Here is a 72,089-nt window from a genome sequence, read left to right on the forward strand (position 1 = left end):
CCCTGCAACCAAAAACAGAACAAAACTAATTAAAAAAGCCACCAAACAAACTATATTCTCTAATATCCTTTGCAGACAGGAGTAGCTGGTCAGTGAAAGCCACTGGGCCTCTAGTTCTTAGTTTTGTTTGTTTTTTTTTTCTTTCTCCCCTTCCCCTGTTAGCTGTCTTGAGAAGACAAAATAGGAATGCAAAATAGGGAGGGTCTGGGGCCTGTTGGCATGCTTGGATAACCATAGAAGCCCAGACTACTTGGTTCAGAGCTTTTTTTTTTTTCAAGTGAAAGGAAGAAATTTCAGTATTTGGCAGGGTTTTGTTTTGTTTGTTTGTTTCTAGTAGAGAGAAAAGAGATGCATTGGATTTCCTTATTGTTGACTCTCTTATTCAGAGTCCTTAGGTTCAGGAACAATCTAGGCCAAGAGAACCAGAAAACTGTGTCACCAGTTCCTTTCTCAGGTCTCTTGGGAAGGTAGACTGTACAGGAAACTTGTACAGTCCCTAATCTGATCCCTTGGGCAGCCTGGGCCCTGACTCTTATCCAGAATACTTCACCCTTCCCAGAAGGTTCACAGAGGAGAATTCTCTTTACTCTTGATGTCAACACTCAAGTCCCAAATCTCAAGAATCCATCTGGTCCTGGTCTTTTATTCTTGGTAGGCTTTTGGTGGTGTATTGTATTACATTGCTTGAGTTTGATCTCTTTTAATTTTCTGTGTCCTCCTGATTCTATTTGGGTAGGTCATGTGTCTCTAGAAATTTGTTGATGTTGTCAAGATTTTATGTTTTATTAGAGTGTGAATTTTCAAAATAGTATAATATATAATCTTTATTTCATAGTGTTCATTGTGATCTTTCCATTTTCATCACTGATACAAAACATATAACAAAAATGGAAACATATACTGTGTAATTTCTAAGCAGAGATAAAAATTAAGAAGGAGAACCCACCAGTTCTCTCCATGTTCCCCTTGAAGAAAATTGGAATGTTTAAACATCTATGTTTATTGCATGTAGAAATTTTAAAATGAGAAGAAAATAATGTCCAATACTATAGGTCTCAAGAATCAAATTTTTGCCAAAGGAGGCCAAATCTTACATTGGCATTTTTTACCTATACTAAGAATTCTTTAACATATTGCATTTACTCCCCCACACCAAGATTACAGACAAATATCAAAACAATAATGAATGATTTTATTGTGCTTTATATATGCCAAGCACATATTTAATTACTCACTCCAACAATGCCAGAAGGAAAGTACTAACATGACCCACATTAACGGATGACATACACTGAGGCATAAATCATTAGGTATGATGACAGTATTCTGACAGTAAATTGTGGGTCCTGAAATAAATGAAGGCCAAGTCCAAGGAGAAAAAAAAATAACTAAACTACAATTCTACACTTGTATAAAGAAACATGGGAATGGGCATATTGATATTATTTCCCTGAATATATATATATATATATATATATATATATATATATATATATATACTTTTATTTATTTGTTTTTGTTTGGGGGCCAAGAACTGACTCCAGTACCCTACACATGTTAGGCAATAGCTCTACTACAGAGCTAAACCACCCCAGGCCAAGACTTCTATTTCTGCTTATCTTAACTTTACATCAACAGGTTGTGGTAAATATTTTCTATATAAGCAGAATTATTTTAGATACTTCAGATCAAAGCCAAATACAACAGCATCTTCATCTTTAAGAAATATACAGAGAAGATAGGAAGGCTGACCATTTTAATCACATAATTTATGCTATTAAGAAAAATCTGAGGTATACAGGTTCAATGACAAGAGTAAGATCTGAGCACTTCCATGAAATAAGAGGGATTGTACAAAATCATTCCCCAGAAGAATTACAGATGCTTGAGATAAAATTTATTTTTAATTTATATATTTTATTTACTTTTTTCCTATTCTAGTGTTTGGGATAAAGCCAGGTCTCCATTCATGGTAGGCCAGTGCTCTACCTTGGAACCACAAACCAGCCCTTAACTTGAAATTAAGGTGAAGAATAAGACCCTGTCCTCTTTACAAAGATATTTGTTGCTAATCATGATTCTAGACATTGTAAAGGTGGTGGTTGGACTAGAAGCATGTCAATGAAAAGCTGTTTCTATCAAATGCTCCTGTTTTTCTTTCCAGTATCCTGATGAAGATGGACCAATGATTCAGTTATGTTGCCATAAGAAATGCCTTCTATCCCCAGGCTGGCATTGGGATCTCAGCAAACACCTTTCTGCTTTGCCTCCTCACTGCTGCTGTCCTTGTGGGCAAAAAGCCCAGGCTCACTGACCTTCGCGTCACCCACTTGGCTCTAACACATCCTCATGCTCCTCACATGGGCCTTTTGGTGTCCATAAACATTTGGGAAACACAGGACATTCCAGGTGACTTCAAATGCAAAGTGCTTGCCTTCCTAAACAGGGTCATGAGGGGACTCTCCATCTGCACCACCCTTGTCCTGAGTGTGCCTCAGGCCATCACCATCAGCCCCAGTGGCTCCTGGTTGGCCCACTCTAAACTGAAATCCACAAATCCCATTGTGGGGCTATTTGTCTTCTTATGGGCCCTCACCATGTCCCTCTCCTGCAACCTGTTCCTCTGCACTGTGGCCACTCCTAATAAGACCCAACCTGGGCTTCTGTTTCTCACTGAGTGCTGTTCCTTTCTGCTCATAAGTTACAGGAGCAGGACCTTCTTTCTTGCTTTCATGGCATTCAGAGATCTCCTAATTCTGGGTCTTATGGTTCTTTTCAGTGCATACATGATAATTCTCTTGCACAGACATAAAAAAAAAAATGATCCAAGTCTTTCCAATGCCCCCATTTTTCTCCAAGAAGTTCCACAGAACAAAGGGCCACTCACAGCATCCTGTTGCTCATCAGCCGCTTTAGGATCCTGTACTGTGTGGACTGCATCATCTCCCTTTTCACAGGCACAGTGTGTACCAGTGACCCCATCCTGCTTGGTCTCCAAATGCTCATAGCCAATGGCTATTGCACAATCAATCCTTTGGTGCTAATCAGTGGTGGCACTCAAATAATTAAAAGTCTAAAAACTAAGTGGAGAAACAAAGATCAGTTTTTGCCTAAATTAATCTAAAGCAACATTGACACACTCCTTAATTTTTTTTTCTCTAATTCATAACATTTCTCCTCTGACTAAAAAAAAAAATCATTAAGATAGGATTAAAATAGTATCTTAAAACAAATTAAATAGTTATAAATACTTTGTGGAAAAATAAATAAATAAATAAATACTTTGTGGATTTTTTTTCTGTATAGGCATCCGGGTTTGGTTCAATAGTTTTAGTAATTTTCACTACATCTGGCTTCATTTGTATACTATAAAGTATTAGTTGACATTGCATCTCAGATCTTAATACTGGGTCAGTTTTCTTTCTTCCAGCTTTACAGTTCTTAAAATTTCTTTCAGTGAAATTCTATTAGAGGCACAATGATGTCTTTCTCTCTCTGTTTTTTTCTGTCTAAAAATAGATACATGCCTATATTCAAGTGACTCAGGAGACTAAGGCAAAAGGATTGCAAGTTTGAGGGCACCCTGGGAAATTTAGTGAGACTCTGGCCCTATATAAAAAAATGGCAGAAGATCAGTGGTGAACCACCTTGGAGTTTGTTTCCCTGTACCAAAACCATTACAATAATAACAACAACAAAACCTACCAAAATACCATGTAATAGCACTTCATCACCAATAAAATGGCTTCATTTAAAAAAGGGGGGATAATAACAGTTGGTAATTATGTGAGGAAATTAGAACCTCCACAGAGTTATGGTAACAATATAAAATGATATAGACAGTATAGAAAATAATTTGATGTTTGCTAATTATTAAACATAGAATTACCCTTTAATCTACTAATTCCATTCCTAGTTATAGTGCCCCAAGAATTGAAAACAGATACTTAAACAATTTTACATGAATGTTAATGGCATCACTATTCACACAAGGACAGAGATGAAAACCCAAATGTCCATTAAGAGAAGAATGGATAAACAAATGTGTATGTATTTGTATGTTTACTTGCCTGAGCAAGCACAGGTACATATAGATATATTCATGTAAGCAAATATACAACTATATATAGCATCCAGATGTATGTTTGAATATTACTCTGCCATAAAATATGAAGTATTGACACAGGCTGCAACATGAATGAACCTCAAAAATGAGAAGTGAAGTAAATAAAATCAAACATGAAAATTCTCATGTGCTGTAACTACATTCATATGCTATGTCCAACAATTGGAAATCTTATCATAAGGAAGGAGAAAGGTGATTGCCAGGACCTTGGAGGGCATCGGAGTCAGTATCTGCTCATCAGATACTTGGTTTTCTTCCAGGCAGGGATTAAATGTTTGAAAAAATGAGAATGGGGTAATTATACTGCAACATTGTAAATGTAACTACATCACACATTATATACTGGGCTCTCTTGTGAGAATTCAACCTTAATAAATAAAAATGAAAAATAATCCTTAAAATACTAAAGTCTGTTCAAATATATCTTAAGGTGACAGAAAGGAACCAATGAAATCAGACATGACTTTCCTAAACCTGTATTTGAATATATGACCAGGGTAATTTCACATCATGTGCAACCACAAGAATAAGATTCTCATTAGAATAAATTTTACTCCAAGCATGCACAATTTGCCAAAATATATTCTACTGTCATGTATATCTAAAAAGAACAATAAAATAAAAAAGAAAGGAACTATGTAGTTACAGACTCTCAAATGTACTTTGCATCACAAAACAATACATAGATTGTAGCACTGAATTCAAGAAATTGAGAGCCTCCACTGTGTCAGGCACCATTCTTGGTTCAGTATTTACTTTGTTCTTACCTTTACAGGATTTTGAGTCCTGGTTGGAACAATTCTGATCTTAAAGATACATAAACAAAGCCTGAAAGACAACTAATTATTCCAAGATCACCTTCCATGCAGTCTAAGGCTCTGGTGATTGCATTGTGTGAATTCCAGTTTACTATGTAAATGTCACAAAAATAAAGTCAGTTGTTGGGGGCTGCCATGAGCATGAGCTACGCACCCCCCTCAGCCTTTGGTAATGGGGTACTGGACTGGCATAGAATGCCACACACTGTGGCAAGGAAGTGCCTCAGGTCTGGGCTTGAGCATTAACCAATGGGATTGAGCAATGCCTCTTTTGAAACACTATCCTCTGCCTTATTTGGGTGCCTAACAAATAGAGGGGTGCACCCTCTCTCTAGCTCTCTTGCCTTCTGGCATGGAGGAGGACTCCTGAGGTTGTAGATTTGTCCGCAATCCCCACCTTGTGAAAATAGTACATGTGTGTTTCTGTGGTCTTTTCATTGCCAGCCTAAGCCACACAGAATGAATTGATTCCATTGTCCCCAGGGGATGTGGGCAATAGGTAGTACATGGAACAGGGACCACTGGCCTACTGGACTCAAGGTACCTAATGGGTGTGGCTTTCTCTCCAATACAAAAAGAGTGCTTATATATTCAGAGTATTGTGGATTGGTTCTTGAAAGTACCAGGAGAGAGGAAAGTGAGTCAGATGTTAAAAAAATAAAATAAAATAAAATATGTAGAATTCTTTGTCTTCAGAGAGAGCAATCTATTTCATGATTCTGAAGATAATAATTAGGCAAAAAGAAAAGGAGATGCAAAGAGTTCAGTTCATTCAGTTTCTAGAAATAATTAGGGACACTTGTCCATGGTTCTGTGAGGAGGAATCAGCTGATTTGCATAGTTGGGAGAGTCTCAGTAGGAGACTATTTGAAGATTGCATTTCAGATACTAGCCTAGAAGTATGATTGAGAACATAAAAAAGTTGTGGACAGCAACAGAAATGTGTTTAAATTCGGACCAAGATTTTGCCCAGGGGTCATCAGAAGACTTACACATTGGACTTAGAGATGCAGCCAGAAGCACAGGACCTGGCAAGCAGCCTTGCCCAGCTCAAAGAAAGGTTTCTCTATCTGTAGTTAATGTGGTGTGCCAAAGGCAGGAAGAAAGACTAAGGGCAGAAAAAAGTCATGCCCAATTTGTAACTGGTAAACCTCAGAGAGAAAGCCTCAGGGCAAAATCTAAGCCTGTCCCATTGTTAGCAGACCAGAGTCAATGAAGAGAGTTAAAAATGCACAAGGAAAATTCATTGATAGGGATGCCTGCTATGCAGGGAAATAGCCCAGATCAAATTTCAATGAGATGAAGGGGAAAGTCTGTACCAGGAGATTCAGAGGAGGAGGCTAAGTCAGAGGAGGAGTCTGGGTTGAAAGTGAACCTCAGCAATTTACATTTAAATAGTCCTTCCCCAGCTATTAGGGGTTCCCGCTCTCCCTTAAGGGAGACTGAGGCTTGATTTCTCTGGATTGACAATTGCAAACCTTTGTCCACTCCAAGGTAGTCTCAGGACTGCCTTATAGGAAGGAGAAGCTATTGCAGGATTTAAACTCTTTCCCATTTTTTTTTAACATTTTTTAAGTTGTTGATAGACCTTCATTTTATTTATTTATATGCCGTGCTGAGAATTGAACTCAGGGCCTCACACATGCCAGGCAAGTGGATAGAAATGAGTCCCAGCCCGTGCCCAAACTCTTTCCAATTTTTGAACAGATAAATGATCAAAGCCAATTTGTGTTAATTAATGCTGCTGTTCCTTTTAATACGTTTAAGGAATTAAAATTTGCCAGTTCCACATAGGGCCCCAATTTGCCTTTTGTTCAAATTCTTATTGAATTGATCTGTAGTGAGGCTCTGCCTCCCCCTGACTGGGTCACACTAGCTAAAGGATGTCTTTCTAGAGATGATTACTTGCTGTGGAGATCTAATTGGATGGATCTCTGCACTGAGCAGGCAGAAAGTAACTGGAGACATGGGACTGATATTATGGCAGAGATATTAACAGGGTCAGGACAATTTACTGATTTGGAACAGCAGTCAATAATGAGAACAGATCCCTCCACATTCAAACAGGACTCGAGTAACAGGTGGTGGAGAACAGTGACATGGGGACTCCTGGAGTAACAAGACTGATTGACAGAAGTAATAAACACTACCATGAAGAAATAAAGGGCACACTCAGGAAGGAGGCCCTTTATCTCTCTTCCAGCCCACTGGTAGAAGTTCCATTTGTCTTAGAATTTCTTGTTCCTTTTTCATTTTATTTTCTCCATCTTTCTTTTTTTAATTAATTATATTTTTAGTTGTAGTTGGAGACAAATACATTTTGTTTTATTTATTTTATTTTTATGCAGTGCTGGGGATTGAACCCAGCACCTCACATGTGCTAGGTGAGCACTCTACTGCTGAGCCACAACCCCAGCCACTCCTCCATTTTTCTTATCTCCCAATGTCACCCCCTTTCTTTCCAGTACAGGAGGTCCTGGTTCACTTTTCTGTATTTTCCTTTTCACCACCAAGAAAGTTAGATATCAAATAAATACTCAAATATTTATTTATCAACTCTCCTGATCAATTCAAACATAAATAATTCTAATGCCTTTACCGGGTGTGCAGCATAAGGATCTTCTACTCTCATGGGGTAAATGACAAATGGTTTTATTCTCCTTGGAAACCAACAGTCCCTATGGTGTGGAGACTATGGAAATCTACTCACTTCATCAAGCAGAGAACATGGTGATCCATCCCCATATGAGCAGAAGACACGTAGTTCTAATTCATATGTGTGTGCTTCCATACACATATACATACTCATCTGTATATTCATATGCACATCCATGTACACCTTCACTTATATATTCACATACATATTTCTACACATATCACAAACACATTCATATTCATGCATATATTTGCACATATTTATATTAATGCTCAATATACATTTTTTCTACATATTCATATTTCTGTAAATATATGTATATATTTGTATAGCTGTACATGTTCATGAACATGTGCATATATTCATAAACAGTGGTATTTATATTGATGTAAACATACAAGTGCCCATATTCATAGTCATATTTATGTATGTCCATATTCTTACTTACACATACATTTATATGTATAATAAGGTAGGTATACATATTCATTCATATTCATTCTCATGTATCCTCATAGTTATATTCATGTACATGTTCCTATTGAACTCCATGTACATGTAAAATACAACTTCGTATTTATACACATATTGTACATGTCCATATTATATTCACATTAATACACATTTGTGTCTTATTTATACTCACATTAATACATATTTGTATCTTCTTTATATTCACATTAATACATATTTGTATCTTATCACATATTTATATATACATATGCTCATATTTATATACATCTTTATTATATTTATGTAAATATTCATATTCATGTTAATGTATGTATTAATATGTATTCATATCCATTTTCATGTATATCATGTGCATATGCAAAATCATATTTATGTGAATGACCATATTTTATATATGCATATACATATTTATGACTTCTCCAGTTCATATGTTGAGGTTACAGCTGGAATGATCTGGCTTGAAAAACCATAAAAAGGACTTTACAGAGATTGACTCCCCTAATCCAGTGGGTTATACATGTTTCTACACACCTCCCCCAGTGGAAGCCATGGGAAACTAAGCCCCTCAAGGTGTGAAAAATCCAGGTCCTAGTCCCCCTAAAAAGAAATATTATCTTGAGGAAGGGCAGGAGATGTACTCCCTTGTCTAGAGGAGAAATAGGTGTTCCATTCCCCATATTGAGTGGGTGGCATTGGGGTGTATTTCACCTATCATCTATAGACTCATTTATATAGATTTATCTACCTAGATACAACCATCAAAAAAGATTCACCAGTAGCATATGGCCCAGTTTCATACTTTTAGGGTTTGACTAGAATATTGCTGAGTGGGATCTCATCAGATGGAGTATTTATTGATCAACTCCCCTGATCAGATCAAAGATAAATGACTCAAAAGCACTCATCAGGTGTAGGGCATAGGATATTCTCCTTTCACCAGGTAAAGAACACTGGGACCCATTCTTTCTGGGGACCAAGAGCCTGCATGGTGTGCAGGGTGTGGAGAGAGCATGGTGATCCATTCCCCATAGGAGCAAAATAAAATAGGTTCTAATTCATATACATATGCTTCCATATATATGTGCATGCTCATTTGTATATTTATATGCACATTTGTATACCATTTCACATACATATTCATATGTATATTCATATACTTCATATACATAAAAAATCATATTCATATTAATGCAAATATTCATGTATTCATATATATTCATGTTAATACACATACAACAATTTTTTGTATATACAAATTTATGTACATATTTCTGAAAATATGAATATTCAGGTACATGGTCATGTTCATATTTGTGTGCTTATGTATATATTTATATTTCTCTACTTTTCATGCACATGTACATACCCATATTTATACACACTGATATCCACATTTCTACACATGTACACATGTATATTCATATTCAAATACATGTACATATTTATATAGATTTATATTCATAAACACGTACATGTATATATGCAAACTCATAAACATCCTCATATTTATGTTTGTGTACATGTAAACATTCAACTTTATGTACATATACACACTGATATTTAAGCACACATTGATATCCATTTTCACATACATGTACATATTCATATTAATTTAGTGATCCTAACCAACATGACCTACTCCTCTCAAGGGGCAATGACCTAAAGATCTCCTCTTCTCATCTAGCACAGGGCACAGTGATCCATTCTTCATACTGAGAAGATGGCATATACTCTGTATATGAGTATATGCATACATATATGACTTCTTCAGTTTTGTACATCATAATTGAAGTGGAATATTCTAGAAAGAGAACTCATCAGAAAGAGACTACAGGAATAAACTTTCTGTTCAGGTCAAGGATGCATAATTTTAATTCACACATCATGTGGAGGGCATTGGAATCTACTCTCTTTGCAAGGCAAATAGAAGGACACAGGGTACCTACTATTTCCATGAGGATCAACACCCTTCATGGTCTGGAGGGTGTGAAGATCAACTCAAATCATCTGGAGGAAATGGTGATTCATTCTGCACACTATGCAGAGGTACTGGGATCTAATCACATATATCTCATATACATTATATATATTTACATAGATATTCATATGTTCATTCATATATTCCTATTGTGCACATGTTTATATATGTATGTATTTTCATGTTTTTTATTAATATTCATATACATAGTCATATTCATATAATATACATTTTATGTAGATGTTCATATTATATTCATAGAAACACATTCGTATACATACTTATGTACATATTAATAATATCTTGTTCATATGCATATATACATTCATGTACATGTTCACATACATATTAACTTTCATATTTATATCAGCACACATATTCATGTTTATACTCATATAAATATTAGTCTTCACAGTTATATTCATCTACATATTTTTATGTATGTATACAAATATTTATATTCATACACATGCTCATATTCATATTCATCCAAATGTTTATATTCATATGCATAGACTTATTCATACATATATTCATATTAATCTAAACATTTATATTTATATACATACTCATATATGCATATTCATATTTACATTTATTTACATACTATATTTATAGACATATATATGATCATATACATATTAACATACATACTAATGGGAGTAGATCTGGAATTTTCTGGAATTGGAAATCATCAGATGGCAGAAACAGATTAACTCCTCTGACCAGGTGGAGGATGCATGGTTCTCCACAGCTTACCAGGGAGAAGGTCTGTGGATCTGGGCCCTCAGATATGATGAGTAGTAGCACCTAATCCCCACATGGAGAACTCCTCCCCTCACTTGCTGGAGGATGTGAAGATCTACTTCCAGCACTTAGGAGAGGGCACGGTGATCCGTTACCCAGGTTGAGCAGAAGGCACTGGGGTCCATTTCATCATCTCTAGATACATCTGTAGATTTATTTGTTCATTCTTCTAGAGATAATTTGGAGTTTATATACTGTATCTGGTGAGTGGAGATTCTCTCTATTTCATAATCATCATATTAGTCACTCCTCTCTGCCATGATCTTCCTCATCTTGAACTACAAGGAATGGAGCCAGCTCTCTATGGATTGAGACCTCTAAAACTGTGAGGACCCAAATAAACCTTTCATCTCCTAAAATTGTTCCTGTTAGGTCTTTTAGTCATAGCAGTGAAACCACTGAGTAAAAGAAATATGTATATGAATATACACAAGAATATATATAATCATGCCATAAATATGTATGTAAATATGAATATATCAATATGAGTATGTATATGGATATAAACATAAAGATAAACATGAATAGGTATAAATAGCAATGTGACTTTTTATGTAACCTGAAAACTCATGTGAATATGAGTATGTATATATCAGAATGCATATGTACATGAATATTTAAATGAATATATATGTATATGTATATCCATATAAATATGGATATATATGTATATATATGGATTACATTTTACATATGAATATATGTGAATATATGTTTAAGTATATATGAGCATATATAAATACATGAATGTATATATGAATACATATATGAACATATATTTATAAAATTAGATTCTCATGCCTTCTGGTCAGTATGGGAAATGGATCACCACACCCTTTGCTAGATGAGGTGAGTAGAACCCAATACCCTTTGCACCATGATGTGAGAAGGTCACAGTTGGGGAGTAGATCTCCCTATGCTCTCCCCACAGTGGGAGGACTAGAACCATGTCTGTAATATCTGTACCTGCATCTAATTAGCTGTCATTACAGAACTTTCCAGTTTAACCCCAAAGTACAAAACTCAAGAAGACCTTTTTTTTAATATTTATTTTTTAGTTGTATACAATACCTTTATTGCATTTATTTATTTTCATGTGGTGCTGAGGATCAAACGCAGGGCCTGGAATGTGCTAGGCGAGTGCCCTACTGCTGAGCCACTATTCCATCTCTCAAGAAGACTTTTTTATTTGGATATATCTGTGACTACAAGCCTGAATACATGTGTGAATATATATGCAACTATCATTCTCCATGCCTTCCACTCCTTATGTGGAATGGATCACCATGCCACTGCTACATGAGAGGAGATCTTCACACCCTCTGGCTAGTGATGAGTATAGATCTCCTTTGGGGGTGTAAGTCACTGTGTTCTTCACCCTTTGAAGAAAGTAGATCTTAATCCCATCTACCTGATGAGGGGATTAGAATAACATATTATCCACATGATCAGGGGAATTAATCCCTTTGCCCTCCATCTGATGGGTTCCCATTCCAGAAAAATTCTGTTCAATTCTCAAAGTACAAAACTAGAGAAGACATACAGATATGAGAATATGTACATGGATATATATTAAATATATATAACTATATAAAAATATATGTGAATATGAACATGGTAAAAATGTGAATGTGAATATGTACATTAACATGTAAATATGAATATATGTATATATGCATATATATGTATATGTATGTATGAATATATAAACATGTGTATGCATATGTATGAATATGCACATGAACTTCCATTCGAGAACATTACCTCCTTTCCTATCTCTCTTTCCTTTCCTCTAATTTATGAAACTCCCTTCAATTTTCAACAGATGCTGTTCCCACTCTTCTTTTCCTTTTTTCAATATTTTAAAGTTATTGATGGAACTTTATTTTTATTTATTTGTATGTGGTGCCAAGAATTGAACCCAGTGCCTCATGCATGCCAGGAAAGCGTGCTACCCCATCCCCTTTATTTTCCTTTTTTATGTCTAATTTACACATATGGAACAAGAATATTCAATTATCAGACTTTTAAGGTAATGGACCCCAATTAAAGCCTTGGTTATCTGTAAAGACTCCACCATCATACTAACCTGTGGAAACATTAATGGGCCTTATCATGTCCTTTCTCAAATGTGAAGACCAAGAGACTCACCTGTGAGAACATTCAGTCAATTCATTTGGCCCAGAGTGATGGGAAAATAGATGGTAGGAGTGACCCAGAATAGGGGTTATAGGAACAATTAGAACTCAAAGGCTAAAGAAACAGCCAACAGTCTTTACACTTTTTAAATACTTGGTTAACACATTTTGGTCAATGCTCATACCCCCAAACTCTATAATCCTGTAGGATAGCACACCAAAACAGGTTTTCCTACTCTCATGTCCCCTCCTGAACCCTGGGAGCACTATCTCTTCTCACTTTAATAAATCTACTACTTTTTTCTTCTCTTCTGTTACTGTCTGTGAATTATATTCTTTAAATTTGCAAGACAAGAACCCAAAAGAAAATTGGCAACACCCTCACCATGTGAAAACCCCATCTGCTAAGAGAATCAGGATATCTAGGTTCATTTCAAAACTCCTGTTTCAACATAAGAGACAACATTTGAACATTGATCATCTGATTTTGGCTTATTTTGCTTGACGTGATGTTTTCAAATTCCATCCATTTTAGCCTGCAAATGACATAACTGCATTTTCTTTATGCCTGACTATAACTCCATTTTGTACATATACCATATTTTCTTTATCCTTTCATTCACTGATGGACACCTAGGCTGGTTTCATGGATTCGCAAATGTGAATTGTGCTGCTGTAAACATGGGTAATTCATATAGTACTACATTTTGATTACTTTATTTCTTTAGGATAAATACCAAGGGGTGGTATAGCTGGGTCACATTGCAATTCAAATTCCTAGTATTTTGGAGAATCTCCATATTAATTTCCAGAGTGGCTGCACTCATTTACAATACCTCTAATTATGTAAAAGTAATCCTTTTTTATCCACATCCACTCCAGCAAAGGAGAAACAAAAGCTAAATGAGAAATACAAGACATGATCAGACCCTTCACAAAGAAGACATAGGAAAATATGCTTAACATCACATTTTATTAGAAAAAGATAGCAGCACCCTTCATTAAAATGGAATTAACCCCCACAAATCCAACACTAATGCTGGTGGGTACACACAGCACAGAGATTTTTACTGATTCTCAGTGAGATGCCACATGATACTAATTTTGGGGAATGAAACACTGCAATTGTGATCCTTAACATAGAATTATGATATGTCCAACAGTCACACCTTTAAGATTACCCTAGCTCTGAAAATTTATGCTCCATCTGTGCATATAATGTTAATAGAAGGTCTACCCATGATGGTGACAAATTGGAAAGAAAGTGGAATGCTATCCAATTTGTCAATCTCTGATTGTTCATGGTAGTCTTTCACATCTCTTATAATATCAGTTGTAATTATTATTTTTTTATTATTGTGTCATTCTTCGTCATTCTACCTAAGGGTTTGTCAAAATTGTTTACCTTTCTAAAACATGAACTCTGAATTTGGTTGGTTTTTTACTGGTGTTTTGTGGTTTCCTTTTTATTCATTTCCTCTCTGGTCCTTGTTTTATATATATATATATATATATATATATATATATATATATATATATTTGTTGCAGGTGGACACTATACCTGTATTTTATTATTATGTGGTGCTGAGCATCCAATCCAGTGACTCATACATACCAGGCAAGTGCTCTATCACTGAACCACAAACCCAGACTGATTTGTTTTTTTTAAATACCATTTTATTGCTCTGAACTTCTGTTACTACTCTTACTACATCCCACAAAGTTTGATATACATCACCCATCTCATTTTTTTTCTCAGAAAATTCTCTGAGTCTAGTGATAATTTTGTCCCTGTTTTGGGATTGTACTCAATGCCACCTATCTATTTTCCTAATATAATTTATTATTAGTCTCACTCTTTTGTGACACTTGACATGACTGCAATATCCTCAAGTTTGTCAAAGTTTGTTTCATGTTGTAACATGTGCTCTTTCCTGAGCTCTATTCTGTGTGCACTCTGTGGTTGTTAATATCTCCTATGGGTTAGGGTGTTCTTTATTTTTCTGCCAGGTACACTTGGTTGTTATTTTGGTCTTTGGTTTCTTTGTGGTCACTAATTACATATATAAAAACATACAAGTTGATAAATCTCTACCTATGTAACATTGAAAATATAATAACAACAACTCCCCAAATATTCTTGCTATACCTTCATTTTATGACTTTTTTCCACTTTTCTCTTGATCTCTTTATTCCCATGTTGGATCTACCTCCCATTTTTTTCAAGGGCAGTAGGACCAACTTGTCAAAAGACTAAAAATATTGCCCAAGATGGCATTGCAAGACATACCGTGCATTAAAACTTGCTTACAAGAGAGGGTCATCATTATACAAAATACATGTTTGAAGATGTGAATTTGGCATCAACATACCTTATGTACAAACAGAGATGTGATAAATAGTGGTATAAAGGTATATTAAGAATTGAAAGCAAAAAAATTAAGAGAGCTCATATATAATGGCATAATTTGGTGTGAACCTACTTTATATACAAAGTTACAAAAAATTGTGCTGTGGATGGATAATTATGAATGCAATGCACTCCACTGTTGTCATGGATGTAAGAAATAAATTTAAAAAGAAAAAAAAGAAAGTTGCAGTGGCAAAGGCAGGACCAGGAACACCTTTGTCTTTTATAGTATTTTGACAGATAATCTAGAGGTGGCCACCTGGACATGTGGCATTGAACTTCTTGACAGTTTTTACACAATTTATGTAAATGACATGTCATTGGATAATTAAGCACTTACTGAGCTTGCCCCACAAGGATCTCGAGAACTTTCTCATTTGTTTTTCAGTACCAATGAGGACCAAAGAACTCAACGTGGCATAGCCATTGCCCACCAGCATCTGAACACAGTGATGAATATTGTCACTGTTCCACAACATCCCAGAAGAGGAAGAAATGGCAAAGTCCAAAACGTACATGACCACAAAAATCCCCATGAGCAGCAGAATGGTCCTGGTGGCCCTGTGTTCTGGGGATGCTTTTGGAGAGAGGCTGGTGCTATGAAGGTGCTGGCACTGCCTCTTATGCCTGCACAAGAGTGTCACCATGTACCCACTGGAGAGGCCATGAGCCCTATAAAAGATACATCCCGAAAGGTGACCAGTGAGAAAAATATGTACCTGAACAAGTAACCAATGGACTGAAGAGAGCAGGATTTAGTGACAAACATGAGATTGAGTGTGGTGACGTTGGGGGTGGCAATGATGGCAATCAAGAAGCGACCACTGATGAGCATATTAAAGACCCAGAAGAAGAGAAAGCAGCACATGCTCTGAGGTGAGGAGTTTCCTTTGAACTTGGCCAAGCAGGAGTTTCTGGGGCTGAGGGTGACGGCCTGGAGGACACTCAGCAGGCAGGTGGTACAGATGGAGAGGCCCCTCATCAATCTGTGCAAGGAAATAACTGATTTACATGAGAAGTCATTGCCCAAATCCTGGTACCCAAAAATGTCTGCAGCTATGAAGCCCACAGTCAGCAGCATCACCAGATGAACAAGGGCCAAATGGCTGATGGTCAGGTCGATGGGCTTGAGCCTTTGCTTGAGAAGGAACATGAGGATGTGGAAGAGAAGCAGAGCAGTATTGGCTCCAATCCCAATGCTGACTTCAGAGAAAAGCATGTTTCTAATGTGAGTGAAGTTGGAAGCTTGGCTGTTCTTATTTATCCTCATGGGGGAAGAAGCAGATAGGAATAATCTGAGAGAAAAGGAAGAAAAATCTTTACCATGAATATTATCATCATCATCAATTTCTCCAAATATGGTCATCAGAAAAATGTGTGGGTTTGTCCTGAGGCATTCTTTCCTCCTGCAGAACCCATGTCCACTGGACACCCTCCTGGATGCATGACAACTTTCCCTGCCCCACCAGGACCCAATCATGTCTGGAGGGCATATTTACTTCCCTCCAGTGACCATGCACCATATCTGCAGGCACATTTCCTTGTTAGATGAGAGGTATTCATTGATTCTTGCTTCCTTTTAATTTTTTATTTATCTATTACTTATTTATTTTTATGAATACAGTTTATTTATTTATTTATTTATTTATTTATTGTATGTGGTGCCAACGTTTGAACCCAGTGCCTCATGCATTCGAGACAAGTGCTCAACCACTGAGCCCCAGCCCCAGCCCCTCCTTTTCTATTTTTTTCTAACTTAAGAAGAATGCAACTTTCTCTGTATGAACCTGACAAACTTCTCAGTACAAAATCACAGTTGTAAATACAGAGTGGAATCTGCATGCCAAGACTGCATAAATGTGGAAATAATATTCTCTCTGGAAATGATAGTCATGCAAACAGGGCTGTCTTTATTCTTATAGGTGGCCAGAATATGGTATATTTTTTTTCTTTTAAAAAATATTTATTTTTTTTATTTGTAGTTGGACACAATACCTTTGCTTTATTTGTTAATTTTTATGTGGTGTTGAGAACCAAACCCATGGCCTCTTACATGCTAGGTGTGCACTCTACTGCTGAGCCACAACCCCAGCCCAGAATATGGTATATTCATAGAGAACAAATGTTGCTGAGGTATCTCTGAACTCACAAAGTGTGAACTTACATAAATAAGCTGATGCTATTAAATTCAGAACTTGAGAGGTTAATTAACACATATGAACCAGTAATCTGTAAAGTATGGGTAATCACAATACTTTCTTCCTGTAGATATTGTGTGTGTAAAGGTATAAAATGTCAAAAATGCCCAGGATAGTAATGCCACCTATCACTGTTATTATTGAATTGACTTTCATACATCTGACTTGAGAGAGCAAATACTGTTTTAAAAATTTTCCATCTCTGACATCACTTCCTAAATCAAGGAAAATGAATACCAAGGTAGCAGATTCCATGATTTCTAAAAGTAAGGACACATTCAATTTAAAGTTCTTAATTGAATCATCAGAGATAACTGTAAGTCTTACATATTTTAGAAACTCAAGACAGAAAAACTTAGACTTATTAGAATGCAGTTTTCAATTATTATCAGAACAATATGATAGGTTTCTTTCCACTACATCAGAGGTGTGTGCAATTAGAGTGCTAAAATCAGCCACATTTAAATGGGCTGGGATGATTATTTCCTAAGAATTTAGTTAGTGGTTCCACAAGGCAGTCAAACCTTTCAAGTATTCCTCAAGCAAGAAAAGATATTTCTGCATATTTATGGGAATCTAGCATGAATTTTACACTAGTGTGTTAGTGAGCTTTTTTTCTGCTGTGACCAAAAGATACGTCAAGAACAATTTTAGAGAGGAAAAGTTTATTTTTGTGATCGTGGTTTTAGAGGTCTCTGTCCACAGATGGGCAACCCCATTCCTTAAAGCCTGAGATGAGGCAGGAAATTATGGTGGAAGACTGTGGCAGAGAGAAGTAGTTCACATGATGCTTGGGAAGCAAAGGGAGATTCCATTTGCCAGATACAAAATATACACCCCCAATCATGACCCACTTTCTCCAGCCACAACTTACACTCAGTTTACACTCAACTAATCTCATAAAGGCATTCATTCACTGGTTGGTTTTAGGCTCTCATAACCCAATTATTTCTCCTCTAAACCTTTCTTGCATTGTGTCATACATGAGCTTTTGAAGGACACCTCACACTCAAACCATAACACTACAGAACTTGGGGGTACCCACCATGTGGAATGCTTTCCTGCACCACAAAGCTGTTTGCTGTAACTCAAGCCTCAATCACCCATAAGATGAAGGATTGAATATGGGAAATGGGTTCCTGTCAAGTATTCTACTAGATTTATCATCTGAAAATCAAAGCATGAGTCAACACTGTTTTTATAGCCACAGATAGAAGCAGTTCTTCTACTTACTAAAGGAAAGCTTCATTGTTTTAGTTCCATAGATATGGCTGCAAGTAAGACTTCAGGACTCAGGGGACACTAAGTCCCAACAATTTGGAAACTTTGATCTTTAAAATAGATATTATATAATAAGAATTAGAAAAAATGTTTATTTTCTAACATACTAATTAGGTAAATTTATCTACTTACACATTGAATAAATTAAGCTTTATACCTCTGATGTGCCCAGGAGAAAAAAAAAAAAAAACAATAGTCATGCCATCATCCAGGTGTCTCTGAGTTCTCACTGGCTCTCTTTAAGCACACAACCCTAATGGTTTTCTTGACCTTTCTTTTATGTATAAAAATACACCCATTTCCTATCTATCTAGTCCATGTAAGTTACAAAATGTACCCTAATAATGTTTCAAAGGAATAACATCAATAAATAAGAAAAACATTTCACATCATATTCTAAAAGAATGATATAAGATAAAACCTGCTGCCAACTTGAATTCTTAAGTTATTCCTGTGAAATTCAAGCTTAACCTGAAAGCTCTTTTGAAAACTTGAGTCTTAACAATACATAACCTTATAAGACAGGTGAGGTAGTCTGTTTGCAATATCTGTAATCTGAGAATATAGGACTACATCATATTCAGATTTACTGAGGGACTGGAGTCCTACAATCATAAATGGATGAGCAGAGACAGCAAATTTTCTTGAGGCAGAAAAGCTGATCACCTTTCATCATACCATGAATCCAGGAAATTGACCCCATCAGGTGCACCCATGAGCAACCCCTGATGTTAGCTTGTATGGAGCCTCCAAAGAGATCATGCAAACTATCAGCAAGCATCAGTTCTCTCCAAATTTTATACACCACACCCATGTTAGTGAATCCCACGCTCCAGATACCATTGTTATATATGTACATAATCATTATAAAGAAAGGTACATAGATATTCTGAACATTGTACTAGACAATGTTTTTTTATTTTGTAGAATATCAATATGTCATGACAACAGCTAAAAGAAATCTGCCGTGTCTTTTTTTTATCCATGCCTCAACCCACTCACACTGGGGGAGACAGCACAGTTCAGAGGATCAGGGGACAGGGCAGATGCTCTCCACACAGAGTAGGATAATATGGGAACTTCCATAAAAGACAATGCTGAGCTGGAGCTGACTCACCCAACATTCCAAGCACAAGACTTGTAATCTTGCACATGAAGAAATCCAGTTGCCCTCAGATTGACTGGAGGTCGATCAATAAGGGGATAAATCACAGAGAAACTAACATGGAGAAAAGCTCTAAAACACTTCACATTTGTAAGTCTACAATGGAAAAGAAAAAGGAAAGTCCATATGGGCATTGAGGGGGGAAAAAACAGTAAATAGAATAACAAAATTTAGAGTGAACTCGGCACATGAACTCCCTGTAGTCAAGCTTGAGGGAACTTGTAGTTCATGGGCACCCCTCAGGAGAGAGAGAACTCAGTTCAGATTCTCACTAAAACATGGATCCTGGAAGCATTCACTTCAGACTTTGTTTTATTTTGCAATTACTAAGATCCCCATTTCCAATACTGAGATAAATGCTATCACCAAATGGACCAGAAATAAGTGACCAGAAATAAATGCTTGGTTTCTTGTACCCAAGAAAAGCACTCAGGATAGAAATTGAGAGTATAATTGAAGGCAGAAAGTCCTCAAAAAACCCCTTGAAAGTGTGGGTATGTATTGTAATGTGAGTGGACTGATACAGGATAAGGAAGAAAGGATGTGATTCTTTTTTTTTAATGTCCACAGAGTGAGCATTATCTACATAATTCTCAAAATTAGGGTGATGCATGATTATTTATGTCTAAACTTAGGCAGGTGCCTTATATACATGGGAGAGCCTACCTTGGCTTGTTACCACTATACCATGCTGGTTGACTTCACTGTGATTGCCATTAATATTTTTCTTATCTATAAAGAAATCTAAAAGGGGCAGAAGGCCAGAATGTGAGAATGACCAGGCACACTGGAGTGGGTTATGTCTGAAGGTACACTGGTCAATACACTCCAACTCTGGGCAGAAATTGAGCTGGAAAATAACAAAGATAATATGGGAGAAGGAAAAAATCATCACCAACTCGAAAGTCAGTTCTAAGGATGATGCAGTCACCAGGAACCCCAACCAAAGTAACCTTTACTATAATTAAGATTTCCAGAGACCCTATCATAGTTAATACATGTAAATTTCTCTCCTAGCCAACAAGATCTTTACAAAGAATGCCAGCAGGATTTCTGCAGAGAGATTACTGTGGGTCAAACAAAGCTTCTTCTTTGTTGTTAAGGCCGAGATTCTCTTTCTTGTAAAAACCTAGGTTTGTTAATTGAGATTGTTGCTGTACAAAAGATGCTATTTTTGTTTTCTTTGACAAAAACTCATGAAACCTCTGATGACTTAAAATATTAAACAGAGAGTTGTTTTTTTTTATAAAAATTGCAATTTAACTTTTATTTTAATCAATCAATCAATCAATCAACCAATTAATTAATATGGTTCTGAGGATAAAATATAGTGAGTTATTTGTGTTAGGCAAGTGCTCTAACACTGAGCTATGACCCAAGCTTATGAAAATAACTGTCATGCACCCATCCATCCACTGGCATGTTTCACTCCACTGAGGATAATTCAGTAAAACAATAATTTCCAAACCCCAGGTCCAGAGATGTTTTAGCCTTATCTCCTCAGTACCACTGTAGCTTAAATAAACCTGCATACTGAAAATGACTCTGATTTCCAGCCTCATTTTCCTACAGAAAGGACACAGCAATTGAGAAATGCATGAAGTCAGGGAGAATGAACTAGAAAAATCTGACTATGTGAACGTAAGAAAGGCATTAATTTGCTCCCCGATTCACCACCCCAAACACAAGTGAGGATTATATATATATTTTCTTGAAAATTAAAATATTTTTAAAGTATAATTCAAAGTGCTTGCTTATATGTGGGTATTTACAATATTAATATTTTTACACCTGTTTAAAGAAAAATATCAAGAACAGGCAATTACTATTCCAATTTAAACAAACAGGAAAGACCTAGAGGTGCTTTCTTACTAATATAAAGCTGTCACCTCTCAGAAACACAAAGTATCCTAAGTGAGAAGGTCTCTCTGTTCAACCCAACAGTTTAACAAAGACAGTCTTATGTTCTCACTAAGTGAATTCCACTTTCCTTTCCCATCAGATACTCTGTATTTTATTACTAAAAAATAGATTAATTCACATATATTTTTGGATCATAAGTACCTATCAGAAGTTGGGAAGCAACAAAAATCTAACACAAAAACACAGAGACCAGGAAGATGAAAATATTTTGTTCAACTTGGGTGTGATGGTGCACACCTGTAATTCCAGTGACTCTGGAGGCTGAAGCAAGAGGATTGCAAATTTGAGGCCAGCCTGGGAAACTTATAGAAACCCTGCCTGGAAAAATAAAAAAGACATGAGGATGGAAAACAGGTGAAGCAAGCCTTGGTACAATTCCCAGTACCACAGATCCATAAATAATAAATTAATTAAATAAATAAATTTTTGTTTTAAAATTGTACCTTCATGAAATGAGTCTGACATGTTCACTATTAATGAAAGTAGAAGAGGTATTTTTCAAATGCTACATGGTCAGAAAATAAATGGATATCAGTCTTCGTCTACTCTAAATTCTGCTAAATTACTTCTGAGCCCTTTTCTACTAAGGAGATAAAATTTATACCCTGTTTTTTTTTTTTTAATTGATGTACCTTCAGTCCAACTTCCATTGTCCTCTGATGAGACATTTCCTAGTGGTTACAGATCATGTTCAAGTGCTGACTCCATGTATGTAATATTTGTTAAACTAATAGGAGGGCAAGAAATGTCTTTGTGAGAAAATGCTAGTATGCATTTTTCTATGAATGATCATATTCAAAATTTCTTTCCAGGGTGATACTTTGAATAAAGAACCTGTCTTCAAAGTAAAGTTTTATAAAAAATAGTTTTATTACATTTATTTATTTTTATGTGATGCTAAGGGTCAAACCCAGTGCCTTAGATATGCTAAGCAAGTGCTCTACCACTGAGATATAACCCCAACCCTATGAGTTATTTTTAATAATTCAAATTACAGGTCACTTTTTCAAGAGTATTAATTGATTGCAAAGGTGCTAAGACAAAAACTAAGTGTATTTAGTGAAAACCCACAGCAAAAGTCTGTAAATGTTAAGAGAATAATATCTTCCTTGAGAACTGATATGTTAAGTGAATGAAAGTCATTATATTCCAAAAAAGGAATGCATGACTGAAATCTACTAATAGCATTTCATATAAAATTATTAGAAACATTTAATGCTAAAAACGCTAGCTTTATAATACACTAAATTAAAACATTAATTATACAAGTAAGAAAACTTCCCACTGCATGGAAAAAAATTAAAAATTTCATGAGCTGTGGATGATGGTTGGCACTGCCTGGCTGAACTGAATTTATAGAAATCTGACCCAGAGTTCCAGCTGGCCTCCTCCATAATCTTTCCAGGCCCTGCCTGCCCTCTGATTCTGCCTGCTTCTGTGGAACAGAGAGGTACTTACCCAGATGGACTTTCAGGAGGTGTGATGACTTGAGAAAAACCATTATAACTCATCTCTATGCAGGTCTGCAATTTTGTGCCTCCATAAGTGTTTTAGGATTTCCCCTGGGGAGGAGAGAACCATGGTGTCCCAAGTGGAATATTTCATTTGCTTATTAATTTTTTAATTCTTTCCTGGATGATAGTACTCAGGGGAGAGCTGTACTCAAAAAATTTTCCCTGACATGAGTTCTATTGACACAGAGGGGTGAAGGAGCTGAAGGGTCAGATCATGTAGTTAATATAAATTTTAGGCCCTTGATCCCAACTTTAAATTAGTGTGAACTTATTTCATACTTTTTAATTCTTGGACTCTGAGGTGAGAGATTCCTGGGCACCTTCTGAGTCCTCCCAGTGGCTCTGAGGGCCCTCTTCCTGCAATTTTTGACAGAAACCTCCTTCCCTTAGCACTGTCACATAGATCACTTGTTTTCTAGGTACTACAGGGTCCTGTATTCCATAATTTCCAAGTCCTCAACTTTAGGATTCAAGCTGCCAGTCAAAGAAGAGCCAGACATGGTGAAACATGCATGTAATACCAGTGGCTTAGGAGGCTGAGGCAGGATTGCAAGTTCAAGGCCAACTTGAGCAACTTGGTGAAGCTGTAAGCAACTTAGTGAGACCCTGTCTCAGAGTAGAAAGGGAAAAAAGGGCTGTGAATGTGGCTCAGTGATTAAGTGTCCCTGGGTTCAATCACTGGTACAAAAAAAAAAAGACAAATAAAATTTAAAAGAGGATGTAAAAAGAAATGAAACAGCATGTATGTATTTGTCAGAATGAACTCAACTGTTATGTACAGCAATTAAACCTTAATTTAAAAGTTTGTAAAGTCTCCATAATAAAAAAGAACAAATGAAGCAAAATATGGAAAAGTCAAGGCAGAGCTGGTGGATGTGGTTGAGTTGATCAGAGGCCCACTGACCATAATTAAGGCTGAGGCAGAGCCCAAGCAGGACTATGTTCTAAGAAAAACTGAAAGGACATCCCTGTTCCCAAATATATATATATATATAATTATAATTCAGTTTTCAATGTAGCCTATACAAATTTATATGAAGAATTATCAGATATGTGATCCAAAGGACCCTATGGTATATAGTCATAGGCAATAGCTGAACATATCCTTTACATTTGTTGTGACAAAACTGTAAGCATTTTTGTAAAAACTATTTGGTTTGAGGATGTATATTGCTTGCTTTGGTTGATTATTTGTCTTCCCCTGTAGGGACACAATATGTTTATAGGATAGAAACCCTATTGCCTCAGATCCATGCTGATAAATGGGTAGAAACAAAAAAGAACCTGAAAAAAAGAAAACATCACCCCCCAAAATTCAAGATCCTCCAATAACAGAATTTATTGATACCACAGTGGAAAAAATGAAAGAGAAGGAGATTAGAATGAACATATTAAACTGATCTAAAGATAATGGATAATTTAAGTATTGAAATTAGAGATAAAATTCAGGAAGTGAAGAATCATGACAGTAAAGAGAGAGATTCTGAAAGACATCAAGCAGAAATCTTCCAAATGAAGAAATCAATAATCCAAATTAAAGATTCAAAGAAAATCATCATCAACAGACTAGACCACTTGGAAGATAGTATCATGCAATGAAAAAAAATATACATATAACCTTGAAAATAGAGTTTATGGAGAATAATTTTAAGAGACTGTGAACAGAACTTCCAAGAAATAGGGGGTAACCTGAAAAGACCAAAAGAAAGATTGGGATATTTAAAGGAGCAGAGATAAAAACCAAAGGAATGTACTATCTCTTCAGTAAAATAATATCAGAAAATTTACCAAACCTAAAAGATAAAATGGAAAATCAAATGCTAAAGACTTACAGAACCCTGAATGTATGAAATTATAACAGATCCACACCAAGCCATATGATTATAAAAATTTCTAACATACAAAATTAGGGTAGAGTTTTAAATACTGCCAGAGAAAAATGGCATGTAACATTAGAGGAAAACCAATTCAGACCTCAGCTGGTTGCTCAACACAGACCCTCAAAGCTAGAAGGTCTTCATATAATATTTACCAAGCTCTGAAATAAAATGGGTGCCAACAAAAAATACCTTACACAGCAAAATTAAGCTTCAGATTAGAGGATTATAAGAAGCTTTCCATAAAAAAAATTAAAAATTCACAACTAGAAAGCCTGCACTACACAATATTTTCAGCAAAATATTTCATAAAGATAAAATTTTGGAAAAGTAAAAGCCAACAAAAAGATTAATTACACTAAATAAATAATCAAAGGAGAAATTAATTCATAATAAAGACTAGAAATAAATAAAAAATGAATGGGAATGAGATCATTTCTCAATGATAGCCTTAAACATAAATAGTATAAATTCATCCATCAAAAGACATAGACTGGGAGATTGGAGTAAAATATAAGATTCAAAAATATGTTCTCTCTGAGAGACTCACTTCATAAGCAATGACATCCACAGACTGAGGGTGAAAATTGAAAAGAAAAATAACCATATCACACATGTCATTGAATGAATAGTTTCCTCCTCATATCAGACAAAGTGGATTTTAAGCCAAAGTTCATCAGAAAAGACCAAAAATGACATTCTATATTGTTTAAAGGAATCATACATCAATAAAAGATAACAATAATGAATATTTAAGCCCCAAACAATGGAACATCTATATACACAAACTAACTCTTCTCAATTTCAAGAATCAAATAGACTATAATAAAATAACACTGGGTGACTTTAACATACCTCTGTCATCACTGGATAGATCCTATAAACAAAAACTAAATAAAAAATATACTCAAATATTATAATCATTAATTTAGACTTAACAGACACATATAAACTATTTTATCCATCAATGATAAAGTATACTTTCTTCTAAAGAGCACATGGATCTTTTTCTAAAGAGATAATATCTTATACCACAAAACTACTTTTAACCAATACAAAAAATAGAGATAATTTTATATCATCTATCAGAAAATAATGAAATAAAATTAGAAATCTAGGATAAAATAAAAAATGAAGACTAAATAAAATGTTATTGAATGTCCAATGGACACCAGAAAAAAATCAGGAATAAAAACAACCAAATCTTTCAAGTAAATGAGAACAGCCACACAGCATATCAAGATCTCTGAGACAGTAGGAAAGCAGTTCTAAGAGAATAGTTCACTGCATTGAGCTCATTCATTAAAAAAAAAAGAAAGAAAGAAAGTCAAATTAAAAGAAAATTAATATTGCATCTCACACCCTAGGAAAAGAACAAATAAGTACCAAAACAGCATAAGACAAAAAAGTAATTAAAATCAGAGTTAAAGTCAATAAAATTAAAACAAAAGAAATTATTCAAAAAATTGACAAAATTTGGTTTGTGAAATAAATAAAAAATTGATAAACCATTAACATAAGCTAATAAGGAGAGATAAATTATTAAAGGTGAGATAAATTATTAAAACTTATGATGAAAAAGAAAAATATCATGACAGACAGTACAGACACCTGTACTAAAATACAGATAATAATCATAAGTTATTTTGAAAATTTAACTCCAATAAAATAGAAAGCTTTGAAGACATCAACAAATTTCTAGATACATATGACCTACCCATACTGAATCAGGAGGATGTACACAACTTAAACAGATCAATTTGAGATTTGAGGATGGAATAAAAATCCCAAGGTTGATTCAACATACAGAAATGGAAGATGCCACCAAAAGCCTACCAACTAAGAAAATCCCAGGATGAATGCTCAGCTGAGTTCTAAAAGTCCTTCCATAAAAAATTAACACGAATTATCTTCAAATTCTTCCATGAAATAGAAAACAAGAGAAACTCTTCCATACTCATTCTATAAAGCTAGTAACACCCTTCTACCAAGACCAGATTAAGACACAACAAGGAAAGAATTCTTCAGACAGTGTCCCTGATAAACATAGATGCAAACATTCTCAATAAAATTCTGGCAAATTGGATACCAAAGCATATTAAAAAGATAGTGCATTACAATCATTTGTAGTTCATTCCAAAAATGCATGGTTGTTTCAACATAAGAAAATCAATATGCATTATTTATCCTATCAATAGACTTAAAGATAATCATCATATGATTATCTCAATAGATGCAAAAAAAGTATTTGACAAATATGGCACCCTTTCATGTTCAAAATACTAGAAAAACTAGGGATACTAGGAACATACCTAAACATTGTAAAAGCTATATATGCTAAACCCAAGCCCAACAGCATTCTAAATGGAGAAAAATTTAAAAAATTAAAAGCATGCCTTCTAAAAACTGCAGCAAGGAAAAAATGCCCTCTTTCACTACTTTTATTCAACTAGGTCCCTGAAACTCTAGACAGAGCCATTATACAAAAGAAAGAAGTTAAAAGGAAACAAGTAGGAAATTAAAAACTCAAAAGACAATCTCAATTTGCCAATGGTGTGATTTTGTACTTAGAAGACCCTGGAGGCTGGGATTGTGGCTCAGTGGTAGAGCATTTGCCTAGCACATGTGAGTCCCTGACAAACTCACATAAATAGAATTATCTAATACTAGATCCCTACCTGTCACCCCACACAAAACTGAACTTGAAGTGGGTCGAGAACTTAGGCATTAGAACACAAACTGTGTATCTAATAGAAGAAACAGTAGACCCAAATCTATATCATGTTGGTTTAGGAACCAAAATCCTCAACAAGACTGATAAAGTGCAAGAAGTGAAATTAAAAATCAACCAATGGGGGCTGGGGATGTAGCTCAGTTTGTAGAGTGCTTGTCTCACAGCCATAAGGCCATGAGTTCAATCCCCAATATCACAAATAAATAAATAAAAGGGATGAATCAATGGGATGGAATCAAACTAAAAAGCTTCTTCGTAGCAAAAGAAACAATAAAGAACATGAAGAGAGAGCCTACTGAATGGGAAAATATCTTTACCATCTACACCTCAGATAGTGCATTAATCTCCCAAAGACCTCATAAACCTTAACAGCATAAAAACAAATAACCCAATCAATAAGTGGGCTAAGGAAATGAACAAGAACTTCATAGAAGAAGAAATGGGACCAGTCAAGAAACATATAAAAAAATGTTCATTATCTCTCACAATTAGATAAATGAAATTTAATACTTCACTGAGATTTTATCTCATTCCAGTCAGAGTGGCAATTAACAAGAATACAAGTAACATAAATGTTGGTGAGGATGTGGGGTAAAAAGTGCACACATATATTGCTGGTGGGACTGCAAATAGGGACAACCACTCTGGAAAGCAGTATGGAGATTCCTTGGAAAACCTGGAATTAAACTACCTTATGATCCAAATTTCCCACTCCTTGATGTATACTCAGAGGATTTAAAATAAGAATACTACAGTAACACAGCCATATCAATGTTTAGAGAAGCTCAATTCACAATAGGTAAATTATGGAACCAACATGGGTGCCCTTAAACAGATAAATTGGTAAAGAAAAAGTGGTATGTGTACATACACAAGGGAATGTTACTCAGTCATAAAGAAGAATGAAATTAGGGCATTTGCAGGTAAATGAATGGGACTGGAGACTATCATGCTAAGTGAAATAAGCCAGTCCCCCCAAAAAACCAAAGGCTGAATGATTTCTTTGATATGCAGAAGCTAATACACAATGCAGGGGTGTGGGGGTGAGGTAAGAACAGAAGTAGTTTAGATTAGACAAAGTGGGAGGGAGGGGAAACGGGAAAAGGAAAGCTACAAAAAGAATCAGACATTACTATCCTATGTGCATATATGATTAAATGACCAGTGTAACTCCACAACATGTGCATCCGAAGATTGAAAATTCTACTCCTTATATGTATGTTAACATATATTGTACTATCGTGTATAACTAATAAAAACAAGTATTTTTTTTAATTACAAAGAGAATGTTTCTATATATAAAAGTAAATGATGACACTATCAAAATGTGTATCCCAAACCATGTTTTAGAGAACCATAATCTGGGCTTTGCTTCACAATAGCCTGGGAGGCAGGCATCATTTCCATCCTTTTTCATCTTTACAGATGCAGTGAAACTCCTGGAGTCATCCTGCATGGTGCCAAGGCCACACCTCCAAATTACACTTCACCCAATGCCCAGGTGCTAGGGAGTCCCTGTCTGCGGGTCTAAAATCTTGAACTCTGAATGCAGACCAGCCTGGGGTGAATGGCTGCTGCACCACACATTTGACCTCTCTGGACCTCCAAGTCACACTGTCTACACATCAGGTACCAGAAGAAGGCTCTGTGAATAAGCCAGGGGTAAATGATCTCTCCTGAGAAGCAAAGTCACTAGGGTGACTTTCTGTAGTATCCTTTCCAGGGAAAGAGGACCACAAGGTCACAAATGAGAGATGCAGCACCCCAGCCCACTAGAGTACACAGAAAGTCCAGAGATAGAGAGAGAGAGACGTGGAAGGCTGGGCACTGGTGTCTCCTGCCTCCTTCCATTGGGAAACTGAGCCATCCATGGAAAGATTTGGGGGTCATATCTTGGGCCAGTGAAGCACAAGTTTCCCCCTCTCCATTTGGGTCTGAACAGCCTCAATCCAGAATGACATCTGACAGGATTCTCAGAGTATTTTCACCTCTCCCAGCTGCCTACCATGTCTCTTCCTTCACACCCAGTGGGATCCACTTCTCTGGTTTTGCCTTCACATGATCCAATCTGCCCATCACTTCTGGTCCAACTGGACACCAATGGACACCCCCAGACACACCCTTCCCATATTCTAGTTTCCACTAAGCCCACAGAATCATTCTCTTTTATCAATTATAACACTGAGGGATGGCAGGATTGACTTAAATCCATGATCACTTGCTAAATCTAAATGTGCCCACACCTGGTTCCATCTTGCACAGTTGGCTCCACCTAGTCTCCCTACATCTCCTATTCCATCACCTCGAACACATATGCAAGCATCTTCCACTCTCTCCCACTGTACCACTCTGGGTGACTTCCCACTGGAAATGGAATGCATGGGATTCTGCAGAATTTTCTCTGGTTATGCACACAATATTGGTTGAGGGACCAATGACCAACCTTGGTTCTGGAGTATGATCACACTTGGCCCTCCCAATTCAGAACTGGATGTCATTGAAGCAATTCATTCAACTCTGAGTCACAGTCCACTCATCTGCAAAATGCAGCTGTTGACCATACTGGATTAATGTGCCTGAGCAGGTGCTGAGCACCAGATATGTGCCAGGAAGAATGTAGACTCAGAGCATTTCTAGTGAGCAACAAAGGAGGTCCCTGCCCTGCATATATAGAGCACTGGAAGGATTAAAGAAACATGTGTATGCATAAGACCTCACCCTCCATTTTTCCTCAGCTCTGTGGTCTTGAGCATGTGGCTTACTCATCTTGAGCTGTTTTTCCACTTCCCCAAAGGATGGTCACAGGTCCTTGGCAAGCAAGTACTATATGTTAATTTGGATTTATGTCTTCCTGGGAACTGTCAAGCTTTATGGATGGGAAAAACGAGGCTTCTTCAAGTCACTTTTACCATGGAAAATCAGCTCAGGACTTGAGATTCTCACCATTGTTTGTCTGATCTAGAGATAATTCTCAGGAGAGCCCTGGGGGCCCTGAGATTTTGGACAGGTGTTGATATAAAAAGAAACTCACTGTTTATAAACCTTCTAGGGAAAGTGAGAGAAGTCTGCACAGGATGGGGTGCTAACTCTCTGACAGGCTCAGATTGGGGGCTTAAATGCAGGGCTTATATGCAGGGCAGGGACCTCCTGTGTTGCTCACAGGTTTCCTGTTTTGAAGATTACTATCAGCTTCTTATTCCATTTTTGATCCTACTAGGTTGCTTCATGGGATGGTTTAGACTGCATATGTTACACTCTTCATTTATCATATTTCTGAGAGCTGTGTTTCCATTTCTCCCTTGAAATAACACATCTTTTTAGCCATCTTATCAAGATTATCCTTGAGGTGGTAATCATTGTTATAAAACATTGTCTTCTAGTTAATCGAACAACATTGTTCTCTGGCACTCCACTCCTCTTCCCATTTGGTGAGGGTTTTGATAGCTAGAGAATGGACCCTCAGCTCTTTTCTTTCTATTGAACTCAGATGATTATATTATTATCAAAACAATGAGGGATTTTTCATCAGTTATTTTTAAATTTTTTTTAAAGAGAGAGAGAGAGAAATTTTTAAATTTATTTTTCACTTTTCGGCGGACACAACATCTTTATGTATATGTGGTGCTGAGTATTGAACCCAGGCTGCACGCATGCCAGGAGAGTGCGCTACCGCTTGAGCCACATCTCCAGCCCCTTGGTTTTTTTTTTTTTTAATTTTGAGACATTAAAATTAGTCAACCTTCTTCAGAAACATCAATTAAGTATAGGTTCACTCTGATTTTCTGAATTAAAGAATTTTCATTAACGAGACACATCAGTGCCCAAATTATAAACAACATATTGTCTCGTAATTTTAATCAGTCTTTAAAACATGTACAGTTTCATTACATATAGTGACTAATTATCTTCTTCACTTATACATAGATATTAATCTTAATTTGAAAAATTTAGTGTCCTTTGAAAATATTGTAGGAACAAAAGGAGAAAAAATTTAATCAAAATTGAGAAAAAGATCAGAATAGTAGATGAAGTGTGTTGAGGGGAAGGAAGGAGAGACAGAAAAAGGAAAGAACAGTTGAATTAATCTGACCAAATTTCATACGTGAATATACCACAATGAATCACAACATCAAATACATTCACCAGGCACTAATTTTCAAATAAGTAAAAATAATACTACATATAAATTGCAAAGTGATTGCCAGGCACGGTGGCACATGCTTGTAAGCCCAGAAGCTCCGTAGGCCGAGACAGAAGGATGATGATTTCAAAGCCAGCCTCAACAAGTGCAAGGCACTAAGCAACTCAGTGAGACCCTGTCTCTAAATAAAATACAACATAGGGCTGGGGATGTGGCTCAGAGGTTGAGTGACCCTGAGTTCAATCCCCAGTTAAAAATTAAAAAGTTGCACAGGGATCAATAGAGTAGAAGGAGTAGAGGAAAGAATGTGAGAAGTGAAGTGCTGGGGACAAAATTAGAACAAATTGTATTCCATGTTATTGTGATAAGGTCAAAGTGTATCCTAATGATGGACATAACTACAAAGAATCAAAAATAGTTAGCAAGCACAAAGATGTAAAATGGGTATGATTTAGCATTCTGTGTTATCAAAATATTTCACAATTTTAAAAACTGTCCTAGGGATGCATCAAGATAAGAAAATAGTAGAATAATCTTGAGTTTTGTATGAAGTAAAATATAAATGTTTTTATTTTTTTAAAGAGAGAGAGAATTCTTTTGATTAATTATTTTTTTTTTTAGTTTTTGGCAGACACAACATCTTTATTTGTATGTGGTACTGAGGATCAAACCCAGGCCGCACGCATGCCAGGTGAGCACGCTCCTGCTTGAGCCACATTCCCAGCTTCTAAAATGTTTTTATAATTGACATTTCTATAGTGATATTAGTATACACAGCCCAGGGACATTTATCTAGTGAAAGTTAATATCTCTTCATGTTGGAAAACACTGTTCCTTAATACCTGTCATATTTCTGGAAGTGTCTGCTTCACCTGTAAGATGAGTTCTTCTCTATTAATGCAAATAATTGAGAAAAGACATAGAATTTAACACCAAAATGTTCCAGAGTTAGTCATTCTTTGATGTAGCTTCACTGAATTTTCTATTCTAAAAAAAAAAAATTCCCAGAGATGCAAAGAGAGAAAACTGAAGAATTTTAAACTTTTGATGAAATAAACATTATTTTATTCATGGCTTGGCAGAGTAATGCTATTACACATAAATATAGGCCCACTGATCTGGCTACAGGTTACATTCCTTATGTTAAAAATCATTGTTCCTTGATCCAGAAAATGTCTAGAATTGTCACCTTCTCCCAGCTCATCTACTAGCTTTATTCTTTACTAATGAAGAATCATTAGGAAAATACATAAAATTTGAAACAGTAATTTTTGCATAAGTAGCAATTTCATAAAAAGCAAGATATATTTTGCTTATATTAAATTTACTGAATCCCCTAAAAATAAAACAAAGTCCTGTTTTTTTTTTTTTTTTTTTTTGTATTCTCACGGACATTTCTGTAGCAAATAATAGTAATTTAAAATAAGCTAGAGGAAAAATATTTCATCTTTAATGAAAAATTTACAATATTCTAAAGCATTTTTTGCTGCTCCAGTCACCCAAATCTTTATTAATGATGTTCAGAATTGAAAATAATCTTCATAAAATTATTTTCCAATGACAGGTTTATGCAGTCACTGAATAATCACAGAATTCACATTTGCACATTAATTAAGGTACAATACTGTAAACTTTAGGAATTTGTATGATTTTGAAGAAAACAAAATGGTAATTAGACTACAGTAGTGGAGATGTTTTCCATCCTGATTCCCAAATGTCTGAAGGCAGGCATGGGAGAAGGATGACAGACACTTGTGAAATATGGCCCGATTTCCTGAAGGAGACTCAAAGTCTTAGACATCTACTATTCATCACTCGGGTATATTTCAGGGTCTGAATGAATGTGCTGGTAAATGTTTCTGAGCTAAGGAATATTCCAGGATCTTCCAAGAAGTATCAATTCAAATGAAGACTTGCAGTTTTATGTAAACTTGCTCATAACAGACATTTCTTTCTCTTCTTTGGTGACAAATGTACCAACTAGAATATGACAGATTGAAGTTGATGGGTCCTATTATCAATGCCTGAATTTTAGGTTTGAAATCATGTACCTTGAAATTGCAAGTTTTGTTGCATTTACAAAGAGTGTGTGTGTGTGTGTGTGTGTGTGTGTGTGTGTGACCTTTTTCTTTCTTTTATCTGCTGAAAAACAAGCAAAGAGATAGACTAGATGAGTAAATTTCCACCTTAGTTGGGCATGAATCTGACAATTGTTTCAGGAACTTGGGAGTCAAAGGCAGGAGAATGCCAAGATCAGGACCAGTCTTGGCAAATTAGTTATGTCCTAAGTCACTATAGTGAGAAAGTGTACAAAATTAAAGATAACAAGGACTGGGGGTTGGGGATATAGTAAAACACTCCTGGGTCCAATCACCTGTCCCCCCTGCAAAAAAAATGTTCACCTTTTTGCTTTCTACAAACCTTTTTAGGCTGGATTTTCAGCTAATTTCAGCAAGTATTTTATGAGAATAATTTTCCTGTTTGTTAATCACCTAAAAATCTAATGTTGCTTTTTTATTTTCTTCTTCAAAAACACATACATATGTTGGGATAGGAATTATCCCAATGTCATGATAAAAATGCTAGCTCCAAATTTCATGGGATTCAGCTTTTTACTCCAAATACATCTCTTGCATTCCACCCTATTCACATGGTATCTGTGCATTCTGTACATGGGCTCTGTGGCTTCCCTGGACTGAGTCTCTTGTGTTTCTCTGTATTTATTTTTATGCCCACTCTCTTCATTTCATAGGCATTATGTTGGGGTTATTGAATCTCAGTAACTCTGCCTTTCATTAGATAGTTATTTTCATAAATTGGAGCATGTAAATCATTTGCTACATAATTCTTACTATTCATATGAGTGCCCAGAATTAAGTTACTACCATTTTCTCAGTGTTTAATAGATCAAAAACTTTAAGACATTGGTTAAAGAGATTGAAGAAAATGCCTGCATAGGAGCCAGGGCCCTATCTTCAGTGGAACATTGACCATGTACCCACAGAACTGTAGATCATATGAGAGACTAACTGAAGGGCACTTGACATCAGTTCCTACTGCAGAGCATCTAAATATCTGTCAGAATTTAACTCAACAAGTTGCATGAGACATTTTGTGTAAAGGATGCCCCACCATCATTGATCTGGTTAGACTATTTTCTCTTATACACAGGTCTGAGAAAATTAAAATAGAAACTGGAATTTCTTTTTTTTTAAAGAGAGAGAGATTTTTTGTAATATTTATTTTTTAGTTTTCAGTGGACACAATATCTCTGCTTGTATGTGGTGCTGAGGGTCGAACCCGGGCCACAAGCATCCCAGGTGAGCACACTACAGCTTGAGCCACATCCCCAACCCTAGAAACTGGTATTTCTTAGTGCTCATCCATGAGAAACAGGTCATACCAGCTATCTGCCTGTTTCTCTGGAGTGTGTATCTATATGAAAACATTTAAATATATTGCTAGGAGTAATTTTAAAATGAGGGGAGAAAAGTTAGAATACCATCAATATGCAAGCATTAATGTTTGGTAGACTTTTGTACTTTAAGTTATGAAACATTTCATATACTAAATTAAATCTCCCAAACCAAGTTGAGATAGTGATAAAAATACAAGAATAATTAAAATTTATATAGTGCTTCAAATATATTAACCATTATTTAATTGTTCACACCAACAATGCTAGTAGAAATGTTCTATCTTGGTGCTGCTTTTACTCAGGATATAAACTGAGATGAAATTAATTATGTAAGGGGACAGGGCTCACCATTATAGTAAGTAGTGTGGCATGAGTTAAATAAAGTCATCTGGGTGAGGAACACAACTACAAATTTTTCCACATTTTCTGTACTTCTATAAGGAAACCATGATATTGAGCATCATGAGTGTATTTATTTCCATGGCAGATTCCAATTTCCGCTAGTCCATCCTTCACACCAACAATCATTCATGGCAAATTTCTATGTAGCAGCACTATTTCAGATACTTTATTCCAAAGATAAATAAGACAACATCTCCACTTTTAAGAACTCTTCAGGAAGAAATTAAAAGTAAGTGATTATAATATGATGGAATTTATAACATAAAGGAAAGCATAGTATGTTTTCCAGAGTAAGATATTAGCAAATCCATGAGGTGAGTGGAAAATATACAAAATCATTGATCTGAAATAATAAGTGGTGCATAAAGTAAAATTAACTAATAAATTTTTATTTATTATTTTCCTTTTCAATGCCTGGGGTGCAACAAAACTTTCCTGTGGGCCAAGCCCACACTCTACTACTGAGCCACACACCATCCCTTCAACTTAAATTGACAATGGAAGAAATATTCTCTCCTATTTACTAGAAACTTTTGTAGTAACTAATGCTTCTAGATACAGTAAAAGGTGATAAAATTACAGAAATATGGCAATGAAAATACTACTTCTGTCAATCACATCTGGTTTCCTTTCCAGAAACACGTTTGTTTCAACCTTCAACATCCTGATGAAGGTGAAACAACATTCCACATTCAGTGCCATAAGAAATGCCTTTTATCCTCAAGCTGGCATTGGGATCTCAGCAAACACCTTTCTGTTATGTCTGCACATTGCCGCTGTCCTTGTGGGCACCAAGCCCAGGCTCACCGACCTCCCCATCACCCACTTGGCTCTGACACACATCTTCATGCTCCTCACCATGGGTCTTCTGATATCTAGAGACATTTGGGAAACACAGGACATTCCAGGTGACTTCAAATGCAAAGTGCTTGGCTTCCTGCAGAAGGTCATGAGGGGACTTTCCATCTGCACCACCTGTGTCCTGAGTGTGCTTCAAGCCATCACCATCAGCCCCTATGACTCCTGGTTGGCCCACTTCAAATTTTAACCCCAAAATCACATCCAGTGGCTCTTTTTGTTCTTGTGGGTCTTTTCCATGCTCATTTCTAGCAACCAGCTTCTGTGTACTGTGGCCACAACCAATAAAACTGGTCTTCTGTTTGTCACTGACTGCTCTTCCTTTATACCAATTTACAGGGATATCTTTCTCACCTTGATGGCACTCAGAGATGTCTTCTTTGTGAGCCTCATGGTTCTCTCCAGTGGATACATGATCATTCTCTTTTACAGATATAAACAGTGGTCCATGACTCTTCATAATTCCGCGTTCTCCCCAAAGACCTCCCCACAACAAAGGGCCACTCACACCATTCTGCAGCTCATCAGTTGCTTTTACATTCTGTACTCTGCAGATTTCTTTATTTCATTATTCATACTCATGGCATGGACCAATAACCCCATCCTGGTGTGTCTCCACATGTTTGAGGCCAATGGCTATGGCTCACTCTCCTTTGGTGCTGATCAGTGCTGACACTCAAATAATAAAAGTAATGCAAACCAAATGCAAGAACAAAGGTCAGTTTCTGACAAAACTGATCCAAGGCAGCTTTACCACACTCAATAAAACAATGTTCTCTAATTTATAAAATTGTCTCTCAGAATGAAAACAAATATTAATGAATATATCAAAGTTTTTGTCAGGTAATGTAACCTATGTCATTATTAAGGATCTTATGTACGACTTTACCTTATATTTGCATGAGTTTCTTGATTTACATCTATAGATTTTTTAGTTTCATGTTACTTTCTGTCACATATATTAATAATATGTATATTTTTGTGAATTTTATTTCTTAAGTTTTTTTTTAATGAAGTTCTGTTTTTAATGTGTTCTTTTTTTCTGGTGCTGGGGATTAGAGCCCAGAGCTTTGTGACTGCAAGGCAAGTGCTCTACCAACTGAGCTATATCCCCACTCTTAATTTTATTCTTTTAAGTTGTATATGATAATTAAATTTATTTTGACATTGTTATAAAAGCATAGAATATAGTTTGTTCTAATTCAGTCCTAAGTACTTTCCCTTCCCTACCATCTTCCCATCACCTCATCCATTTTCTCTACTGATTTTTCTGCTACTTACTTAGTTTTTAAAATTCATGTCTTGTGGATTTATATGATAGTGAGATTAACTGTGATATATATATGAAATTTAGTTCAGATACACTCCAGGTCTTTCCCTATTCCATCTCTCCTCTCTTCCCTTCATTTTTATCTATTCCACTGAGATTTCTTCTTTTCTTTTTTTCTACATTGTCCCTCATTCTGCATAAATATACCTGTGTTGTAGTCTTTTTTGAAATTATTCTAGCAACCAGGCAGCACATTTCAAGTTTGCAAAAATGTAAAAATTCAAATGCTTATCAAGCAAAGAATGTATAAACAAATGTGGTGTGTATATGAATATATATTTAATTATATATAAATGTATGAATAGGTCCATGTGTCTATATATATTAAAGTACATAAGTATATTTGTAATTTATATATGTATATGTTAGAATATCAATCTGAAATAAAAATGAAGAAAATTCTGATATATACTACAACATTGATAGGTCTTCAAATTTTTAAGCTAATTAAAATCAAACACAAAAAAATCACAGATTGGGGGCTGGGGTTGTGACTCAGTGTTAGATCACTTCCTTGCATGCATGAGGCACTTAGTTTTATCCTCAGCACCACATAAAGTAAATAAATGAATAAAAGTATTGCATTCATCTACAACTAAAACAAATTTTTAAATCACAGATTGTATAACTCCATTAAAATGAAATATGCAGAATATGAACATACAGGAACAGAAGGTGGAAAGGTTGTCAGCAGGGCTTCAATTATATGAGATATAAACTCTAGGAGATATAAAGGCACTGTGGAGCTACATATTCCCAATTGTACTCTGGACAAACAACTTAAAGTGTTGGTTGTGATACTGACTTCCAAAAACTGAGAACCTACTATGTGCCAGAGGTGATTCTAGTTTCTTTCTAAACTTTGATCCTAACATTCCCAGTGGTCTTGTATCTTTGTTGGTGGAATCCTGATTTTATGATAAATAAACTAAGAGCAGGTGATGAATGGATTGCCCCAGGGTCACCCACCATGTAGACCGGGACTCTAATTGCTGATTTATCTGAGGTTCATACTACAGTGTAGTCTATGGAAAAAAAAAAAAAACTCTAGTAAGAGGTCATTTCTGGATAGAGGAGGAGGTAAGAGGGAGGGATTACAAAACTGCACCAAGAAATCTTTCACATGTGCTTCCTTGTTGTAGCTAGCAATTATCAGTAAAACACACAGCAAGAACCCAAGTGTTCTTTATATTATTTTAGCATCTTCTTTAAACTACTTTCAAAGTGAATGAGAAAGCAAATGGTCGCAGTGAATTTGTAGGAAAAAAAAAAACAGAAACAAAGGGGATAACTGGGGAAATACATCAACAAAGAAGAAATAAAGGGACTAATCCTTGACCATGTCCATTGAAGTTGATAGTGGAGCTAAGAGTTATAGCTAGAGATGCTTCTATTTGGGAAGGAAGATTGCTTTAATTCCTCAGACACACCAAAAAAACTTCTGACTGAACACTGACCACTATGCTCACATTAATATGATTGTCTTGTAGGGCAACTCCTCCCAATAGAATGGCCAAACGATGACAGTTCCAGATAAGACCAACTAAAGTAAAAAACTATACCACCTGATGTGAAGGATGATTTGAACACCTTAATGGGAAACATTGCTGAAGGCAGGCACTAAATGGTAATATATTTTTGAGACATCACTTGGAGATGACACACTCACTCCTGTGAGAGCTCTCTGAAGTCTTACTTTGCTTTTACTTTATTTTCACTTCAACATACATTTTTTCTGTCATTTATAATAAAGTTCTCTTGCATGGCTTTTGTGTCTGATATGAAAGTTTCTTTCATTGAAAGAAAAGAACAGAAGTTTGAAGTTTTCTCTCTCTGTTCTCCTATAACAGCAGTGACTTTAGAGACTCAAGAACTTGGGTGCACTTAACTAAGAAGAAAGCATACATTGGAACAAAGCTGGTTGCAGTAGCAACAGAGGTGCTGGTCCCCAAAAGAGGGGAGGAAGAACCCAGAGAAACACAATAAGTAGATTAGCAACAGAAAAACCTGTAGAAGAGAAAACCCATTTTAACTTAGATGATCTGGAAGCTAATCCAAGTGGTGTTTAAAGGGTGTGCTCTGTATTTTTCAACTGGCCAGTTGAGGTTGAAGCCAGCCATTTTGTAGAGGCCACACTATAGCTCATCCAGGGGAAGCCAGGAGATCATAGGAAATATGGACAGCTTTGACAGAGGGCTAGGAAAACTAACCCTTTTTCAATTGTCTAAAAAAAGAATAAAATACTTGGGAAGTGATCTAAAAAAAGAGGTAAAAGACCTCTACAATGAAAACTACAATATATACAAAAAATGAGTCAGACCTTAGAACATGGAAAGATTCCTCATGTTCTTAGTTAGCTAAAATTATTATTGTCAAAATGGGCATACTAACAAAAGTGCTGTACAGATTAAATGGAATTTGTATAATGTTCCAATTATGTTATTCATAGAAATAAGAAAAGCAATCCTAAAATTTATTTCAACAAGAGGCCCATAATAGGCAAAGCAATCCTCAGAGAAGAAAGTGAAGCAAGAGTCATCACTATTATCATTATCAAAAATACAAGTGAAAATAAATATTGCTGAGAATGTGGAGGAAATGTACCAAACTGTAAATTACACTACAGAGCTATAGTGGGAAAAAAGTAATGTATTGGCAACAAAACAAACATGAAGACCAAAGGTACAGAATAGAAGACACAGAGACCAACCCACATAAATACAGTTATCTCATACTAGGCAAGCCACCATAAATATATATTGAAGAAAAGGCAACCTCTTTAACAAATGGTGCTGGAAAAAATGGAAATATATATGTAGTATAATAAAATTTAATACTTATGTCTCACCTTACACTAAACTGAACTCAAGGTGGATCAAGGATCTAGGTATTAGACCAGAGACACTGAACCCAAATAGGAGAAAATGTAGGACCAAATCTGCATCATGTCAACTTAGAAAATAAATTTCCCATGAAGATTTCTAAAGGACACGATGTAAAATCAAGAATCAATACATGGGTTAGTATCAAACTTAAAAGTTTCTTCACTGCAAAGGAAATGATCAAGAACATGAAGAGAGAGCCTAAAAAATGGGAGAAATATGGGGCTAGGATTGTGGCTTAGCAGTTGAGTGTGAGGCACTGGGTTGATCCTCAGCATAACATAAAATAAACAAATAAAGGTATTAAAAAGAGAGAGCTAATATATTTAAACAAAAAGAATGGGAGAAATATTTGCCACCTGCACTTCAGATAGAACATGAATCTCTAGGATAAAATAGAACTCAAAAATTTAACACAAAAACAACAACAACAAAACAATCAATAAATGACAAAGGAGCTGAACAGACACTGCACAGAAAAATATGTAAAGTCAACAAATATATGAAACAATTTTCAACATCTCTAGCAGTTAGAATAAGGCAAATTAAAACTACACTAAGATTTCATGTCACTCTAGTCAATGGCAATTATCAAAAATAGAAGTGAAAATAAATGTTGGTAAGGATGTGGGGAAAAGGTACATTGATACATTGCTGCTGGTACTTCATATTCGTAAAATTACTCTGGAAAGCAGTATAGATATTCCTTAGAAAACTTGGAATGGAGGTTCTGGGGCATTGGCTTTATGGTAGTGCACTTGCCTGGAATATTTGAGGCACTGGATTTGATCCTCAGCACCACATATAAATGCATAATTAAAATAAGGACCATTCAACAACGAATTTTTTTTTAAATTGGAATGTAACCTTCGTTTGACCTAGACATCTCACTCCTTGGTGTATTCTCAAAGGATTTAAAATCAGTATACTATAGTCATGTAAACACATCAGTATTTATAGCAGCTAAATTTACAATAGATAAGCTATGGAACCAACCTAGGTGCCCTTCAACAAATGAATGGGTAAAGAAAAAGTGGTACATACACACAATGGAATACTACTCAGACATAAGAACGAATCAGATTTTGGCACTTGCCAAAATTGGATGGAACTGGAGACTATCATGCTAAGTGAAATAAGCCAATACCCCCACCTCAAAACAAAGGCCAAATGTTCTCTCAAAACTGGCTGGGTGTGGGCAGGGAGAATTTGACATTCACCAGATTGAATAGGGGGAAGTGGAGGAAAGGGAGTGGGATAGAAATGGGAATAACAGTAGAATGGCTACTAGAATAACTTTTCTATGTTCATATATGAATACATGACTAGTGTAAATTCATATCATGTACAATTACAACAATGGGGAGTTATTCTCTGTGTATGTATAAGTTCAAATTCATTCTATTTCCATGTATAACTAAAAAGATCAAATAAAAAATAAAAACAAAAATAAAAACTGTAAAAAATGCCGGGGGGGATGTGAAGAAAATAGGAATGCTTTTACACTGTTAATGGGATTGTGAATTAGTACACACTTATGGAAATCAGTATGGAATGTGCCCAAAAGGCTGTACATGGAACCACCCACCATATGACCCAAGCCATACCACTCCTTGATATTTATCCTGAACAATTAAGTCATAATACCATCTTGATATACTCATACCCATGTTTCTGTCAGCACAATTTACAATAGCCAATGTATGGAACAATTTTAGGTGTTCATCTGCAGATGAATGGATTAAGAAAACATGGCATGTATACACAATAGACTTGTATTAACCCACAAAGAAGAATATAGTTATGTCATTTGTAGAAAAGTGGATGGAATGTGAGAATATTAAGTTAACTGAAAGGAGCCAAATAAGAATATCAGAGTCACATATTTCCCTTTATGTATGAAAGCTAGATAGTAAATATGAAAGTAAAGTTGAAGGGGGATCTCATGAACAGAGTGAACAGTAGAGCAAAGAAATGAGGAGATGGAGGGAGGAGGGAAGTGCTGGGGAATAATATTTGTCAAATTATATTATTATTCTGTGTGCATGTAAGAAAATATAACAACACATTCCACTATTATATACAACTGTATGCATTAACAAAAAATTTTAAAAAAGAACACTAAGGCAATAAAAGAGTTATCATCTGGTTTGCTTCATTTTATAAATGAGGAAACCAGGGACAAGAGGGGGGGAAGGGGATTCTTGGACACTCTGTATCTATTTACAGGTTCAAAATGAATTTTTAGAATCTGTATTTTGACAGAGAGATAAAAATTATTATATGAGCCAGGCATGATGGGTCATTCCTGCAATCCCAGCTGCTTGAGAAAGCTGAGATATTATGATGGCAAATTCAAAGCCTGTCTCAGCAAAAGTGAGGTGCTAAGAAATTCAGTGAGACCCTGTCTCTAAAGAAAATATAAAAGAGGGGTGGGAATGTGGCTCAGTGGTTGAGTGCTCCTGAGTGCAATTCCCTGTACAGAAAAAAAGCATTATCTGAGTCCTAGGTTCCCCATGATGAAGCAATATCCTCAATATGGCCTTGGTCCTCAGGGTGTGAACAGTGCAGCATGTGTGGCATGTGATTTTAGTGCTCCCAGTTCTTTCTCCTATTAAGCAGGGATATTCACATTTCTGTGTTTAATAGTATTGTCTGCAGTGATATGCAGTGATCTGCTGGCATATGACCAACGGAAAATGTGGTGCTTAGTATCAATGCATTGATTACCATCACTTGTTCATTTCCAAAGTATAGCAGAATATAGTAATGAGGACATTTGTACTGGACATGGATTACCAGGGATCTGATTCTGTCTCTGTCATTTAGTAGCGGTATGACCTTGAGTGAATTATTTTATCAGCCTGGTCTTCAAATTTTTTGTTCATAAAATGATGATAATAATCCTACCACTTAATAAGGATACTTGGAGGGAAAGTGAGAATTGAATTATTTAATCAACAAGAACAATACCTGACATATAAATATTCAATAAGTATTGGCTGCTATGTTAAAATTTGCTACAGGCAATTAAAAAAAAGATGGGGGTATATACAGATGGCAAATAAACACACAAAAAGATGCTCAACATCTTAGGTCATAATGAAATAGAAATTAGTCACATCTATAAGCATGGATAAATACCAAAATCTGACAATACCAACTCCTGTGTATAAGTAGAGGTTCAACAGGAACTCTCACTAGTTGCTAGCAGGATCACAAAATTGTACAGCCACTTTGGAAGAGTTGGAAACATTTTCCTACAAAGCCAAACAGAGTCTTAACCATAATTCTAGCAACCACATTCATAGTGTTTATCTAATGGAGTTGAGTTCTAACATCTGCATGAAAACCTGCATGCACATTTTTATAAGGGCTTGAAGTGTGGATACAGCTAGGTCATAGCCTAGTGTGCATGAGTTGCTGGGTTCCATCCCAAAATCACACACACAAAAATATTCTTATTTTTTATTCATAATTTCCCAGAACAGGAAGCAAACAAGATATCCTTCAGTAAGCACTTACATATTTTTAGTTAAAAAGTGACACATCCATTAAATGGAGTGTTGTTCAGAATATAAAATTAATGGACTAGAAAATATGAGAGGACACAGAGGCACGTTTAGTGCATACTGCTTAAGGCAGAGGTTGTTTTAAATGCCATACCTGTGTGATGTCAAATATATGACAATCTGGAAAAGGCTAAAGAATACATAATAAAGTATGTAATGGTTCCAGAGATGCAGGGGAAATAGAAGACAGTGAAGAGATGAAGAACAGGGAACTTTGGAAATCTGAACCTATTAGTAATATAGCATAATGGTGGACACTCAACACTATATTTTATCAACACCTTCAGAAATAAACAACAAGTAATTCAATTGGTAATAATATCTTGGTTGTCATTATATTGGTTTTCTAATGATAACAATCTAACATAGATTTGCAAGATGTAGATAATAGGAAAAAAGGTGTGAGGAGCAGGCAGCTGGAAACTCTTCTCTATATGCTAAATTGCCCAGTAAATGTAACCACATTTGAGAAAAACAATGCCTGTCTACTAAAACAAACACAATACACTAGGGGGTTCTCATACTGTAGCTATGAGCTATGCCTGGATGGCCCTCACACAGTGACACAGATGCCTTGGTCCTAGGAATTAATAACCAACCAAAATTCTGTATTTTTTCCTTGTATGATATTTTGGTGATCCTTCCAAAGGCTTACTAAAATTATGTTTTTAGGTATTTTCCTTATATATTGAATACCAATTTGTCCCAGGAAACTGTCTGTGCTCCAGACAAACTGTCAAACTTGTCTCTATGGTGTATTATGGGGACATGGTTAAGATAAATCTTCTTTAAATCTGTTTTTAAGATGGCCATCTATTTTAAAGTTTAGCTAAGTAATAATAGCATGATATCTCTTGAGATAAGGTTAGATATCTGGCATAAATTTTGAAAGATATTATATATGAGTTTGGTTTTTTAAAAAATTTTCTTGAATTTCTTTTGGTCTGTATTAAGCTTGAGAGGTTTCCTTTAATTTTAGTTTCCAGTAGGCAATTTTAAGTCCTTCTCTGTTAATAGTAATTGAGGCTAGATATGAAAATGAGAGATCTTTTATTAATCATTGTGATATTTTGGTATATTGACTAGTTGAATTATTTTGATATTATGTGTAATTTGACAATTTAAAAGGAACCCACAAACTCTTATTGAGAGGAGTTTTCAAAATATATCTCTCTCTTAGAATACTATTCTTTGAATAGATGTCTCTTAATTGTCTTCTAGAAAATATGATTAAATTTACTTCCCAGTGTAGGGAGTAGCATATAAATCTTACCATATTTTTTATGGATAATAGGTCCTGTCAGAGAGCTTACATAATACCAATGAATCTCCAACAAAGTTTCTAATTTTTATTGATTAAAATTAACATATGACTTTAATTTGAAGAGCATCAGTCATAATAAAATGTTCTCCCAAATTTTACAACTACCCAACAAACAGAATATGCAAGAATAAGCAGTATCTTTGAATCAATCAAATTTGGTCTCCAAAGAGAATTGTCAAAATTGGAATCTAAGTCAGTCATTTACTATATTTAGTATTTAATCAAGGATGTGAATTTATTCATTAAAATTAACCCCTGTCTTAAACAGTATGAATTATTAAGCAATAAAGACCTTCCTTAAAGCAAATAACATTAATATTTTAATAGGTCTTTACCATGTTAAAATATGGACAAATCTTATCTCATATTTGTATAAAAAATCAGGGAAATAGCCTGAATTATCCTCAAATTAATCAGTTTAAATATTTATAATTAGTCCAGTTATAAATAAATCTGTTTCTCAATTGTTTTAAGTTTATGTATTATCTGTATAGATAATGATATAGACTTTCCTAATTAGAAAAATATTTTTATCTAAAATTTAAAATATAATGATCTTGTTTCAACCAAAGATGATTTCTTTCTTCTTCTTAGGACCTCCAATATGTGCATCCTCCTGTGGAAGTATCTTCTTTTTCTTTTAGAATTCTTCATGATTATAACCTGTAATAAGCAAATTATAGAACCTAAACAAATTATAGAACCTTGATAAAAAGAAATATTTCAATGAAAATATAGTTGAAGCTCTTAGACATTTCTGTAGACAGAATTACATTTGTTTTTATATTTTATAAAGTTTTTACAATAATTTGAAATTTAAAGATTACTTGATTATATCTTGAAAGTAAGTTTATATTAAAATACAAATTTCTTAAATATTTCTTTTATTTTTTGAAAGTAAAAATTTTTATTTTGATTGATTCCTCAAAGGATAGTTCAATATAATGCCAGTCTTTAATGGCAAAAATTTGGTTCCGCTGAAACTCCATAATGCTACAGAGAGCTACTACTTTTTTCCAGAAAGTAGGTAGACAGCTGGAAAGAGAAAGCACAACTTCACCAGATATATATATATATATATATATATATATATACACACTATATATATTATATATATTATATATAATATATATAGTATAAGTTATATATTTTCTGTTGAAGAAAAATGATTAGATAAATATATTTCAACTAAATAATGAAACATAAATGTTAATTATTTTATGTATTAACAACTACAAGTTATCCAAATACCTAGAAAAATATGTATTAAGAATAAGGGCATGATACATAATTGTATTAACTTTATGTAACCACATGCTTCCTAGGGTATTTAAATCTATTTCAATTTTTCTTAGATTAGTAGTGCACTTTTTATATTTGTGATGTCACATAACAAGATCCTTGTGTATACATTTATTTATTTATTGTAATTATATTGTCAGGGATTAGAATAAGGATTTTTTGTTCTTCACAGGATCATTGCTCCCTTTGTTTCCTGTGGTGTGCAAATGCATCCTTATAACCAAAATTAAAAGTACAAAAAAAAAAAAGATACCTCTCATCAATAGAACACTATTTAGTAACACAACCCATAGAGAGGAAAAGAAAAGATCCCAAAGGAAGCTGTTGAGGGATAAAAAATCAAGTTACTTAGACTTGAGGCAAGTCAGGCTTAGGGCTACAATGTAGAAAGCTGGAATTAAATTTTGTCTGAAAAAGATACATTTTGTTGGCATTTACAGATGGACATTTATAAAAATGTATGCTCTGTGTAGTTTCAGTAGCAGGTTTGTGTGAAACAGGAAGTACAGTTTAGTGGCTGGGAAGTGGAATCAGAAGTCCTATTTGAGTGACAGTCCAACAACCAATGGAAAGCCCCCCAAAATTACTCACAAGCAATAGTAATTCAAATGGCCAGGGTATCTAGATTTACATAATAATCTAGAACTTACAATGTTCAAAATCATCTTTTGGTCATTTATAAATTCAAATATATACCTGCATAAAAATTCTGGCTAATACAAATCTTCTTGTTACTCATAGTTTCAAATTAAATGCACAGTGTGTACTTACATAAAGTTAAAGACACTGCATCTAAAAAATGCTCTGTTTTCAAAAATCTGAATGACTTTACCTTCCTCTTCACTATAGCATAGATTTTATTTTAAATTTAGATACTTTTTGGCTCAAAATTATCCTACAAATGCAAGAACATGTATAAGAGTAAAATAAATATGTGATCAAACTAAATACATTTCCATGTGGGGTGGTGTAACAGACAAAGGCATTGCCTTAAACCTCACCTGCCAATGTCATGCATGACACAAGGTTGTCTCCCTATCTAGAATGTCATCCACTTCACACCATCCAGCCAGCTCACATTCACAAATGACCCTTCCACAGCTGAGTTCACTTGTGGCTGCTGGTCAACAAGGAGGGCTCTTCTCCACTGCCCAGGGAAGCTCCTCAGACATTAGGCTGGAGGGAGAAGACAGATGTGAAGGCATGGAAGGGTGGGGTTGTGTACAAGGCACCCTCTGTCAGTTCTTCTATCTGAGGCCAAGTGCTCAGGAGCCTCCAGATATTTGTATGCAGGTCCCTGTGTAAGAACCACCCTCTGGAGCATGCCACACCCCAGCAGCTGCAGCCTGCTTGTCAGGGCCAGGTGCTGTTCACCCAGCCTGAAGAGAGCAGCTCTCTAGGGCATGGAGGTCCTGACTCTGAAAGTCTGTCCCACCTTTCTACTGAGCTGCCCCTGACTGTTCAAGCTGGACTCTTGGCTGCAAACTCATGTTCAAAAAAACAAGACCACCCCGTGCAATCTGCCTGAGATCAACATGGTCACTGGACCTCATTGCAGACATGAAACTACTGGCCCCGGTGTAGATGCCTTTTTGTGAATTCTAACCTAGAACAGTCTTATTCTGCATTTTATTTTTTTCAGTTATTTCTCTGGTGCAGGTAAACCACTTTCTAACAGTGCACCTACAAACACATAGACAAAGACAACCTATGCTGGGCACTGTGTTCTCCAAGGAGGATCCAGTTCGAGTAGCCTCTTTTCTTTTAGCTGGAAATATCTTGGTTAATTACAAAATGGAAACAAAATCTTCTCTAATGAATGTACTGTTTAAATCATACCACTGCTATGTATTTCACCATGTGAAAGAAAGGGACATTATCAAAATTAAAGGAAAAGTTTTCTCCTTCTAGTAATAAAAGTCATTTGAAATTATGAAATAAAGTAAATATACTATAATTTTCATGGTTTGGCATTGTAATATTGGTATAGACAATTACTGTTCTACTTGTCTGGTGATATTTTATCTCTCCTGATGTCAGCAAATATTGTTCCTTGATACATAATTCATTGCCAGAATTTGTATCTTTCCTCAGGTGATCTAATAGATTTGAGTTCTTCTTTACCACTATATAACCTTTGAGGAAAGACACAAATATTAACACCATGTTTTTGCATAACTAATGATTTTCAGGAAAAAGAAATAGTAATTACAAAAACACATTTTTGGGGGAAAAAAAAATCACAGCTCCAGACTAGGTATGCAACTACCTTGAGACACGATAAAAGAAGGGAGGGGAAACAAAAAAAAAAAAAAGGAGAGGAAAAATATTTAAAAACTACTCAATTCACTTTAACTCCACCAAAATTTTCATCATCTTTTCCTATTTCTTTGCGTCACATCTTATCAATATCATCAGCATCTTCTTCTCTCCCCACCCTACCACCACCACCATCCAACACCACTAACACCATCATCATCATCATCATCATCATTATCCTGACCACCACGACTTCCTCCCAAGGAACCCGGCACCCGCCAAGAGAAAGAGCGAGAAGCCGGGCGCCCCTTTCAACACGTGAACACCAGGTTGGAGAAGTTCGCCTCCAGCCAGTCAGTCCCCCGCGATCATCTCGCTCAGCTCCGGCGTGCAGTAGTCGGGGAACTCGAAGTGGGAGCCCAGGCTGCCTTCGCTGAACGAATCCAAATCCTTATCCACAAGCGACAGGGACAGGTTCCCCGCCGCCGCGCCGCCCCCCAGCTGCTGCTCGCTGGCGCTGTGCGCGCTTTGGTAGAAATTCAAGCTCAGGTCGAACATCAGGTCGTCGGCGTCCTCGCCGCCGCTGCTGCTGCTGCTACTGCTGCTGCCGCTGCTGGACGAAGACGAAGTGGAGACGGAGCGCGCGGATGCGGGCGACAGCGCGGGCTGCGCGAGCGGCGGCGGGTGCTGCTTGGTGAAGTTCTTGAAGCTGCAGTAGAGATGGCTGCCGCCCCCAGCGCCGGAGGTCGTGCCTGCCCTCACCTCGTCGTAGAGACTCGCGCCCTCGGGGGACTCGGCCGAGCGGCTCAGCGTAGGGCTGGCGGGCACTTTGGAGACGTTGTGGCGTCTCAGCAGCTGTGGCGGCTGTGGCCCGGGTGGCTGCAGGAGTTGCTGGTGCGCCGGCTCGTCGTCCTCCTCCTGCTTGATCCTCAGCTGCAGCTCGTCTTCGTCCTCCTCGTCTTCTTCGTCCTCATCTAGAAACACGCACTTGACCGTCTTGCCCGCGCCGCTCACGCGCAGGCTGCCCAGCACAGCACGTAGTCGTCGCCAGCGCTGCCGTAGTCCCCGGCTGGGCCGCCTTGCCTGCTCCGGCCTTGGCGCATTTCCTGCTGGAGCCCTTGGAGGTCTTGGCGCCGCCGCCCGCGCTGCTGCCCGCGCCACCGCCGCTGCCTCCCGCGGAGCTCTTCTCTGGGCTCTGGCTCGCGCCGGGCTTGGCCGAGGGGTCCATTTGGGGCTTTCTCCGGGGCCGGTACTTGTAGTCGGGGTAGTCGGCCATGTGCTTCAGCCGCAGCCGCTCCGCCTCCCGGATGAACGGGATCTTCTCGTTTTTATTCTTAATAGCCGCCATTCTGACTGAAGTACTGTGGTAAGCATTTTTCTAATTGCTATGGATGTTGAAAATTTTTCATATATTTGTTGGTAAATTGTGTATCTTCTTATGAGAAGTGTCTGTTCGGCCCCTTATCACATTTATTGATTGAGTTTTGTTTGTTATTTGGTGTTAAGATTTTTATATTCTTTATCTATGGGTGCTCTGACATGCCTGTGGCAAAAATTTGCTCCCAAAAAGTAAGCTGTCTCTTCACCTTATTTATTTTTTTTGTCTTTTTCTGAGAGAAACATTTATAGTTTGAATCCATCCCGTTTATTGATTCTTAATTTTATTTCTTGCTCTTTAGGAGTCTTGTTAAGAAAGTCAAGCCTAATTTGACATGAAAATGATTTGGGACTACTTCTTTTCCTATTAGGTTTGGGGTCGCTGGTCTATTTACTAGGTCCTTGATAAACTTTGTTATGTATTGTACATGGTTAGAGACAGGGGTTTATTTTGCTCCTATGGATTTCCATTTTCCCAACACATTTGTTGAAGAGGCTATCTTTTTGCCAATGTATGTTCTTTGTCACTTTGTCAAATATGAGATACCTGTATTTATCTAAGTTTGTCTCTCTGTCTTCTATTCTGTGCCATTGATCCACATGTATATTTTGGTGAAAATACCATGCTTTTTTGCTACTATACCTTTGCAGTATAGATTAAGTTATGTACTGTGATGCCCCTTGTTTCACTCTTCTTCCTAAGAATTGCTTTGGCTATTCTGGGTCTCTTAATTTTCCAAATGAATTTCATGATTGCTTTTTGTATTTCTATAAGAAATAATGTTTGGATTTTAATTAGAATTACATTGAATCTGTATAGCACTTTGGGTTGTATGGGCATTTTGACAATTTTGATTTAGCTTATCCAAGAGCATGGGATACTGTTTTTGTTGTTGTTGTTGTTGTTGTTGTTGTTGTTTGTTTTGTTTTTGAGGCTCCTGTGAATGGGATACTTTTCATAATTTCTCTTTCAGAGGATTTATCATTGATGTGTAGATATGCATTTGGTTAATGGGTATTCATTTTATATTCTGCTACTTTGCTGAATTTATTTATTAAGTCTAGAAATTTTCTGGTGGATTTGTTTGGATCCTCTTAGTATAGAATCTTGTTATTGGTAAACAATGGTAGTTTGAGTTCTTTTTTTCCTATTTGTATTTCTTTAATTTTTTTGTCTATCTAATTTCTCTGTCTAGAATTTCAAGAACTATGTGGAATAGAAACTCTCTTCAAGGATATATTTTTATATATGAATTTTTCAGGGTACATTATGATAACTCAGTACATGTATATAAGTTGTAAAATCAGACCATAGTAATAAGTATTTTAATCTCTTCAGCTGTTATTTTGTTGTTGTTGTTTTTGGAATTTTAATTTAATTTTAAGTTTTTCAATTTAATTTTAAGTTGCACATTTTAAGTTGTTTTAACCAATAGTCCCCCTACTGTGCCAAAGTTTTTGACACAAGTGATTTCTCCATTCTGTTTTTATACCCCTCCATGAGCTCTTTACACTTGTCCTCTTCCTGCTCTCCCATTTTCTGGTGACCACCATTCCATTCTGTTCTACTAGAACCACTTATTGTTTCCTACAAATGAATGAGAACATGTGGTGTCTGTCCTTCTGTAATGGGTATATTTGACTTAATATATAGAAGGTCATTGGGCAACTTTTGTTATGGTAAAGTGCACATAACAGAAAATTTACCATTTTGATCCTTTTTTTTATTCCAAAAGCTTTGTTTTATTTGTTGTTTTAGATATGCATGGCAATAAGTTGTATGACATTATATATATATGAGGTGCCACCCATTTCAATTTGGGACCCATTCTTGTGCTTGAACTTTGTGATGCTCTCTAAAAGTGCAGGTAAGACTCAGCCAGCACATTTATACTGTTGTGAAAACATTCATAATCCATCTCTAGCACTTTTTTCTTCTCAAACTATTGTGTTGATGTCCAATTAGAACACCTCACGGACTCACTTTCTCAGACCCTGGTAACTATCATTCTATTTTCTGTCTATATAGGTTTCTACTCTCAGTTCCACTTTCTACATTAAAATATTACAGCATTGGATAATTTGTGACTGATAGGTCACTTTCAATAATGTCTTCAAAGTTCACTAATTACTACCTAAGGCATTCTTTTTGGTTCCAGAATAAATTATATTCCATGGTATTTCCAGGCCATGTTTTACTTATACATTCCTATGATTTGGGGCATTGATGTTTCCACCAGGGTTTGTCATTAATAATGCTACTATGAGCACTGGTGTACATATGATAATTTAAATCCTTACATTCAATTCTTTTTAACAGACAATAGAATAAAAGGTGATAGAAAAGGCAGTAATTCTTGGCACAAATTATTGACATTTTTTTAGGAACAATACAGCTCATTTAAGCACTTATTAAAAAGTGATATAAACTCTTAATGTGTTTATAATAGATAACTCAGATCATGAAGATGAGACTCATAAGAATTTCTAGCTTACACCAAGCAAATATGTTGGGTCCATGTGTTATTTCAAAAAGGTATAACATTGACATTTCTATAATATATTTGTTATTCACATATATCAAAGTAACAGATTTAACCCAACATGCATATGTCCATAGTCTCTTAATCCAGAGAGCATACATTCTATGCTGTGATTTATTGTTCAAAAACCAGTGTATTGGCAGATTAGGGAAACTTATCTATCATCAGTAGTTAAATATGTTCTATCTTCACCAAGAAAGATTTCCAGAAGTTAATAATTCGTTTTTCAGTACGGATTAGCAGCCAAGGGCATGTTGTGGCATAGCCATTGGCCACCATCAAATGGATATAATAACAGACAGGATCATTGCTCCACATAGTTCTTGAGGAGGAGTAGATGCTGTCCAAACAGTACATGAGCCCAAAGAAGCTCATAAGCAATAGGATTGTCCTGGTGGCCCTCTGAACAGAGGATGCTTTTAAAGAAAGGCTGATGTTGTGAAGGTGCTGAAAGTGCCTCTTATGCCTGCACAAGAGAACCACCATGTATCCACTTGAGAGAGCCATAAGTCCTATAAGAAAGACATCCCGGAATACACCAAATACAGAAAATAAATGCCTAAGGAAATAACTCATTTGTACAATTTTGCAGGGTTCAGTAATAAACACAATGACATTTGAGGTCACATTTGGAATGGCAGTAGAAGACAATGAGAAGTGAGTATTCAAGGACATGTAGGAGGCCCACAGGAAAACAAGAAAACACAGGGTCTGCTGTGGGGATTTATGTTTAAACTTTGCCACGCAGGAGCTTCTGGGGCTGAGGGTGATGGCCTGGAGGACACTGAGCAGGCAGGTGGCACAAATAGAGAAGCCCCTGAAAAACCTGTGCCAGTAGATTATGGATTTACATTTGATGTCATCCCAAAAGTCCTGAGACACAAAAGTATTTGTAGCTGTGTACACCACAATAATCATCATCCCCAGGTGGATTAGGGCCAAGAGACCAATGATCAGGTCGATAGGCTTAAGCCTGTGCTGGAGAAGAAATGTGAAGATGTGGAAGAGAAGAAGAATGGTGTTGCCTGAGATCCCAAGGCCAACTTCAGAGAAAAATGCACTTCTTATACCAACATAATTATATAGTTGGTAGTTCTTATCCATCTTTTGGGAAAAGAATCATGTAGTATATATCTAAGGAGAAAATGAAGAAAAATACTTTATTTCAAACACTATCATCCCTTGAATCTCACCCTGTCCTATTACCATCAGAAAATGTGTGGATTCACCCCAACACACCTTTCCCACTTCAGCACTCAAGTCTCTCTGATACTCTTCAGGTATCATTTTCCTGAATTATGCAACAATAGTGTGGCTCCAACTATGTATCAGCTTTTTTATCCATTCAGAATTACCATGTGCTATTGAAAATAATTTTAGATTATAATCTCATCTTGAGGTTTTCTGGTATAGATCCTGACTTGCTTTTTTATCTTTCTCTTCTTAGTTAAGCTTTAAGTACACCTTGAAAGTTCTACAATTTTTGCTTTTATACATGGGTATATTATTTCAGTGCCATTTTATTTTGGTTTATTACCAGACCTAATTTATTCAATATATCAACTGAACCAATATTAAGAATTACATACTCTAACACATTGTTTGAATTTTCACCTGAGATCTTCCATTACTTTCAAGTGTAATCTTAAGCAGTCTTTGATACTAAACACTGATCATCTCATCTACAAAATTTGGGCAGTAATATTACCTTAATTCTAGAGATGTTATGTGTGCAAATATGAAGTGTTTCTGACATATAATGACCTTGAAAAATATTGGCCAGTATTTTTTAATTCTGCAGTTTCTCATGCATGTTACATGGAAGACTTAATTCAGTTATTTTAATAACTACTTCTGTTGCTGCCTCAAACATGTTTTATAATTTTGGAGCATTTTATCACTGTCTGTACTAAGATCTTCGGTGGTATTTTAGGACTGTGTTTGAATCCACATTGTAGCCATCTATCTTATATGCATGCTATTATCATCACCAGAATAGCTATCCTAAGTGATTCAAGTCCAGTTTCAAATTCTAGTAAGGACATATTCTAATCTTTTCTACTCAGTCATCTGAAATCTGGGTCATAATTAATGTCACAGTTAAAAAAACATCCTCATTTCACTTGTAAAATTTTCATTAAAAAAATAATTTTACTCAAGCCTGAAAGATGGGTCTTCAAAAGATTCTTATTATACCCTCCAGGAAGCAAGCAAATTTTCAGTTCAGAGGCCCAAAAATGAATTTGATACAGAAAATTTGATGTTAAACTACCAATGTGATATTTCCTATACAGACATGCTGTGCTTTAATTCAAGTCCCTAAAATAGTAAGTATGTCTTTTAAATCATTTCCAGCCATATATTGAAAAATAAATGACATCAGAAAATCTTGCATGTAAGGCTAAATCATTTAATGGCTCTTTACAACATGTAAATCTATCAGTCAAGATACTAAGGCTGGGTGCAGTGGTGCAAGGCTCTAATCCCAGTGTCTCTGGAGGCTGAAAGAGGAGAATTGCAAGTTCAAAGCCAGCCTTAGGGAAAAAAATGAGGTGCTGAGTAACTGGGTTTGACCCTGTCTCTAAATAAAATACAAAATAAGGCTGGAGATGTGGTTCAGTATTTGAGTTCCCCTGAGTTCAATACTCAGTACCAAAATAAATAAATAAGAAAAAAAGATATCAAGAGAAACTAAGAAAAGCTAAATACTCATGAATATGGAATACCATGTAAAAACTTGAGAGTATATATATATATATATATATATATATATATATATATATATACACCTGCTTAAAACATTTAAGTGTTGATTTTTGTTTATTTAATTGGATCTGGGATCCAGAATTATAATCCAACATGTGTAAACATCTTTTTGTGATCAAATCAGGTCAATTTACGTTTTTTTAATATTCTCATTTTTATGTTGGAAACCTGTAAACTATTTTCTGGTTATTTTGAATTTTATAAGTAATTATCATTGATGGCAACCACCCTATTGTACTTTAAATCCTGATTTACTTTTCATTCTTAATTTTTTTTTTGCATTCTTTATTCACCATCTAGCTCATTCTATGTCTAATAAGAGACATAGGACACTTTTCTCAGTTTCTGTATGATGAAATTTTTCAGGTTCAATATATGAGTACCAACGTGCAATATTTGTGGAAAATTAAAACTGTCTACCACCATGAGCAAAGGACAATTTTTCCCAAGCAATGATCAGGAAAATTGACAAAATTTGATATGTCATATGACATTTACATGTATGCTGATGTTACAAAATAAGAGAACCCAGTACTAGTGATCAAATGTAATCCATAAAAGCTTGGATACATATGGACATTTGATGTATATTTTTCTAATCTTTTTTTCCCTGGAATTATCATGGGAAACAACTGAAAAACACTAAATGAGTGAGTGGATCAAATTTTGTCAGCCAATGGACATGATCTAAAGGTCAGGACAGAAGTAGAGATAATTAAAGGAGGAGGATGACCCTCTGCAGATTCCACTGCAACTTTTGGGCTCTTAGGACTTTCTGTGTGTGCAGATTCCATGGTGAAGGAGTGAAGGGAGCACACATCTGTTCTCTCATCTGCAGTTTGAGCATCTTCCTGCCTCTCTCTTAGGGATGAGATGATACAAAAATCCTATTACTTACTCACCACTTAGCTATGCATGTGCAGACCCACATGCTTTGGAGCATCATTACCACAGAGCACAGCTTCACCACTGTTGCCAATCCTCCCCCATCCACATCTACTATTCACTTAAGGTAAAATTGGGCAAAAGGGATGAGGCAGGTGAGATTAGTCCTACTTCAAGGAAGTGGGTTTGGGACTGAGGTAAATGTAGGCAGAACTTTTTATATTGTGGCACTACTTGTGCAGGAAATCTATGAAAAGCACTAGGGCGAGATGATAGGCATCTCAGGGAATGCAAAACCATCACCCAGCAGATGTTAGTCCTATGGACATATCTGTTGTAAAGTTCACAAACGCCAGCAATATGATTAGAAAAAGCCTGTGCAGTATGTTGGCAAATGATTTGCAGCTATTTGTGAGAAATAGAGGTGAGAATTATCAGTTGCTTTTGAAAATTGTCGGGGTTCTAAAACTCAGGGTTCACACTTACAGCTATGATATTTATATTACCAATATTTAAAATTTCTGCAGATAAAAGCCACTCTAAGACAAAGTGTATTTTTAAAGTAAATAAACAGGAAGCCCCAGAGGTGCTTCTTCACAGATCCTAAGGTAACATTACTGGAAAAAAATCAGAAGTCCTGCAGAAGAGTCCTTCTCCCTGACTGATGTAGTGTTGGGAGTTTTCAGTACTGCTTTCCAGATCAAAAGCTTTGGCTTTTTTTTCTATTCTTGTTCTTTGTGCCTTAGTGACAGGAAAATGAGATAGATTCACATTTTTCTATCCATGCTAAAAACATAAAAAATTGAGTTTAGGAAAAAGATCTGAAAGTTAGGTACTGCTACCAGGGTAGGATGGGATTTAAGTGACCTAAAAGTTCCTCTAAACAAAATCAAATTCAAACATTTTCAATAGTGCAGAAATTGAAATATATACACACACACACACACACACACACAAACACACACACATGCATACATACACACACAGACACACATATATATATTTTTTTTCCAAACTATTGTGAATTATATTCCTGGGTGTTTTGGAGCCAGGAAAGGGAAACTACCAGCATATTCATTTGATTTTTTAAATGTTTAATGAACTTCAAAATCTTGTTATCATAGTCCTCTCATGTGGCATTTCCTAACTGATAGAATACAGGATCAGGAAAATTTTAATTTGTTAAGTTGCATTGAATGCAAAGACTTTATAAGAAAATTCAAATAGATATTTTATACTAGTGTGAGTTTTCCCTCAATGAAATTCGATCCTAAACATAGGCCCTCATTTTCTTATAAAGGTTTCAAAACTTAGTTCTTCAAACCATGAAAGTCACTTATATCAATGAGAGATCTATTTGATTTATCAAGAAGATAGAAGCAAAATTATAAGTAATAAGAATGTTCAATTAAAATACAGGGTAAAAATGGGAGTTCATAATCTGCTTGAATCAAATGAATGAAATATGATATGTCAAGAGCTTTGTAATGTTTTGAACAACTAATAATAAAAAATAAATAAATAAATAAAACACACAAAAAACATGGCTTTTTTTGATAATATATATACACAAATAAGTGATTACTATAAAGTCTCTAAAATTGATACCATATGTAAGTTTTTTCACTGGAAGTCATTAAATTAAAAATAAATAAAAAACTAAAATTAATTGATAGTCCCTCTGAAAAATAGACTACCTTCAGGAGAATCTAAATTAAACAAACAAACATTCTTAGAAGAAAATATCTTCCTTACTCCAAACAGAACACATTCCTCCTGGCTGTGTTAGAGTGTTGGAGCTGATATCTGTTCTGCAGCTTCTGGAAACCTCACTAATAGGCTCAAATTCCTTTCTTACACAATCTTTCTATGACCATTGAAACACTAATTCTGCATCTGAGAAAACAGAGGTACTGGGTCTGGGATTGTGGTTCAGTGTTAGGGTACTTGCCTAGCATGTGTGAGGCACTGGACTCAATTCTCAGCACTGCATATAAATAAATGAATAAAAAATAAAGGTCCATCAACATTTAAAAAAACAAAACAAAACAGAGGCACTTACTCAGATGTCTGATGCAGGGGAGGACTCCATATAGCTGAGAAGAGCCAAAGAGTTGTAAGTGTTAAGAAGAAGATGTTTTTAAATCCTACCTCTGCAGGCCTGTCATTTTAATATCTGTAGAAAGATGAATAGATTCCACTGCAGAACACAGAACTGTGGTTTCCCCAGTGGAACATGTCCCCTGTTTCTTAATTTTACTTTCTTCTCTGGTGGATAACAGCAATCCTGGGGGAGCTGAGCTCCAAAGTTTTTTCTAAGTTCCTTGGATGCATCTGGAGAGGGATCTTGATTGAGATCATGTCCTAATCAGGTTGACAATTCCAGTTACTTTCATTTTGATCCTAAGATTAAATTAGTCCTAATCCCTTCCACAGTTTATGATCTCTTTATTTTTGTGAGGTATTCATGGCACCATCTATGATTTTCCAGTGACTCTGAGAGTCACCATGATACAGTGTCTAATGGACGCCACTTCCCCAGTTTGTTCTTATTTAGAGCACCTGGTTTCTCAGTAGAGTCAGTTCTGTACACCATCATTTCAAAACTTGTATTCCTTTGTTTCAAGCTGTGAGTAAAATATAAAATCAATCTAAAAATGGATAATAAAAAATGCAGACATAGAGCTGAGGTCACAGGTTGAGGAGATAACAGGCAGATTGAACAGAGCAGAGCTGAGGCAGAGCACAACGTAGGAGTTTGCTCAAAGAATCTGAATGATCAGTCCCCTTCCTCACTAATGGAGCTAGAGGGGAGCCCTGTATTTTCTCTGAGATAATGCTGGAAAATTAGAAACAGTCTCCTGTGTACTTTATATGAAGTTATATAAAGAATTAGAGACCAAACAAAGCACTGTGACATGAAGTGAAAAGAATGTACAATCATTTCTAGCAGACCTAGTTATGTTCTAGATGTTGCAATCAGAAGATAGTTCTTTGTGAATACATGAAGGGACAATACAGGTATGATAACAAATGAAAAAAATAGTTATTTCTAGATTACTAGAAAATTAAAATGAACCAATTGCAAATATATTCAATGAACACTGCACCGCTGTAGGCTAAACTTCCACATCAATGGGCCTAGGGAAGTTTAAAAATTGCATAAGAGAGTTACAAAAAATGCCAAAGAAAATTTATCCAAAGCCATATGAGAGGGAAATTTGATTTTTTATATATTTTTATTTTATTTTTAACCATTTAATTTATTTAAAATTTGTTGTATTTATAGATGACAGTAGAATGCATTTTGACAAATTGTACACAAATGGAACACAACTTCTCTTTCCTCTGGCTGCTCATGTTGCAGAGTCACATCAGTAATGTAAACATATATGTACAAAGGATAATCAGGTCTGTCTCATTCTACTGAGCTTCCCATCTCCTCAGCCCCATCTTTCCTCTAACTTGCCTCTGCACAGTCCAAAGTTCTTCATTCTTCCCTACTCCTCCCATTATGAATCATCATCCATTTATCAGAGAAAACATTTGGCCTCTGGTGTTTTGGGAATGGCTTATTTTATTTAGCATTTTGTCCTCCAGTTTCATCCATTTACCAGCAAATGCAATAATTTAATTATTTGTTAAGGTGGAGTAATATTCCCTTAGGTATATAAGCCACATTTTCTTTATCAAGTCATCTGGTAAAGGGCATCTAGATTGGTTCCATAGTTTAACTATTGTGAATTGAGTTGCTATAGAAATTGATATGGCTTCATCACCATAATATGCTGATTTTAGGTCCTTTGTGTACAAATGAAGGAATTGGATAGCTGGGTCAAATAGTGGTTCCATTCCAAGGTTTTCTTTTTCTTTCTTTTTTTTTTTGTTGTTTTTAGGAATCTTTATACTGCTTTCCTGAATGGTTGCACCAATTTGCAGTCCCAACAGCAATGTATGCATGTGCATTTTTCTCTACATCCTCGCCAAAACTTATTATTGCTTGTATTCTTGAAAATTGCCATTCTGACTAGAATGAGATAAAATCTTAAGAGTAGTATTATTTTCATTTCTCTAATTGCTAGAGATGATGAACATTTTTAAAAAATATTTGTAAAGACACATCTGTAAAGTATCTGTTCAGTTTTTTAGCCCATTTATTAATCATTTATTTGATTTTTGAATTTTTTTTAGTTCTTTATATATCCTGAAAATTAGTGCTCTGTCTGAGATGCATGGGGTAAAGATTATTGCCCATTCTGTAGGCTGTCTGTTCACATTATTGATTTTTTTCTTTGCTGACATGAAGTTTTTAGTTTTATACTATTGCCTTTATTGATTTTATTTTGTGTGCTTAAGGAGCCTTCTTAAGGAAAGTAGGTCCTAAGGCAACATGATGAGGATTTGGTCCTACTTTTACTTCTATTAATTACATGGTCTCTTTTCTAATGCCTAAGTCTCAGGTCCACTTTGAGTTTATTTTTGTACAGGGTGAGATAAAGGTATAATTTCATTTTGCTGCATATGCATTTCCAGTCTTCCCAGCACCATTTTTGAAAAAACTATCTTTTCTCCAATGTATGTTTTTGGCACTTTTGTCTAAAATAAGATAGCAATATTTATGTGGGTTTTTCTCTGGGTCATGAACTTTATACCCTTCAAATACAAGTCTTTTTGGTTACAATATCATGCCATTTTTGTTACTATTGCTCTTTAATATAGTTTAATTTTTGGTATTGCTATGCATTCTGCTCTATTATTCTTGATAAGGATTGCTTTGGCTTTTATGGCTCTCTTATTTTTCCAAATGAATTTCATGATTTCTTTTCCTAGTTTTACAAAAAAATGTCATTGGGCTTTTAATATGCATTGCATTAAATCTGTACAACAGTTTTGGTAGTATGGCAATTTTTACTATATTAATTCTTCCTATCCAAGAGCATGACAGACCTTTCTATATTCTAAGGTCCTCTTTGATTTCTTCCTTTAGTTTTCATTGTTGAGGCATTTCACCTATTTTAGTAAGCTGATTTCTCAAATATTTTTGAAGCTAACATGAATGGGGTAATTTTTAAAATTTATCTTGCAATAGATTCGTAGCTTACATATAGAAAACATTTGATTTATAGGTGTTAAATCTGTATTGCTACATTGCTAAATTCATTTATTAGTTCTAGAAGTTTTCTGGTAATTTTTTTGGATCTTCTAAATGTATAATTTTGTAGCTGGCAAATAGTCATATTTTGAATTCTTCTTTTACTATTTGTATTTCTTTAATTTCTTTTGTATATGTGACTGTTCTGACTAGAGTTTCAAGGGTTTGTTGAATAAAAATGGTGAGGGCATTCCTGTCTTGTTCCAGTTGGGGGAGGGAATGCTTTCTATTTTTCTACATTTAGAATGATGTTGGCCGTTGGCTTAGCATAGATAGCTTTTAAAATGTTGAGATATGTTTCTATTATCCTCAGTTTTTCTAGTATTTTGAACATAAAGAGTTGCTGTATTTTGTCACTTGGTTTCCTGCATCTATTGAGATAATGATTCTTGTCTTTATATCTGTTTCTGTGGTGTACCTCATTTATTGATTTTAGCATATTGAACCAACCTTTCATCCCTGAGATAAACCCCACTTGATCATGGTGCACTCTATTTGTAATATGGTTTTGTATACAGTTTGCCAGGATATAACTGATAAAGGTTAGTAAACCTGGACTTAAGACCCACAAGGATAGCAGTGGATAGATGTGGAAGCAAAGCAAAAAGGTGTTTGCTGAGATCCCAATGCCAGACTGGGGATAAAAAAAATTAAGGCAATATTTCTGGAATATTCATTCATCATACTGGAGAGTTGAAGTAAGTAATGATTCTGGAAAGAGAACAACCAGTGTTTGACAGCAGAAGCATTTTAATTGACATGCATCTAATCTTTGTCTCACAATTTTCTACCTATCATAATCCTTTTATCAAAATAATTCTATGTAATAATATTCCTTGATTTCTCATTTCAATGTCAGTTGAGGGCTGGGAGTGAAACTCTGTGTTTGAATGCTGGACATCATGCATGAAGCCCTGGGTGCCATGCCAGTACTCTAGTAAGTGTGTAATTAAATAGATGATTTAAAAAATTTCACTCAGCATCACTCATTATTTCAAATCATGAATTTATAATATTTTAATCTTATTTTATGTTTTGGAAGTGCAGAAGATTAAACTTTTGCACATTCTAGGAAAGCACTCTGCCAATTGCCTACACCCACCAAATGAAATGATTTTGCATATCTCCCCTGAGGGATCCAATATCACACATTTTTTAATAAGCCTGCAGTACTGTGTCTGCTTTCTTTTATATCATAAGTTACCTTATTTAATGGGGATCTTATATTTATTTCTTTCATTTTTCTGTCTTTCCTCTAGACTTCTTAATGGTGCAGATACTGTGCTATTTTTTATTTGGATCTACAGCATGCCAGACATTGCTGCTTACATAAATGTTGGTCAGCAAGATAGCTGGTAGTTATTTTGGCAGCTGGAAATAATTATCTTCTAGGTCAAACATCCCAAAAGACCCAGTTTTCATAGTTTATTTGTGGAAGTACAGAATCATGGAGACTTTGTGGTATATATCCTCCTCCATGGTTGCTTTTGTTTTATAAGGTCCTACCCATTACTACTTAGGTGATCATTGTCAATTCATTTAACTGATGTTCTTCTCACTTAAAGTTATATGTTAAAGGGAATATGATTAATACTAGTCTCATAGCATTTTGGAATTGACAAGTAAACATAAAACCTTTGAAAAAATGCTTGACACGTACGAAACACTATAGAATTGTTAATTATTTGTTTATTATTTATTAGTACCTACATTTGTCTTGGGACAATTAATATAGTATATTAAAGTTGTTCTAACTTAGAGAAAAAAATGCCTAGGCTAATATTGAGGTACTTTGTCAAACTGGATCCTCACATGTTAGTACTATTTGCCGCAGTCTGGCTGGGCACAAAATATCCAAGCCACCACATGACACTTGTAGGTTCAAACATGAACTCCTTTATTGCTGAAATCTCACTGGCACTCCATGCAGAATCCCAAGGAACTCTCTCCGCCCTCTCCCGAGCTCTGAGAGAACTCAACGGGAACTCAACAGGGAACTCCACAAAACTCAAAAGTAGCAGTAGCCCTCAAAAGTAGAGGTCTCCCAAGGCAGCAGGAGCCGCCATATTTCCAGACAGCAGGGGTCTATATACAACTGAATACACTGCCTGTTTCAATTCAGCTTCATCCAGTCACAGCAATTATACACAGCTTAACTTAATTATCATCATCTTAATGACTCTCTGGCGTCACCTCTCAACCACTCCTTCTGGCAAAATGCTAGGTGCCATCCCCACTGACTGTGGCTCTCAACACTATTATAGATTTTCTTTTTCCTTTTTTAATCTAATATTCTATTGGCCTCAGAACGCAGCCTCAGATGTTTTCAACACATTCCAGGGAAACAGACAGACAGATGGTATGGCCTTCTTCTCCATTATTGGTAGTATAAAATCAATTACTTTATGTTTTTAGTTTTTCTCACACTGCTGCTCAGAGGTCAGAACTTATATATTCAGGGTCTCCTTTAGTTAATATTTCATATGAAGTCACAGTTCTGTATCTATGTGGTGAAAAATCACACTGAATAACAGGGAAATAATTGCAACTCTGGCATTTTTCTTAATCTCCATAACATGTGCCCTATTTTTTTTTATTTAGAATACTGTAAAATTAATTTTAACTCCTTGAAACATCTCTACATGAAAAATAAGGACTGATATATAAATGATTTTTATGATTTAACTCTCTGATTTTGGCCAAACATATTTCTAGTGGAAGGAAGAGTTATTAAGAGTCTATATCCTTGGAAAAATGCTCAGGAAATCAGAAAAAGCCTTAGAAAGATATTCAGAGACACAGTTTTCTCAGGCCAGGGAAAACTCAGAGCATCTGTGAGGAAGCTTCAAAGACTCTATTAGCGGAATGAAGAGCATGAGACATTGATTTTTCAGTTGAGTGTCAGCTCAGTGTTTTGATACAACAGTTCAGTGTTGGATTAGAAGCAGAATCCTATGAGAAATGACATAACTTTTGGGGGCATAAATAGTGCTGAGCTAATTACTACTGCAGGGAATTTGTGTGTTTTGTAAAGATCACTGACATAAATACTAGGTGGAACAAGCTAAAAACCCAAGTGTGGAATCTGGGGATGTTTTTATACAAAACAACAAAGTGGGACTTTAACCAAAGGGCTCATTGGTTCATCTGCCTCTGAGTAGATAACTGAAGGAAATAGTTTCTGCACACATTCTGTAAATGCAATGAAGCATTTGATTTAAAGAAAAATTTATAATTCAGGCTATAGTAGAAGGACCTGTCGTGTTTAAACCTATAACACTGCTGTTGGCACATCCATGACCAAGGATAAAAAGGGGCTGCCCACTGCGAGTAAGATTTAGAACAACTGGAAGTCATCTCAGACTTGTGGCTACTCTTTGGATCATGGTACAATATTCACTACCTCAGACACCTTTTAAAACATAGTAGGTGCTGAAAGACACATGAGTGTTCAGGAATAGCCACCCAGCAATTGAGTCTCCTTCAGGGAAACTGTTCCTGTTTCCCAAGCTTAAGTCATTCTGCCACCAAAGTCTGGATTTAGATATTTGGGAACCACACATTCTTGAGATAATGAATTGCCAAATGAAAATGTGAAACACTTTCAGTACTACAAATTTATGTAGAGGAAGAAATTACACGTTTGAATTATTATTCCTCATGAGTCTTTATACTTTCAAATCACTTAGGTAAGATAACACTTGTAATGTTATAAATTCTGATAATAAAATAAAATAAAAGTCATTTATGTACAATGCAAATACTTATTCTATTAAATTTTAAAAGCTCTGTAGCACATTTGAAATAAATAACTCTATCTTGGATATGATGGAGTAAAAGACTTCAAAATTCCTTCCTCTAGGGCCTACCTAGGAGCCTCCTCTAGTGCCTCTTATCTGGGAGTTTGAGCTGAGGCTTCCAAGATGAAGTTGTATAGGACAGATAGCTCTAGCTCATCTCTCAGTAACTGGTAATCATGGTGCTGCATCTGAAGTCTGACAGTACCTGTCTAGCATCTGTTATAGAAGGTGTACTCAAAGGAAAAGAATAGTACATTTATTCTCAGACAACTGTAAACAAGCCTCATCTGGATGAATTTTTTTGTGTGTATAGCTCTCAGTTAGCATGTGAACATGGATTTGGGGATGTTTCATAGGGAACAGATCTTAGCCCACTACCATGTTTCAAAATGTGTAGAGCCTGGCATAAAAGATTGAAGTATGAAAACCACAGCGTTATATACGAATAAATATAAAGTGGAAAGATATATTTCTCTGGTCTTTCTGCTGAAAATAGGTCACAATAATGACACTTAAATATCAATACATTTACCTCTCAGTAAAATTTGATTTCTAAACACCTTGGTTTAGTCAGTAATCCCAGTGACTTTGGAAACTAAAGCAGGAGGATCACAAGTTCAAAGCTAGCCTCAGCAACTTTGCAAGTTCCTAATCAACCAAGAGAGATCCTGTCTGAAAATAAAACATAAAGAGAGCTGGGAATGTTGCTCAGTTGTTAAGCACAACTGGGTTCAACCTTGGTAACAGAACAAATAATTGCCTTTGTTGAGAGAATAAAATAGGTAGAATGAATAGGAACATTTTGTGCAGCAAAGGAAAGAATAATGAGAGGTAAAGAGGGTGGGAGATGAAAAAGGAGGAGGAAAGAAAATCAAGATGGAAGCATTTCTGTGGTTATTGGAAATGCTTCAAAACAGCTTTCTGAATGAGACAGTCTCTTCTTCATTGAGGTGTTTATAACTTCAATCAATAACTGAGGTTCCTCAACTTGTTCCCATGTTAGCCCCCTCCAGCACCTCTCTCCTGAGTCATGCTTGGATGTTGAGTGGATCTGTTATCATTGTTGAACATATGAGTCCTCATGAAATCTGCATGGTTTCACCCAAGCTGGGAGGTAATTCCTCCAGCTAGTGTAGATTCTAGCTTAGCCCTGAGCAGGTGGCATGAGAACTTTGGATGTCTTTGAAACAGAATTTGCTCCTTCCCTCCTTAAGAATTGCAAAACAAAAAACAAACAAACAACAAAAAACAAACAAACAAAAAAAAAATGGCTTTCCTTTTAACTTTGACTTCCAATATGTCTACTGCTCCACTCATTGAGAACTCTCTTTAAGCCTCACTGTATTTAAGATAGTTTGAGTCTTACAGAAAAAAAATTGAGCCTATTTCTGAGTTCCCACATGCCTGTCCCCAGACCCCATGTCTCCTTTAATTCACATCCTATATCACTGTGGTGAATTTGTTAAATCACCAAACCAATATGATGTTCCAAAGTTGATAAAGCATTCTTCACTACTTGTACAGCTTCATGAGGATTGAGAAAAGCAAACTTGAATGTCCACCATTATGGCATCATGCAGAATAGTTTCAACACCCACAAAGTCCTTATTCTATATCCCTTCACCCTCTTCTATTCCCCCTCAATACCTAGCAACCACTAATATTTTTATTGTTTATTGATTTGTATTTTCAACAAGGCCACACAGTTTGAATTTTAAAAAAAAGATGTATAATTTTGGACAAGCTGTCAAAAATAGCAACTGGTATTTATGTCTGTTCTTGTTAGCTCATTTGGTTTTTATTACCTATAATACTCCATTGTATTTACATTAGCATTTTAATTGATAACATTTTACTACTTACTGAAGGTATTTTGGTTGCTTTTTGTTCATGGTGATTAAGAATGAAGAAGCCATATACTTTTATATGCCAGTTATCATGTTAACATAGCTTTTCATTCAGTTAACTACACAGGAATGTGATTGCTGGATTATATGGGCAACATGTTTTGTTTTGCAAAGACAAGACAAATTGTATTCCACAGTATCCCTCTGGGAATACCTGATAGTTTCTATTTTCTTCTCTCTCCCAGCACTTGATATTGTCAGGTTTTGGATTTTGTCCATTCTTATAAGCATGTTTAAAATGCAATTCCAAAATGATGTATGAGGTTCAGGATGTTTTCTTCTGCTTGTTTGCTGTGTAAAAATCTTATTTGATAAATTGTATTCAGATCTTTCTTTTTTTTTATGATCAACATTATTCATGGAAAAGCAATGTGTTAATTTGTCATTACGTACATCTGCAAAACCAGTTTATTATTCATCACGGAATTAGGATTCCTCCAACAAGGACTCAAGACCACTGTCAAAATTAGGATCAAAGTATAGAAAGAGCCTAGAATAGCTGCTGGCACATAGCAAGCTCCCAATTCCTGGAAGCCACTGTTACCAGCCACACGGAGTTGGTGGTCCAGAGTACAGTTGGGAATTTTTTGCTCCACAGTGTCTTCCTATCACCTGTATTTTTAAGGTAACTGGAGACTTACAGAAAAAAAATGAACACATTTCTGAGTTCCCACATGGCTGACCCCAAACCCTGTTTCTCTTTTTATTCATGTTCTTCATCACTGTGGTGCATTTGTTAAAATCACCAAACCATTAGCCCAGCTATTGACTAGATTTCCAGTGTCCTCAGTTTTGTAGGTTTTTTTTTTTTTTAATTTGATGTTCACTTCCCAAAATGGTGTCCATCTTAAAAGTCAAGTTTAGTGGCATTTAAAATATGGTGCTATTACCACCTTTTCCTGTTCTGAATTTTTTATTCACCACAAAGCCACTGTGTTCATTACACACTCACTCATTCTGTGTCCTCCTAGTCCCTGGAAATCACTGCTCTACTGTCTGACCTGGGGTTTTCATGAGTTCTGAATATTTCCTATAAATAGTATTATAAAACCTGTGTTTGTTTTGTGTCTGATTTCATTCACTTAGCTTAATGTTTTTTGAGTTTCATCCACATTATCACATGTATCAATTTTTTTTATTCTTCTTTTGGGTGAATGTTTTGCTACCAGGGTTGGGTTTGAGGTATATACACATGAACATGCTTATTCCCACATTCACATGACCATCAGAATGAAGAGTCAGAGACTCTACACACCAGACTCAAATATATACCCCCAATGGCATGTGCCCAATGCAGACCTACTACAGCCACACCCTCCACACCTTTAGTTACCACTCAGTTAATTCCATCAAGGGATTAAGTGACTGATTAGTTTAAGGCTCTCACAACCCAACTATTTTTTCTCTGAATTTTCTTGCCTTATCTTACACATTAGATTCTGGGGGACATCTTACATAACACCGTTTATTTCTCTGTTTCATAACTGTGATTTCTTAGCTCATAATTTATTTATTTAAGTTACATAGTCCATCCATGCTTTAGGAGAAAATAGTATGAGATTTTTAAAAAATTAAGTCCACCTTACTTATACCATGATATGTTAAATTGAGATTATTATACTTTTACTTATGTGACAAAGCTTGAGTGGGAATTCATCAAGAAAATTGTTCTACAGAAGAGCAGGGTGTACTTTAAAGAACAAATAAAGGGCTGGGGCTATAGGTCAGTGGTAGGAGTGCTTGCCTAGAATGTATGAGCTGCTGGGTTTGATCCTCAGAAGCACATAACAATAAATAAATGAAATAAAGATATTGTGTCCATCTATAACTATTTTTTTAAGAACAAATAAAGTGGGGCCAATATTATTATGAAAAATGAAGTTCTTTTTAAAGATTTTTATTTGTTTTGTTTAGTTATACTTGATGGTAGAATGTGTTTTGATGTATCACTAAAAACATGGAGTGTAACTTCCATATTTGTGGTTATACATTCTTCGGACTTACTGTTGTTGTGTTAGTATATGAACATAGAAATGTTTGGTTTAATTTATTCTATTGTGTTTTCTTTTCTCCATCCCTCCTTTCTTCACTCCACTAGGCCATGTTTAATCCACTGAATTTCCACTCCTTCCTACGCACACCCTTAACCTACTGTGAGTTAATCTCCACATATCAGAAAGTATATTTGGCCTCTGGTTTGGGGGAATTTGGCTTATTTCACTTAGCATGATATTATTCAGCTCCATTCATTTATTGTCAATAGCCATAATTGTATTCCTTTTATGGCTGAATAATATTCCATTGTGTATATGTACCACATTTTCTTTATCAATTTATCTGTTTAAAGGCATCTAGGTTGGTTCAGTAGCTTAGCTATTGTGAAGTGAGCTGCTATGAACATTGATGTCTGCATCACTGTAGTGTGTCTATTTTAAGTCCTTTGGGTATGTGCCAAGGAGTGGGATAACTGGGTCAAAGCGTGTTTTCATTCTAATATTTATCCCCGTCCTGCTTTCCAGAGTGGTTACATCAATATGCTATTGAAACATGGATATCTTAATCAGAGGATAAATACGAATCTGGCAAGCCATGGTTATCAGGAAAGATGTTCTCTGTTGTTGTAAATAAGGGGGAAAGGATAGAGTTCTGATTCAAATATCTACAGTGTTCACATCACCTACTGCATGGATGAGCTAGAATCTGCACTTTATGGAGAAATTGTCTCTCACCTCTTGCATAGGATGTAGGTTCCAGCACTGCTTCCTTGATTAATGAGGATAGATCCACTCAACATCAAGTCTGACTTGGAAGAGAAAGGTGTGGAAGGCACTAATATGAAGGACCAGTTAGAGGACCACAGTTATTGACGGAAGAAATAAATCCCATGATGAAGAGAAGAGTGATCCACTCAGGATGGAAGGCCTTGGACCTACCTACAAGTCCATGAAAAATGATACCATTAGTCTTTAAATTCCCTCATTCTTCATTTTCTTTCCTCTCTCTTTTCTTTTCTACCACTCTCACCCACTCCCTTCTTCACTTCCTTATTTCCATTGCAGCACAACATGTCCCAGATTACTCTGAATTTTTTCACTCTTCCAAGGTATTTATAGTTTTTAGTACCAAGGATGGAACCCAGGGGTTCATAACCACTGAGCCCCATCTCCAGACACTTTTATTAATTTATTTTTTAATTCAGAGACAGGGTCTCACTAAGTTGCTTAGGGCCTCACTAAGTTGCTAAAGCTGGCTTTGAACTTGCAATCCTACTGCCTCAGCCTCCCAAATCACTGGGATTACTAGCTCAATGAAGGTATTTAGAAATCCAATTTCACTAAGAGACAAATTCAGTGATATTTAAATATTATTAATCTGAGCTGTTTTCACTAGACAGACCTGAGAAATATATTGTTTCAATTTATATTACTCATAAACACTGTAGGCTTTATATTTCATTCTTTTCTGACAGGTTATTCTGATTTTGGATCCACATTAGTGGGCTAAGATCTGTTTCCTGTGATTTGTATCTCCCCAAATCCAAGGACACTTGCTTTGGAAAATATCCTAGGATACAATGAGGCAGTAAAATAGCAGAAAACAAATTTATAATACAAAAAGACATAATTTTTATGGATTAGTATAGTAATCTTGGTATACACAAACACAGGTCCATGCATATGGGGAAAGTTTACAACTTGTTAGGTCAGCAAACATTATTCTTTGAAACCTGACATATCCCTGAAATTTTCATCTTCTCACAGCTGGTCTCTTAGCTTTTAAGTTCCTCTTTACTAAGGCATAATGATTGATAAAGTGAATAGAATTTAACACCAGAATATTTCATAATTCATCATTTTTGTAAAGTAGTTTCACAGAATTTTGTGATTTAAAAAATATGTAAGCAAAACAAGAAGACACGAAAATCATAAAATAAATTTTATATTTCTCATCAAATAAAACATACTATTTTTCATGAATTAGCAGAGTGATATCATAGAAAACCCCAGGCCTAGTGACATAGCTACAGGTCACATTCTCCTAGCTTAGAAATCTCTGTTCATTATACCTGAAA

At 35.7% G+C, this 72,089-nt stretch overlaps 1 protein-coding gene and 2 pseudogenes across 1 annotated transcript; all 3 read right to left on the reverse strand.

Annotated features, from left to right (window-relative positions):
* Window positions 1–2,438: 2,438 nt before the first annotated feature.
* Window positions 2,439–23,485, reverse strand: LOC144249378 (vomeronasal type-1 receptor 90-like; annotated as a pseudogene).
* Window positions 23,486–49,898: 26,413 nt separating this feature from the next.
* On the reverse strand, window positions 49,899–50,935 carry LOC144249379 (transcription factor SOX-11-like; annotated as a pseudogene).
* A 2,743-nt stretch (window positions 50,936–53,678) lies between these two features.
* LOC144249380 (vomeronasal type-1 receptor 90-like) lies at window positions 53,679–54,611 on the reverse strand. The gene has a single exon (XM_077791606.1). The coding sequence runs from the start codon at window positions 54,609–54,611 to the stop codon at window positions 53,679–53,681; it is 933 nt and encodes a 310-aa protein (XP_077647732.1).
* Between the last annotated feature and the right edge of the window lie 17,478 nt (window positions 54,612–72,089).

Source organism: Urocitellus parryii, chromosome 11 (assembly GCF_045843805.1).
Source record: "Urocitellus parryii isolate mUroPar1 chromosome 11, mUroPar1.hap1, whole genome shotgun sequence".
In the NCBI taxonomy this organism is placed as follows: domain Eukaryota; kingdom Metazoa; phylum Chordata; class Mammalia; order Rodentia; family Sciuridae; genus Urocitellus; species Urocitellus parryii.

Excerpts from the sequence above, each read along its gene's own strand:
- LOC144249380 (XM_077791606.1), bottom strand. The coding sequence starts at position 54,611 with ATGGATAAGAACTACCAACTATATAATTATGTTGGTATAAGAAGTGCA.